At 37.7% G+C, this 61,704-nt stretch overlaps 6 protein-coding genes and 1 non-coding gene across 7 annotated transcripts; all 7 read left to right on the forward strand.

Annotated features, from left to right (window-relative positions):
• The first annotated feature begins 2,406 nt into the window (after positions 1-2,406).
• Positions 2,407-2,480, forward strand: Trnat-agu (transfer RNA threonine (anticodon AGU)). The gene has a single exon. It is a non-coding gene; the product is annotated as a tRNA-Thr (tRNA).
• A 1,615-nt stretch (positions 2,481-4,095) lies between these two features.
• Positions 4,096-10,397, forward strand: LOC140163276 (E3 ubiquitin-protein ligase TRIM56-like). Its single transcript, XM_072186674.1, has 2 exons — positions 4,096-4,356; positions 8,802-10,397. The coding sequence occupies exons 1-2, from the start codon at positions 4,096-4,098 to the stop codon at positions 10,395-10,397; spliced, it is 1,857 nt and encodes a 618-aa protein (XP_072042775.1).
• A 7,719-nt stretch (positions 10,398-18,116) lies between these two features.
• Positions 18,117-21,271, forward strand: LOC140162296 (E3 ubiquitin-protein ligase TRIM71-like). The gene is made up of 2 exons (XM_072185535.1): positions 18,117-18,599; positions 19,660-21,271. Exons 1-2 carry the CDS (start codon positions 18,438-18,440, stop codon positions 21,253-21,255), a joined length of 1,758 nt encoding a protein of 585 aa, XP_072041636.1. The 5' UTR covers positions 18,117-18,437; the 3' UTR covers positions 21,256-21,271.
• A 5,065-nt stretch (positions 21,272-26,336) lies between these two features.
• Positions 26,337-31,129, forward strand: LOC140162932 (E3 ubiquitin-protein ligase TRIM71-like). Its single transcript, XM_072186245.1, has 2 exons — positions 26,337-26,921; positions 27,714-31,129. The coding sequence occupies exons 1-2, from the start codon at positions 26,664-26,666 to the stop codon at positions 29,313-29,315; spliced, it is 1,860 nt and encodes a 619-aa protein (XP_072042346.1). The 5' UTR covers positions 26,337-26,663; the 3' UTR covers positions 29,316-31,129.
• A 3,274-nt stretch (positions 31,130-34,403) lies between these two features.
• Positions 34,404-35,425, forward strand: LOC140163277 (uncharacterized). Its single transcript, XM_072186675.1, has one exon. The coding sequence runs from the start codon at positions 34,404-34,406 to the stop codon at positions 35,151-35,153; it is 750 nt and encodes a 249-aa protein (XP_072042776.1). The 3' UTR covers positions 35,154-35,425.
• Positions 35,426-48,134: 12,709 nt separating this feature from the next.
• On the forward strand, positions 48,135-53,819 carry LOC140162933 (E3 ubiquitin-protein ligase TRIM56-like). The gene is made up of 2 exons (XM_072186247.1): positions 48,135-48,681; positions 50,663-53,819. Exons 1-2 carry the CDS (start codon positions 48,424-48,426, stop codon positions 50,906-50,908), a joined length of 504 nt encoding a protein of 167 aa, XP_072042348.1. The 5' UTR covers positions 48,135-48,423; the 3' UTR covers positions 50,909-53,819.
• Positions 53,820-54,238: 419 nt separating this feature from the next.
• Positions 54,239-58,232, forward strand: LOC140162934 (E3 ubiquitin-protein ligase TRIM56-like). Its single transcript, XM_072186248.1, has 2 exons — positions 54,239-54,767; positions 55,482-58,232. Exons 1-2 carry the CDS (start codon positions 54,510-54,512, stop codon positions 56,187-56,189), a joined length of 966 nt encoding a protein of 321 aa, XP_072042349.1. The 5' UTR covers positions 54,239-54,509; the 3' UTR covers positions 56,190-58,232.
• The last annotated feature ends 3,472 nt before the right edge of the window (positions 58,233-61,704 follow it).

The raw sequence follows: 61,704 nt of genomic DNA on the forward strand, positions 1-61,704 counted from the left end.
AGAATCCTTGGGGAATAGCAGTCAAGAAAGATGGTGATATTGTTGTGACAAATGGATCCAGGAAAACTTGTAATGTATTCTCAAAGGATGGCAAAGTTAAGTACATATTCCAAGGGCCTTTTCATGCATTCTTGTATGATATTGCCATCACTGCAGACAACAGGTACATCTTTCCTGGCCAAGGTAATATTCTATTCCATGACAGCCAAGGAAAGAGGTTGGATTATCCCAAGGCATCTACTTATGATACGAACCAGCAACCATCCACTCCTGTGGCATTGGCTGTAGATTCAAGAGGCAAAATTATAGCTGGGTTAGAAAACAATACAATCTCCATCCATCATGCAGATGGCCAACTCTTGTTTAAGTTGGCTACTTTTGGTAGGCCATATTGGCTAGCTGTCACATCCAGGGGAGATATTGCTGTTAACATTAGGGATTCCAGTGCTACACTAGCATTACAATTGATGGACTATGTTGGTAACAATATCAGAGTGTTGCGGCCTCCTCAAGGAGTCACTTCGTGGCAACCTCACTCAATCTGCTGTAATAAACAAGGCGAGATATTTGTTAGGAATGATAAAGCTGTATATCGTTACACAGCAGATGGCCAGTGTACGGGATGCGTCATCAGAGGACTTGATAATCCAAGAGGCATTGCAATCTCGGAGGATGGACAGCAACTGTATGTAGTAGAATACAGTCAATGTGCAGTTAAAATATTCCAAAGACAATAACTTGCTTTTCCTGTAAATCTCATGGATTGGCCATCCGAGCAGATTGTAGCACATAAGTTTTTGGAGTTTAACTTGGAGTTATGCTTTATGGTTAAGATAAGGATAAGGGTTAGAGTTACACTTTGAATAAAGATTAAGAGATTAGGCATGTTAGGGTTAGAACACTATTCTTGAAGTCGATCCCAATGCTGTTATACTTATAGTCTTTACATTTATAGAATGCCAGTGAATTAACCTATACTAACAACTGCAACAATCTCGATGTGCAATAATTTTTACGCATTATTCTAATCTTCTTATCTGTCCTAGGTGCTTACTTTTACGAAACAGAAAAAAATCGCATTTGTTAATCGCTCATTTTCTATAAGCACTGTATGAAACAATTATTGGTAATGTGATGTAACCTGATGTAATGCAATCCAACATGTGACACGCGTCAAGTTTGAAAAAGGCTTAGCGAACGTAAGCCGAAATCTCACGTAAGTGAACATTTTTGTTGTGAGAATAGTGAGAAATGCATCAATATGTAATGCAACCTGTTTATATAGAAAGTAATGTAACATAATGTAGCACTGGCTTCTGTGCTGTACTCTGATACCTGTATGATGATTTTCCAACTGCTTCGCTACGCTCGGTGCTCGCTCCGCTCGCTATTCGAGAGGCGTCGCGGTTTGTGGAACGGGGCTAGTTCTAACATAATGTAAAGTTTGGCCTATGTATTGTACTGTGATGTAACGTAAATGTAATGAAATGACAGGCAATCTTATAAAATGTAATGTATTATACTAATTATGTATAATATAGTAGGTGATGCAATGTAATGTTAATTATGTCATGCAAATGGAACGTATAATGCAATTGTCGTGAACACTCTCAATATAATGCAATGTAATGTAATGCTATGTAATGCTATGTTATCATGGTTATGTTATCTAATGATCTAAAAATCTGGCCCGGGGTGATTTTTTCACAATTTGGGTTTGTTGCGAATTTGTGATGTTATGAATGTTAAAAATACTGTCTGATTGTTTCAGACCGGAATATAACTGGCATCTTGTATTTTTTGAGACATTTTTCAAGGTAATTCCTATTCTCAACATTGTCAATAATATTTTTAAAGGCCGATATCTCAATTTCCAATTTTATAATACCATAACTTACTAACTCAATATCTTGGCTTAGGAATGTCCGATTTCATTGGGGAAAATGGTGTTGTGGAGCAAAATATCTCTACATTTAAGATATGTAAGAACCTTAAAATTGATAACCTGCCCAAAAGTGTCTCCTTTTGACATGACAAGTCACAAATGCACTACGATCAAATAGGTTGATGACAACATTTGATTGAATGAACTGCACTGCGTCATGATTACGGTGATCAATCAATAATTTCACGCACAACCTCTACAGGAATAAAATAGTCTAATAAAAATTAATGTGATGTAAAACTGTGTTTAATGTAAATATAGTAGGCGATACAATGTAATGTAAATTATGCGATGCAAGTTGAACGTAATCGTATAATGTAATGTAATGTAATGTAATGTAATGTAATGTAATGTAATGTGATGTAATGTAATGTAATGTAATGTAATAAAATGAGAAGATGATAGAGGACGGGTATTGAACTGAAGACCTATATATAATAACATCACTGCTCTTCTCCATCTGACTCATTAGCTCAGTTGGTAGAGCATCGGTCCAGTGATCCGAAGGTCCCAGGTTCAAATCCTGGATGGTCAGTGACATTTTTTCACTGGCTGTCATTTATGTATGTGAAGGCTTGTGTTAAAAACCTTTCTTATAAAATGTAGTGTAATTTGATGCAATGTCATGGTACGTAACGTATGATTAATTTGTAATGTAACGTACATGTACTGTAACATATAACAATATCAAAAATTAAAAAAATATCAAATTTTAATAATTTGTCATAAAATTTGTATTATATCGCGAATTTCAAAAAATCAAAATTATTTGATATTAGAAGGACATTCCTCGTATTCAGAATGCAATTCGATAGGTCTGGTGTACTCTCAGTCCCCACAAAAATACGTGAAAACGTCGCTAAACGTTAATATCCCATTCCTTAAGGAGAAAAAACATTATTTGTTGTTATCTTCATTTTCCCTTTACTTTAAATATGTTTATTCTATATCAAAAACATATACATTTGTAGCCGGGTTTTTCAAATGTCGAAATAGAATGCGCGCAAATTGAAATGGAGTGAATTACAAAATATCCAGTAAGTTAGACATATTGGGGTTAAAAAAAACTGGAGTTGGAGTCGAGTGAGGTATGAAGGACTTAAAGTAATGTTAGAAAGTTTGTTTGAACAGAACAAAAAAAAGTAACACAAAACTCTACCTTATTTAAGTTAAAGTTAGTTTCAGAGCTGGTGCTTCTATCGTGCATTGTGTGCTCTCATTCAAAATACATGGTACCTCGTGGACAAATAATGAAATTGGGTATCGCAGCAAAAGGACTCATAAAAATTAAACGGTAGTAGCGAGTCACCTCATTTTTTCACAAAAGGTGACTATTGAGTGTGGTATTTATAAAACCTTTCAATAATGGACAATTTCAACTTTTACAAAATATCGATTCTTTGGTCTATTGCACTTTTTTTGACTCACCCTGTATTATTGGACTTTGAGTAATCGTTCGGTCAATCAGCTTGATATTGGCAGAGTCAAGAGCTTATCAGTTTCTTTTACCAACTTCATTATTGACATACAGTTATATATATTATTTATTGTTATGATTGCATTCTATTTCAATATTTTGCAAGATCAATTGTTCCAATGGCTGCTTTGTGTTCAATTGTGTTTAAATAGTTTCAACAGTATTTACAATAATAGTATTGTCCCAAAAGAATACAAAATAAGAATTGAAATTATAGTGAAAATAACACTTAATTTTAGTTTTAGTAATAATTTTGATGGTTTAACACGATGAGAAGATTTTGCGGCAAGTTTTGCAAAAATAAATAATTTGGAGCAGCTATTGGAGATGATATCCATCTTGCGTAACTTTAACATGTTTCAAAAGTAGTACGCATTCAGAATCATGCAATAAACGTGATTCTTTTCTTATTTTCTAACACTTATTTTCAACTTATTAGTGCTACTTGTGAAATACGGCTTTTTAAAATAATTATTTAAATAATTAATATGAAGGCAATTCTGAAATATGAAGTTGTGTACACAAAAATATATTGCAATTATTTTTTTTATTTTTTTTTAAATATTTTTTTTTTGAAAAATAGAACATAGAAACACTACATTTAAAGATACGACGTTTTTCACTAGCCAGTTCGGCACTAACTAATTGAAATACGCCCTTTTCTACCAATACAATGGCTGAAAGTAGGCTTGTTAAAAATCTCAGTCGGGATCATTTAGAATGCGGGATCTGTTTGCATCAATATAAGAAACCTAGAAGACTGCCATGCCTCCATTGCTTTTGCCACAACTGCTTAGAGAGGTACTGTAAAGGGCAGACGCAAGTTGTGTGTCCCAACATTTACTGCAAGAAACCAACAGCAATACCAAAAGAAGGAGTGTCTGGATTCCCTCCTCATTTCATCATCAATACCTTACAAGAAACACTGGATAAGGTAAACGTTCATCTTCAAAACACTATAGGCTTTTTGTTTTAATCCAGCTGATTATAAAAAAACTTTTCTGACCGCCAAATGTTGAGAAAAGTGGCCTTTAAAATTTATGTTGCTAATAAATCTTCGAGTTTCAATTTTCGATCTTCGAGCTGATAGCCTGATGATAATTGTAGGCCTAGGAGTAAGAGTTCGTAGATTTCAATTTGAAGTAAAATCACATTCTGAGCGGTATGTGCAGTGTTCCAAGATAGAAAATTAAATCACTGATTCCAATAAAAATAGATCTCTTTTCAAAACTTCTATCAGGCCATCCGTCAGAATTTATAGATTGTTTTCTTCAAGAAAGGGCTGATTTTCAACGTTTCTACCAGAAAAAAGTGGATGTTATGTGATTTTGTTTGTCTTGCACCCCCGCACCCACTATGGCTACGGCTTTGGTGTCCGCTTTGGTGTCTATAGCCTGCAAACAAATAAATATAGTAAACATATACCGTAAAACCCCGTCTACAAGGATATACCTAAGAAACGCCCTCAATAAAATTGGTTGCTTTTTGTATTTGGAGTTTGAGCAAATATATACTGGCACTGGGTGGCTATGCATTCCATCTAAGTATGTTGTAACACCAATCAATTGTATTGACATAATAACGACTGTTTCGTATATCAGGATCGTATAGCTCAATTGATAGAGCGTCAGACTTTGGAACTGAAGATCTAGAGAGCATGGTCCGGGCACCGGTTCCGTTTTTTCATTCTCGTTTAATTTTAACTTTTTTGACATGTTCTTTTTATCTTTCTTCAAATCTACCTTTCTACTTTTAATTTTAGGTGTTTTTGGGTGTTTTTTTTTTTTTTTTTTTTTAGTTTTTTTTTATAGTTTTTTTTAGTAATTTTGTGGTTTTATTCTAATAATAGCGAAACCCACGGTTAGACAGATGTGTTGTAACTACTTGTCTGTCCTCGTCTTTGCAATAAAACCTATGTTGCAACTTTGTGCCATCCCAATTCTTGAGGAATGGTAGGTAGGGTGCGTTTTGGCTTAAGCACGATTTTGTTTCTACTGCTGTGTATAAGTGTGTCATCAAAAAGACCGGCCACCACCGTGGCCGCGTCTCTTTTTAGACTAGCTTTCTTGCGGCCAGAACGGTCGACAATGGCAACTGCGTTCTCATCGTGGGGGTTGTCCCTATCCCTGCGAAGGTACTGTCTGTTCAATTAGCTTAGATTCTTGTATTTTTAAGATATTTGAAAAAATAACAAATTTTGGTCTAAGTCATCAAAGAAAAGTGTTAGCACAGCCTTAGACCCAATGTGATTTTAACTTTTCAAATTCCAACGTTCAATTTAAAACCCCATTTCTTTTCAATTTTGCCTCATTTTAGGCAGTTACTTGGGTCCACCAAAAGGGTTCGCGACCTTTTCACAAATCGAGTGGGATGGTCCATTCTCAACTTAGGGCATAGACCCTATCCAATTCAGCAAAACAATCTGTCCTGCCATTTCAATTGTTATGTCGTTCCGGTTATTGGATAGGGTCTATAGGTGACGATTGTCCACATGTTTTTGTTGCACGAAATTATATGCGCGAATACGTTTTATGCATAACATTATGTTGAGCATTATCTTTTTCCTAAACAATGACATTAAAATTATGGATTTCGTTCTTATTTCAACTGGTTTACAATGTAAATTGAGTTTTGTTTAACACCATCATTTCTTTCCAATAATAAATATAAATACGCAAGGAATGTATTTATATAAGCTTGGCCTATTCTGGAAAACCTTAGTTCATATTCACATTTTTATAATAACGTAATGATTCAACGGTTTCAACATAAAAAAGTTAGGCCTACTGGCAAATATATCTATTTAGCTGGACAATACTTACTGATGCGGATGGTCGAATACTATATCTCAGCGCATCTAATTATTATGACATTCGTTATGACGTTCTACGGCTTTTTATAAAAATATCGCGGGAAAAGACCAAAATTGAAAAGAAATGGGGTTTCAAATTGAACTTTGGAATTTGAAAAGTATAAATCACGTTGGGTCTAAGGCTGAGCTAACACTTTTCTTTGATGACTTTGACCACAGTGTTTTAGTTTTTCAAATATCTTAAAAATACAAGAATCTAAGCTAATTGAACAGACAGTAGTAACCTTCCCTACGACTAGCCCGCTGTTGCCATAATGACGCATTCCGACCGCAAGAAGCCCGCACAAGAACACTTTCATCGTGCTGGAAAATAAATCTAATCTAAGCATTTTAATGTTGTATACAAGAACCTGTTCCAACTTACTGCAGGGGTGTTCAATTTAGTTAATACTCTTGGTCCTTTTTACGAACTTAATATATGCATCTTCTACCCCTCGCCAGAATGAAAGCCTTGTGATGAAATCAAAATAAATATTGTTCTGTTGCCACAATTGCAGTTTTTTCAATAAAAAAAAAATAGATGAGGAATAATAATTATTCCATATTTGAATCTATTGTCCCATCAAGAATAGAGTGTCTTCAAAAACTTCAATCAATTTATCTGACAAAGGAAACTATTCTGGTCATTCAATTTTGTTTCGCTTGCACCTGTTATATCACAGGCGTTGGTAGAGAAGGCACACTTCTCTTGTCTTCACCGAAGTAGTGATGTAAACACTAACATGATTAATTACCATAGCAATGGACATACACTATTTTTTGTTCCACTTGAACCCATACTCATAGGCTATTCGCTGTCGATGTGACGTAGTTAATCGGATTAACTACCATAGCAATATATGAATACAATTTTGGCTATATCGCCCGCACTACAACGTTCATGCGGTGCCGATGCATTGAATCATAGATGTCAAAGAAATGCTAATCACCTGCAACTGTAAGATTAGTCTCTTTGAAAAGAGCGGTATTGTATTCAATCTATCATATAATTGAAGACAGGCGATGAGTTCATCCTGCAGCGCGGTACATTAAAAAATTGTATTTATCTATTGCTATGGTAGTTAATCCGATTATGACGTCACTTCTACGGCGTATAGTGTGTGGATACTCTTCTACGGATTTGGCTACTAAGCATGTCAGGAAGGATATATATGGCCGTATGCTGACCTGTGTCAATATGTTTTGGCCAGATGAAGTCCGACCGATTGCCTACGTCACTGTGTGCGATCATGTGTGACAGGCAATTCCCGATATCATTAAAATTCCCTGTAAACAATCATCCTTCTAATGTCTACGTACGTAGGCCTCCAGCCCATAGTACAAAGCAAACAATAATTACATGGTGACAGACTCCTATAGTAATGTTTGCCATTGAGCGCACTAGGTTTCATCCAACCTGTAAATGTGAAATGACGCAGCCTTGGCGGTGACTGCACTCCATCGCCTGTTTTACACTAGACAAACGAATGTCAGCTTACAACACAAGACAATATAAAGTAGATTTTAAAGCGGGTTTTATGTACTTAATTCGCTGTATAAGATTAAACAAGAAAAAAAAGACAAAGAAAACAAAGAAAAGAAACAATAAAAGAAAAACAATAGAATAAATTAAACTAAATATGAAAAAAAAATGATCACGAAAGGAGTCTTTAGAAAATGCAAGAAAATATAAATGAAAAGTTTGAACAATATTTTGTTTATAAAAGTTTGTGTGACCGTGATGAGGCTCGAACTCACCATCTTCCGATCTAAAGAACCAAAGTCTTATGCCTTGCCAAGTGAGCTATGCTCGTGAGATGCGAAATAAAGATAAAATAATACATTGTATACCTGCTTGTGTCGGTAAATGATTTGCTCAAATTCCATAATGATATAATATTGTGGAGGGTGCTAGCGTGAAATTTTCTATCATCACAGTCGCTACTATTCCTTGTAGACGGGTTTCTACGGTATATTAAATGAAGGCAGTAGATTGAGCACGTTTGGGAAACGTCTCAGCAAACACAAAAACGTTTTAAAGACGGTTTAAACAAGTTTTAATTTGGGTCTTGGTTTAAATAAAAACGTTTCAATAACATTAAATGTCGGGTTATATATATGTCATGAAAACGTTTTGAAACGTTTTGTATGAAAACACACTGCAAGAATAATTTTGAAATGTTTTAAAAATATTATTGTAAACTATTTTTTGCCAAATATTTTGTTGTCAATGTTAAAATATTTGCAATAGGTTATTAAAAAATATTTTTTAATGTTATGAAAACGTTTTATACCCTTTATATAACCCGACATTTAAACTTTTTCTAACCACCTTTTATTACCTTTTGCGAATGATGTCGAAAACGTTTTGTGTTTGCTGGGATACCACACTCTTAATTTTCCTTCTACATTTTTGTCATCATGTTCAGTGGATCACTTGATTTGTCCTTCTTGAATGTATTTATGAAAAAATAAATAAATATTCGGTAACTGGTAGTTGTTATGTGTTTGCACCCATGTTGTTGCAGGCAAAACAAACCATGAAGGATGCCGTGTGTGGAAACTGCAACCTGAAAAAGAAAGCCACAGCCTATTGCCTGGATTGCGAAGAATTCTTCTGCCAAACCTGCCACACTGCACACGATACCCTCAAAACCCATAAAGACCACCAGGTTGTAAGCATTGAAGATGTTCGCTCCGGAAAAGTAGTGCTACCAGTGACTGCATCTGAAGACCAGAAGTGTAAGGACCATGACAGTGAGACAAAGAAGTTCTACTGTGAGACATGTGGGAAGCTTATCTGTGGAAAATGCATCGTGCTTGGTCATCCCCAACATCAGGTCATCACCTTGAAAAAAGCATCGGAGGAAAAGGTTGAGAAGTTAAAAGAGCTCTCCAAAGGAAGTGAAGATCTAGAGATAGAGTACAGAGATGCCATCAAGAAAACAGAGGATGTTCAGAAGAGTCTCGCTACTGCCTCCAAAGAGGTCAAGAAGAACCTGCAAAGGGTCAAGAATGAGTACTACAAGCAGGTTGATGCCATCTTCAAGAAACATGAGGTTGATGTCAGGTTAGTGGATGTCCAGAATGCCAAGGAGCTAAATCATATCAAAGACAATCTTCAGACAACATTGGCTAAACTTGAATGTGCCCGTGATCTTGCTACTAAAGTCACACAAATGGGATCAGACCATGACATTACTTCAATCTTCCCTACCTTGTCAGCAAGTCTTAAGGAGCTGAATGAGATGACCAAGCCTGTGGCTGCATCAGACTCGCTGGGATATGTCGGGTTCATAGCACCTGATACAGTTGATATTCCTGATATGTGTAGCGTGCTGTCGTTCAAAGACAAGTGGGTATTGATTAGGCGGTTTAGTACCAAGGCTGGACTGAGTGGCCCGTGGGGAATTGCAGTCAACCACGATGATGATATGAGTGGCCCGTGGGGAATTACAGTCAACCACGATGATGATATTGCTGTGACAAATGGATACAATAAAACTTGCAAAGTATTCTCAAAGGATGGTAACATCAAGTACATATTTCAAGGTCCTCTTACAACGAGCCTGGTGGATATCGCTATAACATCAGACAGCTGGTTCGTCCTTCCTGGCAAAGGTCAGATTCAGTTCTATGACAGCCAAGGTAAGACGTTGACTGACTATCCCAATACACCTACTTATGATATGCTCAACCAACCATCCACTCCTCGTGCACTCACTGTAGATTCGAGCGGCAGGATTATAGCTGGATTAAGAGGCAACACAATCTCCATCCATCATGAAGATGGTCGACTCATATCTAAGTTTGCTACATCTGGTATGCCAAACTGGCTTGCTGTCACCTACAAGGAAGATATTGCTGTTGTCATTGACAACACTCTACAATTAATGGATTACTGTGGTAATAATGTCAGAGTACTGCAGCCTCCTCTACAAGTCACTGAGTGGATGCCATACGGTGTCTGCTGTAGTAAGCAAGGTGAGATATTTGTTGTGAATCTGGGCAGCCCTAAAGCTGTATATCGATACACAGCAGATGGTGAGCAGTGTCTGGGATGTGTCATCACAGGACTTCATTACCCAATGGGTATTGCTATCTCAGATGAGCGGGCAGAATGAGCGGGCCGATGAAAGCAGCTGATTTATAGAATTACCACCCCAAGAAATTAGGTTAGTTTAGGCTATTAAGTTAGTTGAGGCTATAATAAGAATTAGGGTTGGGTTTAAGGGTTAGGTTAGGATTAGGATGATGTTTGGGATTAGGGTTGCGGTTAGAATTAGCCTTATGATTATATATTAAAAGAAGCTGTTTTCTTTCCATCAGAACTAGAGTGAATGTATACATGGCAGTAGCGTATACAGTTCTTTTTTAAACGGGCGCGCGCTCCCCGGGTATCAAAAAAAGAAGAGAAATTAGAGAAAAAGAGAAGAGAAACGCATGTGTGCATGCGATATTGACGAAATTAATCTGTTTGACCATTTCAGCTTTTAAACAAGCAAATTTAAGCGCACTTCGCGGGAATTTGTTCCAATTTAAACCATATTTGACCATTTAAGCTTCAATATGTTATATTTACACGTTTCATGATCCTTTCATAGCTCACCAAGTAACCCCCCCCCGCCGCTTGCTGAAGTTCCGATACGCGCCTGCATGGTATAGGTTTCGACTTGTGTTTAGGACCATGATTATAAGATTATCATGATTATGGTTATTAGAATTGTGGTTGATAGTTGCATACATTATACCTAAGTTGCTCTCAATATAATGTTTTTAAGTTGATAATTTAAATTAACTTAGCGTAAGCGACACGGGTTCAAACAACTGCAAACAACCCGGTAAACACAACAATGTTTTAACCCAGTTAAACAACAATGTTTTAACGTGGTTTGGTCAAAACGAATTTAATAACATTTATAAAATGTCAGGTTATATAATGGTCATGAAAACGTTTGCAAATATTTTTGGCAAACATTTGTGCAAAACATTTTGTCAACAATTAATTAACATTATGTCAGAATATTTTGCAGCATGTTTTCCAAAATGGGTTTGAATATTTGAAGAGCTTATTTCCGAACCGTGTTAAAATCCACAAACCCATGTATCTGATTTCCCTGTGCATTATTGCAATGCTATAGGTATTACAATTTCAGTTGGATGCCCAATTACAAAGCAAATGCACAGTAAAATACTGTGTGAGGCTTTTGTTTTTCCAAATGAGAACAATAGTCTGCATATTGTTATGCACCTTTGTTATGGTAAATAATAGTACAACTCATTGTTGCTAATGTCAAACTTGTCAAAGTAATTGTGATTGTATCACACAAGTAAATGAGACACATGGGGTTGTGGACTTAACACGGTTTGGAAATAAGCTCTTCATTTTTAAAACCCGACATTAAAACATTTTCTGTAAAACATTTTGTGTTTTGGTGATAACATCTTCACAGGCCATATTTTTACCTACTTCAAAGGAATATTCATCCTTCCTTTGACCATAAAAAGGAAATTATGTACTAATTTTGTAATCATTAAAACTGAAATTGCTTTGAAGAACAATCAAACAGATTATCTGCATATAACAATAATATAATGTGATGTGCCAAAATGTTATATATATATTATTAAATTTAATGTAATGAAATGTAATATGAAATTTAACATCATGTCACTTAATGTAAATATAATGAAACTTATAGTAACGTTACATAATGTAATGTAATGTAAGGTATGGTAATGCAAGGAGTGTAAGGCAATGTAACTTTTGTAATGTAATGTTATTTTATGTTATGTTATGTTCTTATAAATATGCTTATGCACTGTCTGCCACTATGTGCAAAAAGAAAGAAAAAACATTCCCTATTATCACTAAAACAAATAATTAAAAAAATAGATTCTTGTCAAAAACGATTCAACTTGTCAAATTTGAGTAGGATGGCTGATCCGAGGGGGACAAAACAGAATCTTGTCAAACTTATATGAATACACTCTAATTTCGCACAATACATTTGTTAATATAATCCCTACTCATTTATTTTTGATCCCGTAACTAATCGATTTGATGAGTAATACTGTAAATTTTGATTAGGTTTATTATCAATTTGACCCCGAATTCGAATATCAAATGGTAGCAGTTTCCGGTTTATATTAACTATTCATATTCATTATTTGACCACATTATCCATAGCATAGTGACGATTTTGTTATGTCCCCCTCTGATAAGACATCCTATTCAAATTTGATACGTTGAGTCATTTTAACAAGAATTTATACATTATAAGCTAATTGACCAGATCTACGTTTCATATTATTTGATTAGAATGTCATTGTCATTTTAAACCTGTCAAATTGATGAGTTTCTTGTCATTTTGATAAGAATATCCGAGTTATTTTGGAGAGAAATCTGTTATGTCTCCCTTGACAACTTTCTATCGTTATACATTTTAAGCCCTTCCATCCTCCGACATAACATAGTAGAAAGTGCGACTGTATAAATTCAGTAGCTTTTTTGTCCTGTAAAGCTCACCGTAGTCTTCTTATCCCAACAGGGTGGATATTGTAAAGGCTTCTTTAAAACGCCTTATAATGTTTTAATCTTGAACTATTCCCGTAGGTGGTAATAGTTTTATCAGTGAACTTTTAATGTTTTTGTGGTCAACTTCGTAATAATATGAATTAGGGGTTCATTCATAGAATTGTGGGCATGATCGATTGTTTATAAACAACGATCATGCCCTCAATTCTATGAATGAACCCCGTTCATACATTCCCAAACATTCAGTGATTGTTTTTCATCAAATAATAACAAAAAATAAGATGTAAGATTCTTAAAACCGCGGTTTTCTGCGTTTTTTCTATACCAAAAAACGCTGAAGTAGCCGGGCGCGGGCATGGACGTTGTTTATGCTCGGCTTTCGACCAATCACGCTCGCCGTTCTATAGCATTAATGTATGAACACAATAATGTGTATAAGTATTTAAGATAAGAAAGAGAAACTTTGTCATGTTTTGCAGGAGCATGTCTCATTATCAACATTTGTAATTTAGTGACACGTTGTTTTTCACAAATTAAAATACCTTTGAGAGGTGTTATTATTTATCTGGAAAAAATCTGTGTATCTCAATTTGTGTTTGTTTTTACTATGCCTGTGGTTATATTTTGACATAACGTCTGTTCTTTCTGATGCTCTCTAATGTGTATAATATTACTACAAATTGGGCGTATAAATAAGTTGGTCAAAATGATAGTACATGTAGAAGAAATTTTGGAACTTTTGTACACTTTGGCAAATTTGGGGCAGCACCCTCAACCCCCCCCCGCGTACGGGCCCGTAGTGGTTCATTTCCCGGGCTACATTTGTCTGCAACGTCTTCCGATGCCGAAGACGTCGAGAATGAGAACAAAGCACTGAAAAGGCTGGTCACTTTTACGTTAGAAAATCTAGGCCGAGAACCGAACGAAGACGCCGACACTCAAAAACGCAAAAAAAGATCGTCAGCAAAGACGCCTTGAATCATGCAATCAGGGAAATTCCAAATCAATCACGTAAGAGGAAAAGTTCCTTAATATTATTGTTATATGAGAAAAATATAAGAAAATAAGCCATTTTTACTCTAGTACTGAGGAAATTCCCAGATAATATTAGTCAGTGTATTATTTTAAAGGGACAAACCCGGAAGGGAATCCCCTAGTGCATTACTGCAATGTCAAATGTATGGGAAGGATTTAATTAGGGACCGTTCATAAATACTTTGGTGGGGGGACTGGGCAAAGTGTGGGGGGACACAAAAAGTTTTGAGTTGCACAAAGGGGGTACCAAAAAGTTTTGGTTACTAAAGGAGGGGGGTCAAAAAAGTTTAAAGCAAAAAAATACCAAAAGAACAAGAACATACAAAAATTTTGCGCGCTACGCGCACATATGTACCAATAAAGCCCTTTTTATCACGATTATGGCCCAAAATACTGTAAAATACATTTTTTGGCGTGCTACGTGTGCTCATTACCGGTGTCCCATTAAAGCCTTTTTGGAATTTCAAAGACTTTACATGTATTCTACAGTCGCTATAAGAAAAGGGTGATTATGTATGTATCCCACTGATAATACCGGGTCAAAATGATGCAACCAGGATTTTTTTTTTGTCTTTGCCCCAAAAGTTATATTTTACCCCCCTGACCAAGAAAGCTGGCTACGCCCCTGATAAACAAATCTTAAGTATTAAAAATCTTGAGTATGTGCCCAGATGTTGCTCTGAATTTCCAATGGATAGCGACGGGGGCAGGTGGGGGCATGTGTCCTGGGCGCCACTCTTAGGGGGCGCCAAATTGACCAATTCAGCATCGATTCTGAGCCACTCTAAAAGCGATGAAAGTCAAAATTTTCGCGCGCTTTGCGCGCATTTCAGGACAAAGTCATTTGAAACATCAATTTAAGACCGATATTCTTTCATTATAACCAAAATTAATTAGTGGTAGCCCCTATTTGTGCTCCGGGCGCAATAATTATTTCAAGAATCGGGAGCGACACCTATCCTTAGCCCTGGGTGCCACAAGCCCTAGCTACACCACTGTCAATTTCCCTTTTTTTGTGTTACTTTTATTTATTTAATCATGTACACTGGTCACAAAAATTAGAATGCATAAATTGAAATTAAACTTCATACAAGTCACAGCATATGAAAAACACCTTGAACTATAATTGTGACCTAGTTTGCACAAATGGAGTAGCCCCCCTCCCCAGACTGTTTTTTAACCTCTTGGAAAGGGGGGGGGGTCAAAAAAGTTTTATATGTCTAAAGAGGGGGGGGTCAAAAAAGTTTTAGGTTCTCTGGAGGGGGGGTCAAAAAAGTTTTGACTCCAAAAATTCCAAGTGCCCAGCCCCCCACCAAAGTATTTCTGAACGGTCCCTTAGAACATGATGCAATGTTTGACACATTTGTATTTGATATAAAATGAGAAGACAAACACAAACTTGAGGCTTTCTGTAGTGATAATGCTGCGAAAAACCATTTATAAAATCTATCAAGTTATAGACGAATCCAAGGAGCCAAGTCATGGTCAGGATTTGGTCGGACATCTTTGGGTAGCCGCTAGCACCAACCTGGTGTTTTGAGCGTCCAATTGTGCAAATAAAAGCCGCCTAACATAGAGAGAAGATGCAAGGACGAGGAGGGTTAATAGAATAATAGCTAATAATATATATAATGGAGATAATTCCGCAGGTAATCCCGTCGCATCTATTCATACTGACATAGTCCTTTTGTTCGCAAGTATACATCAATGCATAGATACCGCGTGTAGTTAATCCGATTATTATGTCACTTCAACAGCGAATAGACCATGCTGTGTGTTTTGTCGAAGGGCACTGTATTGTGTTATTCTTTTGTCTACCTGTGTTTTCGCGGAAGGTGTAAAACGGGTGATGGAATGCAGTTTAATATTTCCGCCAAGGCCGAATCATTTCACATTTTGAGTGCATTGTAGCCGACGGCTACCCAACTAAAGGCTGCTAGTCAGGTGTAGGAATGCGTGTATTTGGATTCGTCTATAGCATTGTAAGCCAAAGATAATGGAACGTAGCGAAGGTGTTACACATTCGGCACCTTGACGAAGGCGTTTGAGAACTACGCCAAAAGTGCGTAGTTATCTTGGCGTAGTTATCCCAAAAGGGAATTACTATTGGTCTTCGTTGTCATGGTTTGAAAGATTCTACAGTCTGTCAAGTGTAAAACTGTTTCTGAAGTAAGTAGGAATAGTGAATGAAATATAGTTTTGAGTGTCATTGTCATCAAGGCTACAGTGACCTTTGACGGAGCTGGACATTACTTCAGAAAATCGTCCGGAACATTGTTTCAAGAACAATAGGTTGGTAAGGGGCAGTGCTATAATTATGAGCCCTGGGGGAGTGAAAATTTTAGGGATGGGACATTTTTGTGTTTGTTCGGAAAAATCTCATTTTTTTTTTCTCATTAGCCCGGTAAAAAGTTTCGTTTAGATGGTGTGAACAAATACGTGGCGAATTGTGGTAATCACACCGCAAGTGTAATCCTATGAGGTACTGTTATTAAGGTTTTGCTTCCATATCGAATTCTCTGGAGCAATACAACCCACAATTTGGAAGCTTATTGTTTTAATGGTACGCATCGGTTTATATAGAAAACAGAGCGGGTAAAGATTGGACCATGCTCACATAAGGGACCATTTTTTAGGGTCCCCTTTTCGGACCTAAAATTATTTTCAGGGACCCATTTTTGGCCAAAAAATATAAACGTCAACCCCATAGAAAATAGTGTAAACGCATGTTCTACAAGAAAAATTAAGATGATATTTTTAAAGCCCCCTCCCCAAGGGCGTAAATCGGGTGGGGACAGGGGACACGTCCCCTCACTTTTCAAAGTGGGGGGACACAATATCAAATGTCCCCCCCCCCCACATTTTGGTCCCCACCCCCAAAAAAAGGGAAAGGAGAGAGAGAAAGGAAGAAAAGGAGAAAAGAGAAGAGAAAGGAGAAAAGAGAGAGAAAGGGAGAAAAGAGAAGAGAAAGGGAGAAAAAGAGAAGAGAAAAGAGAGAAAAAGAGAAGAAAAAATGTTAAATTGCACGTAATTGAGTAGGCCCATCACTGCCCATAGGCCTACCTAACAATCCGCACAGCCGGGTCGATCGTAAGTATAATATATTATAGGCCTGTGATTATTTTGGGCAAATTGCTTGAAGGCGGGTCCTCGGCCCAAAAGCCTGTACTGCGGGCCCGTCGATATGCAGGGCCCGTCACATTTTATCACCAAAGTTAGTTTTAAGACGGACTGAATGCTGACTTCAACATCAATCCATGCATGCTTTAATAATAATTCCGAATCTCAAATCTCAAGTAAAATTTTGCAAATTGAGTTCGGTCCCTTTTTTGTTTTAATGATAACAGTGTAAATTTATGCACCAAATGACTTCAATTGGACCTTCATTTTGCAAATTTTCCAACGTCTGAGGGGGGATGTTCCGCCCCCCTGCGTATACATAAACAAGTGGTCGCTTTCGCTTCTGTTTTAGTGAAGACTTGTTCACAAGTTAGGCCGTCGTTTCACAGTTTTTCAGCTGTTTCAAGCTAACATTTTACACAATAATAGTGCCAAAATGGTCCACCAAATGGCTTCAATTAGGTCTTCATTTTGCAAAAGTTTCTTACTTCTGAGGGGGGAACATCCCCCCTCAGACACCCCCTGCGTATACATAAACAAGTGGTCGCTTTCGCTTCTGTTTTAGTGAAGACTTGTCCACGAATCGCTTATTAGGCCGTCATTTCACAATTTTTCAGCTGTTTCAAGCTACACTTTTACACAATAATAGTGCAAAAATGGTCCACCAAATGGCTTCAATTAGGTCTTCATTTTGCTAAAGTTTCTTACTTCTGAGGAGGGAACATCCCCCCTCAAACACCCCCCTACGTCGCGGGGGCGCGACGTGCAGCGCTGTCGCGCCGAAGTATCAATGACTAATAATTTTCATTGTGTCCCCCCACTTTCAAAAATGGATTTACGCCCTGCCCCTCCCTTCAGAGGGATAAAAATTTCCAGCACCCTTTCATCAGCCCCCCCCCCCCTCCCCCTTACAAGTGTTTGTGAACGGTTCCTTAGGATCGTTAAACATTTTATATTTGCTTTACTTTCCTTTTAAGTCTTGGTCGTTGTATATGACAATTATGTGTCCACTCATCCCTGACTGAAGTCATTGCCAACTATTGCATTGCCACGGTGCATGTACATCCGGGGTGTACATGGCACATTTTGTCGTGTACGGTAGCTTCAAATGTATTAAACGTGAACTCAGTTCAAGAAGGAAACTGTTGAATGTATTGTGCGATAGTGTAATTTATTCATACGATGCATGTGAGAAAATAACATAAACGGATTACTATCATTAAACTTTCGTGTGTTAAACAAGTTTTGGTATTTCAGAGACTGCGGAATAAATCACTAAAATAATGATCATTTTGATTGCGTGATGCATGCAGTAAACACTTTGCCACTACATGTATAACAGTAACAATTGAGTCGCACCCTTTTCTACCATCAAAATGGCTGACAGTGTTAAGCTAATGGAAACACTTAACCGTGATCTTTTGGAGTGTGGTATCTGTTTAGATCGATATAAGAAACCTAGAGGACTACCATGCCTCCATTGCTTCTGTCACGACTGCTTAGAAAGATATTGCAAAGGACAGAAGCAAGTGGTATGTCCAAACTGCAAGAGACCAACAGCAGTACCAAAAGAAGGAGTGTCTGGATTCCTCCTCATTTCATCATCAACACCTTACAAGAAACACTGGATAAGGTAAACTTCAATAGTTAAATTTTGTCTTCATTAGAGGTTTTAGTTTTATACGAACCGAGATCATTTAAAACTATTATGCCCTTCTTTTAAAAGTTTACTGACCGTGCTTGGCCATTTAAAACTATTATGCCCTTCTTTTAAAAGTTTACTGACCGTGCTTGGCCATTTTCGTCAAAGATTGCCCCCCTTAAAAGGTGTTTTTACCCTTGCCCCTCCCCTTGCACACCCCCTGAAAAAGTACTGGCCACGCCACTGCTTTTATAGAAAAAGTAGTCTATAAACAATGTATGTCTTGACCATCTTCGAGTTTCGAGCTGAAAGCCTAAAATAATTTAAGGAGTATTAAGAGGAGTTCTTAGATTTCAATTTAAATCAAATCTCTTTCAAAAATTGTAAGATAGAAAATTGAATTCTTGATACCAGGCCCGTACCCAGGATTTCATTGAGGGGGGAGGGGGTGCTGACTTTGAAAAAAGTGAACTTTTTTCCAGGGGGGGCGATTTTGTGGACAACATTTGGACCTTTTTGTTCAAAAAAGCGTAAAAAAACTGATATTTTTGGGTCGCTACGCTCGAAAATTCTGCAATTTTGGGACTTTTGTATACTTTTCCAAATTGGGGGGGGGGGATGCGTCGCACCATTTGACTCACAGGAGGTTGGAAGTTTTTTAAAATAAAAGGTACATTTGCAAAAAGAAATATTCGCACTCTCACTAATAAAACTTGAACTTCATATTCATAACAATGCATCAGAATTAAAGACTCAAATGGTACGTCCCAGTGGCGTAGCGTCATAGGGGCACGGGGGGCACGTGCCCCCATCGATCTGAAATCTCAAAAAATCTCAACTGGTACGTCCCTAAGAAACACGGTCCAGTGGATCGAAAATGGTTTTGGAAAAGCACTGTATATTTAATTTGTCTTGTTTTAGATGTTTGTCAAAATGTTCAGCTAATGGTTATTGATTTGACCTTTTTGATGTATGGAATAAACATGGTAAATAAGAAATATTCGGTAATTGTTGGTAGTTAATTATGTGTTTGCGCCTATGTTTCTTGCAGGCTAAAGAAGCAATGAAGGATGCCATGTGTGGAAATTGCAACCTGAAGAAAGCCACATCCTACTGTCTGGATTGCAAGGAATTCTTCTGCCAAACCTGCCACACTGCACACGATACCCTCAAAACCCACAAAGACCATCAGGTTGTAAGCATTGAAGATGTTCGCTCCGGAAAAGTTATGCTACCAGTGACTGCATCTGAAGATCTAAAGTGTAAAGATCATGATGGCGAGACAAAGAAATTCTACTGTGAGACATGTGGGAAGCCTATCTGTAGAGACTGCATCATGCTGAGCCACCTCCAACATCAGTACATCAGCTTGAAACAAGCATCGGCGAAACAGGTTGCAAAGCTGAAAGATCTTTCAAAAGCCAGTGAAGATCTAAAAAAAGAATGCAAAGATGCCATCAAGAAAACAGAAGATGTCCAAAAGAGTCTTTCTGCTGCCTCCAAAGAAGTCAAGAAAAACATGGAAAGCATTAAGAACGAATATCACAAGCAGGTTGATGTCATCTTCAAGACACATGAGGTTGATGCCATGTCAGTGGAGGTCCAGAATGCGAAGAAGCTAAATGTCATCAGAGACAATCTTCAGACAATATTGGATAAACTTGAAAGAGCCTGTGATCTTGCTACTAAAGTCACACAAATGGGATCACACCATGACATCACATCAGTCTTCCCTACTTTGTCTGCAAGTCTTGAGGAGCTAAATGAGACGACCAAGCCTATGGCTGCTCCAGAGTCACTGGGATATGTTAGGTTTAAGGCACCTGATGCATTTGATATACCAAACTTGTTTAGCGTGTTGTCAGTCAAGCTTGAAGACAAGTGGATACAGAGTGGACATATAAATAACAAATCTGAATTGAATTTTCCATGGGGAATTGCTGTCAACCATGATGGAGATGTCATTGTAAATGGGTACGATAAATATTGTAAATTATTCTCAAAAGATGGTAAAGTCAAGTACACCTTCCAGGGTCCTTTTGGTGAATCACTATTTAGAATTGCTATCACTGCAGACAAAAGATATATAATCCCAGGAAAGGCTGAGATTCTGTTCTACGACCAAAAAGGCAACATGTTAAATAAGGTATCTACCTATGATATGAGCAACCAACCATCCAATCCTAAGGCAGTAGCTGTAGACTTGGAAGGCAGGATCTTAGCTGGGTTAGAAGGCAAAACAATCTCCATCAATTATGCAGATGGCCGACTCATATCCAAGTTCGCCACATCTGATATACCAACTGATATTGCTGTCACCGCCAACGGAGATATTGCTGCTTTGATAGGTAACAATGTACAACTGATGGACTACTCTGGTAACAATGTCAGAGTAGTGCAGCCTCCTCAAGAAGTCACTGAATGCATCCAATACACTGTCGGCTGTAGTAAGCAAGGTGAGATATTTGTTGTTAATCGTGGTAACCCTACAGCTATATACCGGTACACAGCAGATGGTGAGCAGTGTCTCGGATGTGTCATCAGAGGACTTGATCACCCTACAGGTATTGCCATCTCAAAGGATGGACAGCAATTATTCGTAGCTGAATACATGCAGCATGTTGTGAAGATATTCCAAAGACGATGATTCTCTTTTTACATACAATTATGCAGCTGTTTATATACAAACAATGTATAGCGCAATGTACATAATCATGATAATGTATGTACTGTATGTACTGGAGGCAAAATAAGTTGTTCCAGTTGAAATCCATACACCCCTATGGAAGACACGACCTTAATCTTCCACACAGGGAGGGGTGTGAATTTCAAATGGAGTTACCTGAATGGGTGACTCCATTTGAAATTTACACCCCCTGTATGGTAGATTAAGGTCATGTCTTAAATAGGGGGTATATGGATTTCAACTGGAATAACGCAATGTTTTGAGATTATTACTGATTTCGATCCACAAGAATCCAACAGAAGCAATTTGGATCCTACGAGTATTAACATGTGTTATTTGATTTTTTTGATTTGTGAAATCTTTATTGAGTGATTTTAACTACTTCAGTGGCAAGCACTGCTTTCCAAGCAGGCCCTCATACAATAATATTTACAACAATTTTACAGAATATTTACAAAATAACATGATATTTAAAATGTATACAAAAACATCAATAATAAGTATGAAAGAAAATAAATGCATCCCAAGTACATGAACGATATAAATCTTAAAATACATACAATATAAAAATAAATGATTATGATTTAGCAGAAGTAATGATGCATGTCTTGAATTGATGCAAAGACAGAGTTTCAAGGTTTATACGATATGATGGTGATAAGTTATTCCATAAGTTTGCAGCTCTTACAATAAATGTACGTTTACCTCTATTAGAATTGTATTTAGGCACGATCAATGTGTTAGAAGAATGACTCCTTGTATTGTGATCATGAGCATTATGAACAAATTCAAATTGATTACATAAATATTCAGGACAAATATTTTTGATACATTTAAAGGTAAGAATAATCATGTGATTAGACCATCAGCCTGGGTATACACAACGTTTAACTTTTGCCAATTAAACATGTATATTTCGAATTGCCTGAGTTAAAAGAAACACATCTCTTCTCGGCACTAAGTTGCGCACCATTAGATTTCATGGTGGGAAGTGTTAATGAATCAAAAAACTTCGACCACTACTGAGACGGAAAAAACCGTTCCACTTATGGATAATAATAAGATACAAAACAAATTGTAAACATATTTCCCTACCTAACCCTGGATAAAGGTAAATATAAAATCCACCTAGCCCAAACTTCCATGCATCCCATGCAAATCTATTGGTGCGCCCCTAACTGGCCATTGTCTAACCAAAACATGCGTTTGTTAGTTTTAGTTACATGAATCTTTTTATACGAAATATAATACTTTTTCCTATAGCCTTCTGACATGAAGGCGAGATTGGAAAAAAGGCGAACACCGTCACGCCCCGTCTCCCCTATATATAAGTGCAACCAACAAATCACAACAAGCATAATACAAACTTAATCGCCTTCCTTTTTACAGTGCAGTTTGCAACGCCTCTTTTTAAAGTTATTCCCAATAAATGTCCAATACAGCCCTTTCCCTTTAATCACTGCGTTGTCTTTTTAAAGACATTTCTTGTTATGGCACTAAGATGTACTGTGACGTAACTTGATGCAATGAAATGTTATGTGATGTAATGTAACATAACTATTGTTATGTGATATACATAAGTACTGTAAATGTATGTAATGTACTGTATTATGCATAGTTCAATATAGTGTAATGTGCTTTAATGCAATGCAGTGCAACTAACGCTAATAGAGAGCTTGCGAAATGGCGTAACTTTAACTTTAACTTTAACGTCTAGAGGATTATAGAGGATTATGTATTCAAAACCACCTTGATTTTGAATACATAATCCTCTATAATCCTCTAGACGTTAAAGTTAAAGTTAAAGTAACGCCATTTCGCAAGCTCTCTAATGTAAATAATTAGATGTAATGTAAAAGTAATAGTATGTAGTGTAATGATATGTGACGTATAAATGTATGAATATTGTATCCGTTCAATCGTTAATATTCGGAAAATAAATACTATACGTATATGAACGAGTGAACTTTATAATAATAATAATAATAATAATAATAATAATAGTGTATGTTTAAATTATAAGTTGCAGCTGAGACGAAAATATTATACATGTATGTTCGTCTCAGGTTTTTATAATGATGTACATTTTGACGCACACAAAAACTCACCCTTCCTGCAACGTACAGTATATGAAGTACAGCAGCGTATTTTGTACTGTAAAGCTCTCCGTAGTCTTCTTATTCCTAGCAGGGTGTGTACTGTCTAGTCTCTTGCTATTGCTTTCTCAAAAACACCCTATAATGTCTTAATCTTGAAATATCCTGTTAGTGATCCGGAAAGTTTTATCCGGAAAATATATTTTTATATCAACCAGTGAACTTCGATTGTTTTTGTGGTCAACTTTTGTGAACTCTTGATATCTGTACTTTCTTGGCAATTTCGTACATTTTAGACTTGGTCCCATAAACCTGGACATTGCAACTTGGTCGGATATGTTTGGTACTTTGATCCAGAAGCGCAGTACAGATCTGGTCACACCAAATTTAACCATATGTTGCACTAATCAATTCTTACGTTGCAAAAAAAAAAAATCAATATTCATTGTTTTAACAAGTTCTAATTGATGAAACACAAACTCAATATCTCACCTAATATACGTGTATTTAACATGTACACACAATTAACGAAATTTTATTTTGCCCCCCCCCCCGACCAAAAAAAGCTGTCTACGCCCCTGATTTTAGTGTCTCTGCTGTACAATGTAATTATTAACCAGGCGATGTCGGTGTGCCACAGTGGCTACGTTCATCCGAATATATTGTCTTCCGCTGCAGAAGACGTTGGTCCTGGGAGAACAAAGACCTGAACTAAATCAAGGTCGAGAACCGAAGTCACTGCTGAGATTTTAAAACGTCTATCGCAAGATCGCCAGCAAAGACGCCGGACAGTACAACCTCAACCTTAATGAGCTAGGGTCAGGGTTATCCCAACAAACAGTCAAAACGTTTTAATTTTAACTTTCAAATGTCTGGTTATAATAATGAAGGCCATAAAAAAGTTGTTGAAGTATATGAAAAAAACCACTACAACATTTTAACAATGCTGTAATGTAATTGTAAAACATTTTTGACAATCATTTTTAAAACGTTTTATACCCTTTATAAAAAATCCTTTATGTAACCAGACATTAACGTTTTTTGTTTGCGTGGATGATATCACATTATTAAAACAGCAATGCACCCTAAAGACCACTATACAGTGCGATGTGTTTGTGGTTGTTACATAGCTGGGAGGTTTACTGGGTATAGTCGGGTCAAATGTCATTTTGGGTCCAAACTTAAAATTGTATTATCTGGATATCTATAAACTCGGTGACAACAAACCTCGTGACCAGACGAACCTTTTGGAACATTTTACAGTGGTCAGGTTGAAGGTCATCTGGGGTAAAATCTTAGACATCTGTAACGAGTACTAGGTTCAAACTCGGTGACAACAAACTTCCATAATGTTAGATATTTGGATATGTAGACATGGGTTATTCTAGGGACTGGACAAAAATGGTAGCAGGGTGGTAATACAATAAGAGCACAACGTTCTATAAATACCCATGTTTCTACATGGGCATCGTGGCAGACTTGAAGTTTTGCTGCAAATTGTGGATATTTTGAACATACACTTTAAAAAACAATAATTATATCGTACGAACCGGGCGTACGAAACAAAAGATATTAAGGGGTGGTGCAATAATTATGTGTACCCCCGGTCTGGTGAATTATAGGGGCCGGCAAAGATTTTTGGCAGGCCAAAAGGGGGGGCAAGCATTTTTGGCAAGTCGAAAGGGGGGGGTTAAGCGAATATGCAAAATTTCCTGCTCGCTGCGCTGGCATTATATGATAAGACAATTTAAGGTTTTTAATTCGGGTTCCCCAAATTCTTGCATGTGTAAGGGGGGGCAAAAAATTTTGGAACGTCAAAGGGGGGGGCAAAAGTTTTTGGCACATCAAAAGGGGAAAAGATTTTTGGCACGGCCAGAGGGGGGGGGCAAGCGATATTTGGCAGACCATTTTGAAAATTCACCACCCCGGGGCACACATAATTATTGCACAGCCCCTAAGTCATCTGTTTCGTTAAAAAAGAAATGGTCCATCTTTTCAAATCATCTTGTATTTTGATTATGTCCGTCTCATTTATTCACGTTATTACACAAAATCCCGCACAAAATGCGTTACTTTTGAACAACTCAAGATGAAAAAAAATAGGTAGGCCAAAATGCAGATAGAAAGTGTTACATTTTCTCTTGTATAGAAAACAAGCTATCTCAAAATTTCAGCCTCTTGAGCACTGGCGTAGTGTATGTTGGCCGTCCTGATATTTACGTTTTTTTATTTGTTTGTTTATTTATTTGTTTGTACTTTTTAGCCCATTTTTGACAATTTTCATCACATTTTGAAACCTTGGAATGTTGCCTTGCCCCCACGGCCCACTCGTCCTAGCATGAATCCTTTTGGCCTCTAGTGGCGGCGCCTTTTTTACCCACAATCCTTGCCTTATTCAGCACAGTGGAGCGGCCGTGCGTGAGTATTCGAGGACTGGAGGATCGAGTCTACACTCGTCCCCGTAAAAAGTCCTGGCTACGCCATTGTATTTAAAGGAACGTGCCCCGATCAACAGCCTCACAACACCCACCCCACCTCCATTTTTCCTCCATCAACACTGAGATTTCGGTGTTAAAGCTTATATTTTTTCTCATTAGCCCGGAAAAAGTTTCGTTTAGATGGTGTGAACAAAAACGTGTCGAATTTTGGTAGTCACACCGGAAGTGTTAATCATATGGGGCAATGTTATTACATTTTTGCTTCTCATATCAAATTTACTGAAGCAATACAAGTTTTGGAAGCATTATTGTTTCAATGGTAGGCCTCGGTGTAAGATAGAAAACAGAACAGATAAAAGATTGGACCAGATGCCCCTTTGTATAATTAAACATTTTATCTTGGCTTTACTTTCCTTTAATTGAAGTCGTAGTCGTTAAATATAATAATTTTGTGTTCACTCATCCCTGACTGGGCTGAGGTCATTACCACTATTGCATTACCACAGTACATGTACATCCGGGGTGTACATGGCACATTTGTCGTGTACGGTAGCTTAAAATGTATTAAACGTGAACTCTGTTCAAGAAGGAAACTGTTGAATGTATTGCGCGATAGTGTAATTTATTCATACGATGCATGTGAGAAAATAACAGATTGGAAGTAGGCCTACTATCATTAAACTTTCAAGTGTTAAACAAGTTGTGGTATTTTCAGAGACTGCGGAATAAATCACTAAAATAATGATAATTTGATTGCGTGATACATGCAGTAAACATTTTGCCACTAGTATAACCGCAACAATATTATTGAGTCGCACCCTTTTCTACCAACAAAATGGCTTACAGTGTTAAGCTTATGGAAACACTAAACCGTGATCTTTTGGAGTGTGGGATCTGTTTGGATCGATATAAGAAGCCTAGAGGACTACCATGCCTGCATTGTTTCTGTCACGACTGCTTAGAAAGATATTGCAAAGGACAGAAACAGGTGGTATGTCCAAACTGTAAGAGACCAACAGCAGTACCAAAAGAAGGAGTATCTGGATTCCCTCCTCATTTCATCATCAACACCTTACAAGAAACACTGGATAAGGTAAACTTTAATAGTTAAAATTTGTCTTCATTAAAGGTTTTAGTTTTATACGAACCAAGACCATCTAATAAAAGCTTTTATGCCCTTCCTAAGTTTACTGACCGTTTTTTACCATTTTCGTCAAAGATTGCCCCCCCCCCCCTTAAATGTTGCCTTTCCCTCTTGTCCACCGTCTGAAAAAGTGCTGGCTACGCCACTGCTTTTATAGAAACAGTAGTATATAAACAATAAATGTGTGTCTTGCTAATCTTCGTGTTTCGAGCTGATAGCCTAAAATAATTTAAGGAGTATTAAGAGTTCTTAGATTTCAATTTTAATCAAATCTCTTTCTAAAATTGTAACATGTTCCAAGATTCCAAAATTAATTTCTTGGTACTGTTAAAAAAAAAGATGTCTTTTCAAAACTCGCTGAGTCAACCGCAACCAACGGTGTCGTAAATTACCCAACAAAGTAAATAAGATACGCACCATTTGACTCACAGCGGGTTGGAAGTTTTTTAAAAATAAAAGGTACATTTGCAAAACGATATCTTCGCACTGTAACTAAAAAAACTTTCCCCACCTAACTTTAGATTCATAATAATGCATGAAAATTAAAGACTCAAATGGTACGTCCCTAAGTAACACGGGACCAGTGGATTGAACATGTTTTTAGAAAAGCACTGTACATTTATCTTTGAGATGTCTGTCAAACTTTTCAGCTAATGATCATTGATTTGACCTTTTTGAAATATTCGGTAATCATTGTAATTGGTAGTTGATTATGTGTTTGCATCTATGTTTCTTTTGCAGGCCAAAGAAGCCATGAAGGATGCAGTGTGTGGAAATTGCAACCTGAAGAAAGCCACAAGTTACTGTCTGGATTGCAAGGAATTCTTCTGCCAAACCTGCCACATTGCACATGATACTCTCAAAACCCACAACGACCACCAGGTTGTAAGCATTGAAGATGTTCGCTCCGGAAAGGTTATGCTACCAGTGACTGCATCTGAAGATCAGAAGTGTAAGGATCATGATGAAACAAAGAAGTTCTACTGCGAGACCTGTGAAAAGCCCATCTGTAGAGATTGCATTATGCTGGGTCACCTCCAACATCAGTACATCAGCTTGAAGGACGCGTCAGAAAAGCAAGTTGCAACCCTTAAGGAGCTCTGCAAAGGAAGTGAAGATAAGAAAAATGAGTGCAGGAATACCATCAAGAAAACAGAAGATGTTCGGAAGAGACTTGCTGCTGATTCCAAAGAAGCCACGCAGAACATGGAAAGGGTCAAGAATGAGTACCACAGGCAGGTTGATGCTATTTTCAAGAAACATGAGGTTGATGTCAGATCAGTGGAGCTCCAGAATGCAAAGAAACTAGATCATATCAAACACAATCTTCAGACAACATTGGATAAACTTGAAAGTGCCTGTGATCTTGCTACTAAAGTCACACAAATGGGATCAGACAATGACATCACTTCAATCTTCCCTACATTGTCTGCAAGTCTCGAAGAGATGAATAAAATGACCAAGCCTGTAGCTGTACCTGAGTCGCTGGGATATGTTGAGTTCAAAGCACCTGATGCGGTGAATATACCTGATGTATTCAGCGTGTTGTCAGTCAGCACGGTCAAGCCTGAAGACAAGTGGATGCAATGTGGACAGATAAGTAACACGTCCGAATTGAGGTTTCCATTTAGAATTGTTCTCAACCAAGACGGAGATGTAGTTGTGACTGGACACAGCAGCTATTGTAAAGTATTCTCAAAGGATGGTAACATCAAGTGCACCTTAAAAGGTCCTTTTGATGATTCGCTATTTAGAATTGCTATCACTGCAGACAAAAGATACATAATTCCAGGTAAGGCTGAGATTCTGTTTTACGACCGAACAGGCATCAGGTTAAGTAAGGCATCTACCTATGATATGAGCAACCAACCATCCAATCCTGTAGCACTAGCTTTAGATTCAGAAGGCAGGATCATAGCTGGATTAAGAAACAACACAATATCCATCCACCATGCAGATGGCCAACTCATATCCAAGTTTGCAACATCTGGTGTACCATCCGAAATTGCTGTCACTTCCAATGGAGATATTGCTGCTTTGATCGGTACCAAAGTACAGCTAATGGATTACTCTGGTAATAATATCAGAGTAGTGCAGCCTCCTCAAGAAGTCACTGAATGGAACCCCTACACCCTCTGCTGTAGTAAGCAAGGCGAGATATTTATTGTGAATCGTGACACCCCTAAAGCTGTGTATCGGTACACAGCAGATGGCAAGCAGTGTCTGGGTTGTGTCATCACAGGACTTGATAACCCACATGGTATTGCTATCTCAGAGGATGGACAGTTACTATTCATAGCTGAATACATGAAGCATGTTGTGAAGATATTCCAAAGACAGTGATTCGCTTTTTACAATCCATGCCACAAACAGTTGTTTGCCTCTATATTGTAACGCAATATAAAGGCAAATCAAACTGTGTAAACTCTCATTCCTCTGGGTATGTTGAAATTAAGATTTAATTTAAATCTGGTCAATGAGACATACCTATTTTGACGGACGAACCGACGTTGCGACTGAAACCTTCAGCTGTTTTGTGATGCAAATGACCTTGAGTACCGGACACTTCCGGTATTGATGACAATCGACGAGGAATGTCCTTTATGTGGTCTTAAATAGCAAAGACTATGATCATAAGGCTAAAGCACTGTTAGACGATGCCAAAACTACACTCCCCGTAGGAAAGATCCAACGAGTGGTATAAAGCGGAAGTTGACTTCAAAGCTAGGTGAACTTAAGAAAAACGGGTCTATTGACTTTAAGTTAAAACATCAGTTATACCCGACATCCGAAATCATCCCGGGTTTTTAACAACAGATACATCCTTCCTGGTCAGGATCAGATTCTGTTCCATGACAGCAAAGGAAAGAGGTTAAATTATCCCAAGGCATCCACTTATGATATGAACCAGCAACTATCCACTGCTGTGGCATTGGCTGTAGATTCAAACGGCAGAATTATAGCTGGGTTAGCAGGTAACACAATCTCCATCCACCATGCAGATGGCCAACTCATATTAAAGTTTTTTACATTTGATATACCAAATGGTCTTGCTGTCACCTCCAGGGGAGATATTGCTGTTCGGATTGGGAAAACCTGCAAGTAATGGATTACTCTGGTAAAAATGTCAGAGTAGCGCAGCCTCCTCCAGGAGTCACTGAGTGGGATCCATATGCTGTCTGCTGTAATAAGCAATCTGAGGTATTTGTTGCGAATCAGAGCAACCCTAAAGCTGTATATCGGTACACAGCAGATGGTGATCAGTGTCTGGGAAGTGTCATCACAGGACTTGATGAACCACATGGTATTGCTATCTCAGAGGATGGACAGCAACTATTTGTAGCTGAATACAATCAACATCTGGTCAAGATTTTCCAAAGACAATGATTTCGCTTTTCAACATCTGTTTGTAGCGTATCGTACATGATGCATGGACTGGAGATGGAGGCTCCATTTGAAATCTACAACCCCTGTGTGGGATATTAAGGATCACGTCTTCCACAGGGAGTGTATGGTTTCCAACTGTAATAACCCAATGTTTTGCAGTTATCACACAGCGTCATTATCCCTATATCTTCGTGTCAAAAATTGCCACAACAGTAGGGCGAATCCACTAGTTGTCCAACAGCACGGCATGGCGAATCTGTTCCGCCGTGATTTAATAATGATTTAGATGTCGTAAGTGCCGCATACGATAGTGTCACACTCAAATAGAAATGAGTGTAGAGTGGTATTGTATGTGCCACATACGACGGCTAAATTAAGATATGCGTAATATCGGCTCAAATTTACAATATCTGTCATTTTGTGTTACTTAACAACTGTTAATTTATTTCGGCACATATTTACAATAGCAAGACACCTTTTGCCGTAATGTTATCTCTCAAGATTTATTACTGAATCTAAGAATAAAAAGAATAAAAACACCGGATTTATCGTCTCTATTACCAGTCATGCATGTATGGGAGTTAAAAACTTAGCCAGCTTGGTGACAACGCCTACAACGTCCGTCAGCGTTACAGTCAGTGATGTGTTAGAGACTGTTTTGCACTTACGATGGTGTATCATTCCGTGATTTTGTTGTTTAGGTCCAAGAAAGTAGCGTATGTGGCACATACGATGGTCTTGCAGCAGATGGAAAAACAAAATTAGCGTAAGTGGCATTGCAGTCATTAATAAATTGCATTGCACTTACGATATTTTATTTTATTTATTAAAAGATAATTAAGCAATTTTGAAACTTAAAACCTGGTTTCAAATGTGTGTTTTTATATGGCCTTCCATAATTCGTCAACATCTCAAATTGGCCAAAAATGTCACTTACGGTAGTGTAACACTCTGCCGACGATATATTTAGTTAATAGTATGTAATTTCTGCCAATATTTTGCTAAAAATCCAAAGTACCACATGTTTTACATGTTTTACATGTTCGTCTTAAGTTGTAGGTTGCATTCCAACGATTCTCTCTTTTTATTATTATTGTTCATTTCCCAGTTCATTTTGACACCAAGAAACTTACCCTTCCTGCAACGTTAAGTATTGTTGTTATCGAAAACAATGTCAATATTTTTAATAGAATCAGATGGGGAAATCACAGATCCACCGATTTGAAAATCAAGGTGACATACATAATTTGTATGCCTAGTAAACAAAGCTCGGTCTTCGAGTCGTTCAACTTTAGCTTGTTTGTAAGCATCCATGACCGTATTTCAGCGATGCAATTGGTAAATCTACACTGTACAGCAGCTGTATCTTCCTCTGATTTAATGTATAGCTGCTAATGTATCATCTGCATAAATGAGTTAAGCAAGCAACCTGATTGCAAACGGTTGCAATACGCTGTGAAAATTGATGGACCTACGACTGACCCCTGTGGAACACCATTATGTTTTTTCAGAATTGTCACCGAGAACACAGACACGGTTATTATGACCCCGACGGTAACTACTAAAGCAATTCTTGACAGAATCAGTTATGCCCAATACTCTCTGCATTCGATGCAACTACGTTTAGTTTTAGATTTTAACACTTATGCCAAGAATGTCAAATGAAACAGAAAAAATAAAGAATATAATAAAAACAATTTTAATCGCCACCGGGGGTGACACTCCTCATAAGATCTTTTTAAGAACGAAGTTTCTTACAGTTCACTTAAAACAAAAATCTTATGTTTCTTCAGCTGCAATATGTACAAAAACGGCAACATCCAGTGTTATTTATGGCCCAATTAAAGAGGGTGGTCAGATATTTTCATATTCTGTTTTCTATCTGACATTGAAATCTATCATTAACAAATCTGTTTGCAAATGTTTAGCTGTAATGCTCCTGCGGTTTTCGATATGAGAAGCAAAAAGGTGTATAACAATTATACCCCGTACATAGTACATAATTTTACGTAAGTACATGTACGTAATTTTACAATACCCCGTACATAGTACATAATTTTACGTAAGTACTAGTACATGTACGTAATTTTTTGTTCTCACCACCTAAATAAAACATATCCCGGGATTAAATTTTGCAGAGGTAGTGAGCATGGTGAGAAAAATATGAGTTTTCTTCTGATACCAAATCTAAATTTTTGTGAGCAAAAACGAGACTGTCTATTTGGTCACACCTTTTAAGCAAATTTAACCATATGTTGCACTAATCAATTCGTACGTTGCAAAAAAAATCAATATTCTTTTTTTTTACAATTTCTCAATAGCTCTCACATACTATACTAGTACGTGAATTTAACATTTACACACAATTAAGAGTATACCGTGAGTTAAACTGATGTAAACACCAGTTTTGTATTGACAACATAAATATTGAAAATATAGTGAAAGACCTATTTTTATCATGATGATTTTTATATTTAAAAACGATCACAAATAACAGACGATTTAAATACAAATGAATGGAATTATCAATCAATATAACGATTATTTTATGGTGAACTTGCATTCCCATATTCATGACATTGCAAAAGGGTTACGTCGAAACACTAACCTCTAAAATAGCTGAAAGTAAACTTGTGAAAAAATTCAGCCGTGATCTTTTGGAGTGTGGGATCTGTTTGGATCGATATAAGAAGCCTAGAGGACTGCCATGCCTCCATTGCTTTTGCCACGACTGCTTAGAAAGGCACTGTAGGGGACAGAAGCAAGTGGTATGTCCCAACTGTAAGATACCAACATCAGTACCAAAAGAAAGAGTGTCTGGATTCCCCACACATTTCATCATCAACACCTTGCAAGATACATTGCACGAGGTACGTAAACTTCGATAGTGAAAACCTTCATGTTCATATGAAGTTCCAGTTTTATAAAACAATGCCCATACATTTGTACTATCCTGTCATTGATGGGGTGAACAATGATATCACACCATTTTCGTTATTTTATAATACGTGATATCGACGTTCACCCCACCAACGGCAGGAAAGTGCCAATTATAGAAATGGTCTATAGTAAGCTTTTTACAATTTTTCTGGCTGCCAAATTTTCAGAAGGCAGCCTATAAATGCTGTGTGTTGCTAATCTTCGAGTTCCAATTTTGAAGTTTCGGGTTTTAAACACTCATATTTCAATTTGAAAGTCAAATCACCAAATTCTAAAATTGTAACGTGTTCCACGCTGAGTCCACCTCCACAAACGTTGTCAGTAACTACCAAACAAAAGAAAATCACGCTGAAATTTCTGTTACTACTGAAAATATACTGAAAAACATTTTGTGTGAAATTCACACTTCAAAAGTCCTTATTGTGCAGAGATTAATGCATGCTATTCAATACAGAAGCAAGGAGATAGAAATATGTCTTATTCTCTGAAGTAGCTTATGAGCATTGAATATTCACTGAAATACCTCTGAAAAGTTTAACCGTGGCAAGGGCTAATCACTCTGACAATCTGAAAAGCTTCGAAAAAGAATTTTTCTGCTTGTAATCACACTGAAATTATTTACACCAAATAGCATGAATAGTAGTGGTAATAACAGGCACTAAACTGAAAATGGTAAAAAACGTCCCCGACAATCAATGACCATTCCTCCACTGAAATTGATTTGATCGCACTGATTGAGCTGGCCAGTGCTATTGTTATGGAAATTATAGGAGTTATTAGAAAGTATCACAAAACTGAAAAATACATAGAAATGCCTTATAAAAACAGTTTCAGTGTTGGCCTTCTTTTATTGTGGACAATTTCAGTGTTGGTTGGTATATGGTGTGCACTTTTCAGTGTGTGTGGGGTGTTTTTTTTTTTTGGGGGGGTTCTAAAAATTTCATAATGTCTTCATTAATCTTATCTTCGTCATTTTTGTCACCATGTTCACAGATGACTTGATTTGACATTTTTGATGTTCATGTATAAAATAAATAAGAAATAATCGGTAACTGGTAGTTGATTATGTGATTGCACCTATGTTTCTTGCAGGGCATAGAAGCCATGAAGGATGCCGTGTGTGGAAATTGCAACCTAAAGAAAGCCACGTCCTTCTGTCTGGTCTGTGAGGAATTCTTCTGTCAAACCTGCCACACTACACATGATACTCTCAAAACCCACAAAGACCACCAGGCTGTAAACATTGAAGATGTTCGCACTGGAAAAGTTATGCTACCAGTGATTGCATCTGAAGATCTAAAGTGTAAGGATCATGAAGACGAGATAAAGAAGTTCTACTGTGAGTCCTGTGTGAAGCTTATCTGTAGAGACTGTATTATGCTGGGTCACCACCAACATGAGGTTATCAGCTTGAAAGAAGTATCGGAGAAACAGGTCGCAAAGCTGAAAGAACTCTCAAAAGAAAGTGAAGAACTAAAGGAAGATTACAAAGATGCCATCAAGAAAACAGAGGATGTCCTGAAGAATATCGCTGCTGCCTCCAAAGAAGTCAAAAAGAACATAGAAAGAATTAAGAACGCATACCACAAGCAGATTAATACCATCGTCAATAAACATAAGGTTTATTTCAAGTCGGTAGAGGCCCAGAATGATAAGGAACTACTTCATATTAAAGATAATCTTCAGACATTATTAGCTCAGCTTGACAGTGCCTGTGATCTTGCTACTGCAATAACGCAAACGGGATCAGGCCATGACATCACATCAGTCTTCCCTACTTCGTCTGCAAGTCTTGATGACCTGAATGAGATCACCCAGCCTGTAGGTGTATCAGCTTCACCTAGCTACAGTTGATTTATTCAGTGTGTCATTCAAATCTGGAGACAAGTGGTTGCAATGTGGGCAGATAAGGAACAAGTCTGAATAAGCCCAATCGCCATTCTAACTTCCGGTTTTTGAGAGCAGTTTGGGGACACTTTGACCTCTGACATATCGGGAAAATTGACGTAATTATTATTAATTTTCTTATTATTATCATAATGTTGATCATAAAAAATACTAAATAATTAATTTATATAATACTAATATTTTTTATATTTGTTTTAATTAATGTAAAACATTTTAGATTATATTTTGTACGTACAAAAACCCAATATTTATGAATTTTCTGAAAGGTCAAAGGACAAAGTGTCCCAAAACTGCAAAAACTGTCCTACAATGCATTGCAAGCTTCCAATGCCGACTTGGCTTATTGCCGGGGCTTATTGACGTATCCATGTGGAATTGCTGTAAACCAAGATGGGGATGTGGTTGTGACTAGCCACGAAATCTATTGTAAAGTATTCTCAAAGGATGGTAACCTCAAGTACACCTTCCAGGGTCCTTTTGGTGAATCACTATTTAGAGTTGCTACCACTGCAGACAATAGATACATAATTCCAGGTAAGGCTGAGATTCTGCTTCACGACCGACCAGGCAACATGTTAAGTAAGGCATCGAACCCTAAGGCAGTAGCTGTGGACTCAGAAGGCAGGATCATAGCTGGATTAGTAGGCAACACAATCTCCATCCATCATGCAGATGGCCAACTCATATCAAAGTTTGCTACATCTCATAAACCAACTGATATTGCTGTCACCTCCAACGGGGATGTTGTTGCTTTAATCAGTTCCAATGTACAACTAATGGATTACTATGGTAAGAATGTCAGAATAGTGCAGCCTCCGCAAGAGGCCATTAATTGGGCACCTAGCTCTGTCTGCTGTAGTAAGCAAGGTGAGATATTTGTTCTGAATCGTGGCAACCCTATAGATGTATATCGGTACACAGCAGATGGTGATCAGTGTCTGGGATGTGTCATCACAGGACTTGATAACCCAACAGGTATTGCTATCTCAGAGGATGGACAGCAACTATTCGTAGCTGAATACTCTGAACATTTAGTGAATATATTCCAAAGACAGTGATTCGCTTTTTACAATCCATACTACAAACATATGGGCTCCTTTGACATAAATGGAATTTTTGACACAAACTATAAGTACCCTCCCTTAAAAATCCCACCCGCAAATAAGACCCTTAATTCTTTTTTTGGGATTTTCAGAAAAATTAGACGAATCTTTACCGTATGTTACAGACAAAATCCAGCTGCATTTGCAGAAGCAAACTAGATTATTTTAACATGGAAGTGGCAATGTGTTCACGGCCTGGGTACTCAACGTTAGTTTTGTATTTTCCATTTTAGGTTACACACTTTTTGGGTAGAGTTTAGAGGGCCGGATGATTCACTTGATCATAGTAAAAAAGGGAATCAAAGACGTTTTGGAGTAAAAAGTGTAGTGAATCTGACGTAATGTTAGCCAATGAAAAAAAAACGTTGTCATTAGAAAAAGAGGACATCTCCCATTCACCGTATGTGGTGATTTGACTACGTAATAATCACACACTCAAGGGTATAGGCCAATTGCACGTATCCACTCCTTTCGAAAGCCGTATCTTGCTAAACACATGTATTTAGGCCGAAATTAATATTGATTTGAATAGGTTATCGTCATACATGTATGCAGAAAAATTTAAAAAATTAAAAAACTGACACAGGTACCAGATGTATTTTCAATCAAGCATTTCACTGTTTCGTAGTGAATGTGGATGTGGATGATCAATGATCCCCCTTTTAGAGAATGTGCTATGACACCAGTTTAAAAGAATTGTACCCAATGACCCCCTTTCACGATTTACTATCACAATATTATATGTTTTCAGATATCCGTTAAATCCTATGATTTCTTTTGTATAACTAGGATAATTGGGCTTAAAATACATTATACTTCTAATTTAATTACATCAATATGTAACTAAAACAATTGTTGACAGAAAATCTGACAATGTTGTTGCTTTAATATCAACCAAACACTAGTAGATGAATTGGACTTTGAGTAATTCAGCTTTCAGCAATTCAACAGTCATATCAAGTTCATCACTATTATCATCTTTATTATTGACATAATTGTTACTGTTATAATCATGTAACTTTTGATACATAGAGCTGCTTTGTGTGTAATATTTTTTGAATAGTTTTAGTTTCAACAAAATACGATAGAATTTTCAAACCCCAAAGGAATACAAAATTAATATTGAAATTATAGTGAACAACTGAAATTTTTTATTATAACGATTTTGATGTTCAAACAAGTTTAGACAGTTGTACGGGAAGTTTTGCAAATATATATTCTGGGGCAGCTACTGCAGATTTATACATCCATTAGTGTAACTTTATGATGCTTAGTATGACGTTTTTTACGTTATTTTTTAAAAATATCTTTAACATTAATTTTCAGCATAAAAGTTTCAGAAGTAAAGACGATTTTTCATACTGATTAAAATTAAAATAACTGAGATACCTCAATCCTTATATATCAATTTGTGATCAATATGAACCTGTCTTCACATATTCATGATATTGTGAAAATGTATAACATAGAAACACTACTTTATCATGTTTATATTGCTATCGGTTTGGCACCAGGGACTGTTCCCGGGACTGTTCGGACTTACCGAATTGGAATACACCCCTTTGCTACCAAAATGGCTGAAAGTCAGCTTGTGAAAAAACTAAGTCAGGAACTTTTAAAGTGCGGGGTCTGTTTGCAGAGATATAAGAAACCTCGAGGACTACCATGCCTCCATTGTTTTTGCCATGACTGCTTAGAGAGGCACTGTAAAGGACAGAATCAAGTTATGTGTCCCAACTGCAAGAAACCAACAGCAGTACCAAAAGAAGGAGTGTCTGGATTCCCTGCTCATTTCATCATCAACACCTTGCAAGATACATTGCACGAGGTACGTAAACTAAACTTCCAGTTTTATATTAAAAAAAAACCCGAGATTTCATATTTAAAAAAGTAAATATGCCTTTTTCAAGTTTACTGCCGCAAAACATAGTAAATATAGACCGTTCCTATCATTTGTACTTTCCTGTCATTAATGGGGTGAACAATGATATCACGCCATTGTTGTTCGTTTTCTTTGTAATACCTTCTTGTCCTCGCTTTCTTTATTTTATAATACGTGATATCGACGTTCACCCCATCAACGGCAAGAAAATGCAAATTATAGGATTGGTCTATAGTCAGTTTCTGGCTGCTACATATGAATTTGTCAGCGCTCTTTAAGCAAAGTCATTGCTCAGTGAATAAACAACAGTATATGGACAATATAAGTGTGCTCTTTCATTTAATGACATAAAATCTGAAAAATATTGCAAGGATCACTTGAGGTTTTGACTTTTGAAACCTACATTTTGGTCAAAAATTGTGCTAGGATAGGTCGTTTTCAACAGATTTATCACATTCGCCTTGCTATAAACATTGAATTACGTTATCTGTTGACGTAATGAAAAATGTATTTTTAGGGGGAAGTGTTAGCTTTCGTTCGATATAAAAACATTTCTGATTGGATGAAGGGAACACTTGAGGTTTTGACAAAAACCAATCACAAATACCTATTTTCCACTAGTCACCAGCTAGAAGCTCACACAGCTCTTTTGATGCTATGCACTCAACCGTGTAGTGTAAACAAAGACTGTGTAGAGACAATTTACTGCTAAGTTGCTTGGAAGTTCCTAGGTGTATCGAGGTGGAAACTGTGCATAGTTGCGTTTAGAAGAGAATCGTTTTGTAGCTAAACCTTTCCATATGAATATTCCGACGGTAGCCTATAAATATGTGTGTTGCTAATCATATAGACTTTCAAATCACTTTCTAAAAATGTCACGTGTTCCAAGATTAGACTCTTGATCTCAATAAAAACAAAAGATCTCTTTCCAACCGCCACCAACGGTATCGGTAATTACCCAACAAGTTAAATAAGGGACGCACCATTTCACTTCACCGCTACATGAACCAAACAAAACAACAAATTTCCCCCTTGTCACTAAAAATGTTTTCCCCACCTAACTTTATATAGAAGATCTTTAAGATGTTTGTCAAATTGTTCAGCTAATGATCATTGATTTGACAATTTTGATGCATGGAGTAAACATGATAAATAAGAAATATTCGGTAATTGGTAGTTGATTATGTGTTTGTTTCTTGCAGGCAAAACAAGCCATGAAGGATGCCGTGTGTGGAAATTGCAACCTGAAGAAAGCCACGTCCTTCTGTCTGGACTGTGAGGAATTCTTCTGCCAAACCTGCCACACTGTACACGATACCCTCAAAACCCACAAAGACCACCAGGTTGTAAGCATTGAAGATGTTCGCTCCGGAAAGGTTATGCTACCAGTGACAACACCGGAAGATCAAAAGTGTAAGGATCATGATGAAACAAAGAAGTTCTACTGCGAGACCTGTGAGAAGCCCATCTGTAGAGATTGCGTTATGCTGGGTCACCTCCAACATCAGTACATCAGCTTGAAGGACGCGTCAGAAAAGCAAGTTGCAAAGCTTAAAGAACTCTGCAAAGGAAGCGAAGATAAGAAAGAAGGGTGCAGGAAAACCATAAAGAAAACAGAGGATGTTCAGAAGAGACTTGCTGCTGCTTCTATAGAAGTCACGAAGAACATTGAAAGAGTGAAGAATGAGTACCACAAGCAGGTTGATGCCATCTTCACGAAACATGAGGTTGATGCCAGGTCCGCGGAGGTCCGGAATGCCAAGGCGCTAGATCATATTAAAGATAATCTTCAGACAACATTGGCTAAACTTGAAAGTGCCTGTGATCTTGCAACGAAAGTCACACAAATGGGATCAGACCATGACATCACTTCAATCTTCCCTACATTGTCTGCAAGTCTTGAAGAGATGAATAAGATGACCAAGCCTGTAGCTGTACCTGAGTCACTGGGATATGTTGAATTCAAAGCACCTGATGAGGTTGATATACCTGATATGTGTAGCGTGTTGTCAGTCAACATGGTCAAGCCTGAAGACAAGTGGATGCATAGTGGAAAGATAAGTAACATGTCTGAATTGATATATCCATGGGGAATTGCTGTCAACCAAGATGGCGATGTCGTTGTGAATGGATTCAATGGACAAGATGTATATTGTAAAGTATTCTCAAAGGATGGTCAAGTCAAGTACACCTTACAGGGTCCTATTGGTGAATCACTATTTAGGATCGCTATCACTGCAGACAATAGATACATAATCCCAGGTAAGGCTGAGATTCTGTTTTACGACGGAAAGGGCATCAGGTTTAGTAAGGCATCTACTTATGATATGAGCAACCAACCATCCAATCCTAAGGCACTAGCTGTAGACTCAGAAGGCAGGATCATAGCTGGATTAGAAGGCAACACAATCTCCATCCATCTTGCAGATGGCCGACTCATATCCCAGTTTACCACAGCTGCTGCGCCCACTGAAATTGCTGTCACCTCCAGCGGAGATATTGCTGCTGTAATCGGTTCCAATTTACAACTGATGGATTACTCTGGTAACAATGTTAGAGTAGTGCAGCCTCCTCAAGGAGTCTTTAGTTGGGCACCTATCTCTGTGTGCTGTAGTAAGCAAGGTGAGATATTTGTTCGGAATGGTGGCAACCCTAAAGCTGTGTATCGGTACACAGCAGATGGTGAGCAGTGTCTAGGATGTGTCATCAAAGGACTTAGTGTATACAAATCAAGTATTGCTATCTCAGAGGATGGACAACAACTATTCGTAGCTGAATACGGGCAACATGTGGTGCAAATATTCCAAAGACAATGATTTCGCTTTCTTCACCCCACTATATAAACAGTTGTTTATAAAGTGGGTTGTACATGATAAATGGACTGGATGCAAAATCGCGGCTGTTCCACCTGAAATCCATATACTCATACCTTAGGTCAGACCTCTTCCACAGGGGAATTGTAAAGTTCAAATGGAGTTACCTGAATGGGTGACTCCATTTGAAATCTACACCCCCTGTATGGTAGATTTAGGTCATGTCTTCCATAGGGGGTGTGTGAATTTCAACTGGAATAACCCAATGTTTTGCGAATATCACTGATTACGATCCACAAGAATCCACTGCATTTTGCAGGAGCAAATTGCACCATACGAGCATTAAAGCCATAATGTGTGATTTGCTCCACAGTGACGCCGTCAATTTTTCCTCGAATTGCTACTTTTTGCACGATTGTAATGCCCAATGGTGTACTAATATACGTGTGAAAGACTAAGCCTGTAGTGCTTAAATTATACTAAAATTGAGAGTTTTTATAATAAAACTGGGTTTTATTCGCCAATTCCCCCGCAGATCTCCACAGCCACTCTGTTCAACAGTTAAACGGCTAAGTGGTTTTCTTAATTTTTCTTCATTATTTTGGATTTAAAATGATCAGAAAAACTCCTTGACTATAATACGTTTGTTAGTTGTAGCTTACATAAATATTTATATACGAAATATAATTCTTGTATATACAGCCTGTCTCAAAAAATATTATGCACGTGAAAAGCGCCCTCTTTGGCAATTAGAACATACCTTTGTGATATGATACTTACATCAACGTCAAGGGCGCAGCCTTAGCTCTCAAATTTGAGAGCTAAGACTACGCCCTTGACGTTGATGTAAGCAACATGTCACAACGGTATTTTCTAATTGCCAAAGAGGGCGCTTTTTACTTGCACAAAAATTTTTTTGAGACAGGCTGTAGTACTACTATGAACTGTGAAGAGGTCTGTGATGTAACGTGATGTAAATATTGCGATGTGATGTAATTTTTTTTAAGTGATGCAAGTACATGTATAATGTATGTGTACTGTACTGTATTATGTCAACCCAGTCTCCCTATTAAAATGACCATTCTACAACTGATCCCAAAATGATCATATGAATCATTTTAGTGCAGTGATAGCGCCATCTGTTGTTATTAAGTTTAAGCCGTATATAAAACAGATTGAAGCTATATTTGACCACAGACCCTAGAACTACAATCTTAGAAATAATTGTTCGAACACACTTTAAAGGCATTATCGAATTTGGTCGCCCTTCTACCCCGTACAATGTTGGCATGCCCAATATCCTCATCTTCATCGTATCTTCTCTCAACATTGTTTGGTGGGGAAAGGGGAGGGGTGAGGAGGTCACGCGTAAGATGAACATTGCGACAACACTATTATAATTCTTAGTTTCCAGTGACTCATATAGTAAGAAGAACATGGAAGTTAGAGTAAGTGTTCGAACACATTTTTCCGGCATTGTAGATCTGTGATTTGACACATTAAAATATATGAATAAATGTTTAAATTAAAACATCCCGGGGGTGTGGCGGAGGGGGAAGCTGGAATAATATTGCGAACTACAAAATGAAATAGACATCAAGATTGCCCCACAGGACTAGCCATCAAAGTTACAAAGAAGCAATAGCGATCAAGATTAAACTATAAAATAGCCCCGATAGAGAATCAGGGAAATTGGGGGGAGGGGGATAAATATAAAACGATAAAAGTATGAAATGGGTACGGGCTGTCTCTAAATATGTAACGAGATTCAAGATTTCGTTACATACAGTCCCATTTCATACTTAGGGACATCCCGTCACCCATTTCATCCACCTTGCTTTCATGCCCTATGGGACTCTTCAATATTGGAACTCCATGAGTAGCAAGTCTTTATTATGGTAGTCGGTGGCCTCAGCCCTGCCGGGCTTGCGGCCTTTATATTTTTAAGCTCAAAATGTCTTCTTTTTTTAATCTACAAAACCTTACATAACCTTACAAAAGTTGGGTTTTTTTTTAATTAAATGGCCATTCAATCTTTATATTTTGTAAACAATGAAATAAACATGAAATGAAATGAAATAATGTTTTACATTCTACTCCTATTTCCAACATTCTAGTTGGCGAAGTCGGTAAGGCGCTACACTTATAATCATCGGAGGACAGAAATACAGATCGCTGGTTCGAGTCCCATTGAAGCCGTGGAAACATGTGATTTACATTGATTGTATTTCGATTCATTAAATTTTGAGCAACAGGGTCGCTAGAACCCTTAGCAGGTATAGTTCCTGTTGTCTGGGTTAACACATCTCTTATCGGCACTGACGATAAAACCAAAATCGCGACGGTAATTCGACAATCACGACGGTAAACCGATAATGTTGGACTATTTTTTTAAAAACCCTAATGTAGTGGGATTGTCAAGTTCGTACAAATTTAAACCACTTGTGATATACAATAATTTTGTGTGCGTCTGTCCACTGCTTTTTTGGTTTCCTACAGTGATTTTCCTTTCTTCGTTGCTATTATCGGTTCTCGGCTGGAAAAAAATTCCTCTCCAATAATTACCTTTGTTTGGGGTTTGCTGCCTAGTATAAACACAACACAAAAAGAAACTCCGCACTTATGTAGCCCGTCATAACTCTCAACCTCCGTAAGTAATGGGCACAGAGAGCTGCGTGATGACCCGGGGTCATCACAAACAAACGGCTGTGTTCGGAAAACATCGATTTGACAAGGTCTGTTAGTCGTTTGCAGTATCTTGTTTATATAGAGATCTAATTTCATACCGCGTTTGCAACCAAAACCTGTAAATTGGCAATAATTGATACCAGTATATGACACACAGTGTCATCGCCCCGATATTTTCATGGCAGAAATCGCCATGATGGTAGATCGAATCCACTTGTTCTTCAATAGCCACGCAGTTTACGCATTTTGTTCCGACCTGTTTAATAGTTTTGAGACGCATAATGGGCTGAGGGACATCCGACTAAGGCTATTAACAATAGCCCGGTGACTGACCTTTGTAGATCTCAGTGAGCCTGGGACGTCATCTGCATTCGAATTCCTCCACCAGTGGTCCAAATTGTAACGTGATATGTTTTATTACCCCGATTGTTTACGAATGAGGGCAGCTGTCAAAACCCACGGTTGTTTGTCAACACGCTCGCTAACGACTATCATGTTCTTTCTGCAGTTCATATATTCAAGTGCAAGCCTTAAAATCGGCTTCTTTAGAAAGCAAAAATTACGGGAGACATTCATCATTTTCTACCCCGGCATCCAAAGATTTATCGTATGAATATCAAATCGTGCATAGCCCATACACGTGTATCGATGATCCCGGGTATTGAATTTAGTTTCCCTGCTGTACAATGTAATTATTTACCAGGCGATGTCGATGTGTGACATTTGGTGCATTTGTAAAAGGTCTCTAGTTACTTCATTATATACCTCGTACATGTGACTTGGTTTTCCGAAGATTTCTGATTGTTCATTTGAAAAGGTCTATTGAAGGAGTCAACCCCGGGAGTCAAACATGTTGTCGTTATAGGGGAAGAAATCTGGACTTCTTTCAATGAAACCCGTATTAAATGCAATTTCATTGTAGGGGGCGGCTCAAGGGGTATTTTGACAAGACAATTAAATCATAATCATGACAATAAGATTAAAGAGGTAAATGTATTTGTTTAGAATATGAATTTTCTTCAAACATACGTAAAATGTAAAATATTGCTTTTATGCATTCATTTAAACAAAAACGAGAACATTATCAGCGTAAATGTGAAGAATTGTCACCATGATCACGATTAGCAAGCTAATAATGTGGTCCCGATTATTGTAAACAGCGAAACATGCAAAATATAATGCCGTATTAAACCTGAATTTAGGGTGTTAAGTTTGAGACCACACAGTAATTTTATTCAATATAATAGTTCACGTATATGTTATATACATTGGATTCAATGTGGTGTCATAATGTGAAGGATTAGATAGTACATCTATTAAAAAAACAAATTTACCCCAATATTTTGTGGAACTTGGAACTGTCGAAATACCAGAATTACGACAGAAAGCGCTGTCGAAATTCCAGAATTTTGACAATTCCAAGTTTTTGACAGGCTGCGTCAGAAACCTGAACTGTCGAAATTCCAGAATTTTGACAATTCCAAGAATCTGATGCAACAGGTGTCAGTAAGCTGTTACTAACTAGTAGGCCTAGTAAGCTTGCCGAATTATCGTGCATGTTTTGATTTCATCTTAGAATGTATGGGCGTGGGAAATGTTGCTAGCCTGGTATACCACAAATCAATGTTTTTTTCACGATTTCTTTGGAAATACATCGATTTTCAGGATGGTGATGTGAAAAAGGGATCTGATACCAAAATCTTATCAACAATGAGGTAAATTGGGGAGGAGACTGTCAATCGGGTCAAGGACCTTTAACATACCTCAGGATAATCACATCCAGGCCCGTAACCAGGGGAGTGGGTTGGGGCTGGGGTCGGCCGCCCCTCCAATCCTCAAATGCCCCAAAAAATCCCATTTTTTGACCCAAAAAGTCCCATAGGGTTTTTTATGCCTTGGTCAAAAAAAGGTCCAAATTTTGGGGAAAAATTTCACCTTTTCAAATTCCGCCCTCCACCCTAGTCCAAAAAGGTCCAAAATTTGAATAAAGTCCACTTTTTCAAAATCAGCCTCCCCCAATAAATACTGGTTACGGGCCTGATCACATCAGTCATTTGTTAATAATTGTCATGTTTTACCCATTTCATGTATATTTTGGCTTCTACCGTAAACTTCATTACGTTTGGGTTTTGGAAAGAACCTTCTGTTAAATCATGCATGACTCAATTACAAATCTCTAAATCCCTTTCTTCTTATCTATTGATATTTTGAATAGTGTTTATCTTTCCCTAATAGATTATGATACTAAATGAACAATCAGCTTGGACAGTTCGCACTAGGCCCTACATCTCATAGGACAATAAAGCTAGCGCCCTGATCGATTCTTCCTGCATATCAATATGCTTCATTTACATTACATTACAGAGATCGGACACTAATCCCAACCATAACAAACCATGTAAACAATGATCACCTATACAGGTGATATTACAGGTCTATATATTACAGGATTAGATTAGTAAACTATAATCTATTTGCAAGTATTATTTTGATTGAGCAGGAAAGGTGTGATACTATTCTTTTTATAGTAGTCTAGTTGCCGGCGTCAGGTATAGACGAATCCAACGAGCCAAGTCATGGTCAGGATTTGGTCGGCCATGACGGGTCCCCGCATGCACCACACTGGTGTAGTGACTGCCCAATTGGGTGGATTAAAGCCGCTTAAAATTCGATGTTAGATTCTTTTGTGTTGTATTCTGTCATTATTCTTTTGTCTACGTGTAACACAGGTGATAGAATGCAGTTTAAAATACCCTCCAAGGCCGCATTATTTCACATTTTATGTGAGATTGAGCCGACGGGGACCCAACTTTGGCAGCCATTAAGGTATAGGAATGCGTGAATTTGGATTCGTCTATACATAGAATGGTTTTTTTTTATGATGATGACATGGACGTACTGATCATTATGCATGATGCAAACTCATAGGTGTTGTGCGTTTGGCAATTTGGGAGGGGGGGTTCAAAATGACCCCATAGGATTATAAAATCAAAATTTCGAATTGCTCAAATACCTCTTCCAAATATATCAAATTATTTACATAAATAAATAAAACAAATAAATAAATAAATAAATAAATAAATAAATAAATAAATAAACGAAAAAAAATTAACACATTTTAGCGTAGCATTAAAATCATAAATATAACCATTGCTGGCAGGAGGACTCAAACCAACGATATTGATATCAGCAGTCTGATGCTCTACCATTGAGCTATGACAGCATCTAGTTATGAGGGTCGAGTTTTTAGCTTATACAGTGTTTGTCTGTGATAATGCCGCCTCGTGAAAGAAATAAATATAAAATCTCAATTTTTAATTTAAATTTATTTGATAATTTTCTAACATATATTTTCTTTAGAGCAGGGACAAATATTTCCCCTTTTATCCAATTTGACCGCTATATAAGAATCTACTTCTTTTATTATTCCGCGATTTGTTCCATTAAGCAATATCAAAGATTAATGTCACACATCTCACAACAGATATTTAGTTGGCTTAGTGGTCTTGCACAGTGCTGTTTAACCGGGAGGTACCGAGATCGATTCCCACCTCTGCCTGCATTTTTTTTTAAAGACTGGGAAATAATAACCTGACATTCGCCGCATTCGTACTGCAGAAGCGGAGTTATAACTTCTTAAACTTTGTTCCTTCCGTAAAAGGGTATATTATTTTGGCACTACATTATTTCTTTCTTTTTTTCACATTGCTGGTATTAAATATCAAATGGTCATAATTGGCGGTCACTTCAAATCATCCCCAACTGAACGAGGTTCAGGAATGTCCTCTCATTGTTAATTGTTGGTTAACCCACCACTTGAGAATAAAGGACTATGAATAGGTGCAACAGGATTACCTACGGGATTATCTCAAGGATATAATTCTGTTCTCCCTCCTTTTCTTACATCTTCTTTGATATGTGCTAGTGTCAATGGTTATTGTTAAAAGGCAATAAGGTGTGTAATTGCAATATTTCCTCTGAATAGGAAAGACTCTCTACATCGAGTTATGTATGCTGGTGGTTCGCAATACTGTTATTTAAGAGAAGGTATCTTCCAAATCCAAATCGAAATGTGTTCATAATCTGTCTCATTTACTAGAGTTGTTTCAAAAATGCTTTCAATTCTTAGCTAGCTATCAGTAATTATTCGCTAAATCAGAAAATCTAAAACAACATCAAAAAGGCTCCTTGAAATCGTACTAAATTTGATTGAGCAACCTCAAAAAAAGGTTTTCTTAATTTCACTGAACAAGTCAAGTCTATAGTGTTATAGTTTTTGTGTTTTTTTGGCTAAGAAAAAGCAAGTTCCATTTGCAATAGTTTACCGAAACATTCCTTTTTAATTATTCTTTGCTCTACTTTCCTTTAACATTCTTAGTCATTGTATAATAACAATAATATTGTTCACTCATCCCTGACTAAGGTCATTACCAATACGCGACGTTAGCTTATGTATCACTCTTTTCAAGAAGGAAACAAACAGCGACAAACTAAGCTATTCAATTTGTGCTGTACAACAGTGCAATTTATTACGATATGCCATGTTTCTACAGAAAATAATATCAACGCATTAAAAGTACTATCATCCACATTTCGTGCGTAAAACAAGTTACTACCAGAGACCGCGGATAGAATCACTACAAATTAATGATCATTTGATTGCGTGATACAGTGATCTGAAATTGGTCACCATAATAGTAAACAACTGAGTGCACCCTTTCCCCGCCATCATGGCTGAGAATATTAAGCTTGTGGAAACACTCAATCGTGATCTTCTGGAGTGTGGGATCTGTTTGGATCGATTTAAGAAGCCTAGAGGACTACCATGCCTGCATTGTTTCTGCCACGACTGCTTAGAAAAATATTGCAAAGGACAGAATCAAGTGGTATGTCCAAACTGTAAGAAACCAACAGTAGTACCGAAAGAAGGAGTGTCTGGATTCCCTGCTCATTTCATTATCAACACCTTAAAAGACGCACTGGATAAGGTAAACTTCAATTGTTAAAATTTGTCTTCATTGGAGGTTTTAGTTTTATACGACCCGAGACCATTAAAAACTATTATGCCCTTCCTAAGTTTACTGACTGTTTTTGACCATTTTCGTCAAAGATTTCCCCCTTAAATGTTGTCTTTTCCCCCTTGCCCCTCCTCCTTTCCTACCCTCTGAAAAAGTGCTGGCTACGCCACTGCTTTTATAGAAAAAGTAGTCTATAAATGTGTATCCAGCTGTGCCAGTGGCGGATCTAGAGCAGTCATGGGGGTGGGGGGGCAATTTGAGAAAAAATTAAAATGTTGCAGGTGTCTCATTGTAAGTGAGAATCTTTTGGAAAATGAAGACCCAATTGACAATGATTGAAGCCATTTGGTGGACCATTTTGTCACTATTATTGTGTTAAATTTTAGTTTTAAAAAGCGGAAAATGTGCGAAAAGAGGGCCCAATTGAAGCCATTCGTGGACATGTTTTGACTTTTATTGTATAAATTATTCCTTTATGTGTACCCATAAAGTTGCGCCACGCAGGGGGTTGTCTGAGGGGGAAACATGCCCCCCCCCCCCTCTCATAAGTGAGAAACTTGTGCAAAATGAAGACCTAATTGAAGCCATTTGTGGACTATTTTGGAATTGAAACCATTAATGTGGACTATTTTGGAATTGAAGCCATTTGTGGACTATTTTGGCACTATTATTTTGTAAAATGTTATTTTATTGTATAAATTATTTGTTTAAACATCAAGTGCTGGGTGTGAAATACAGAAGCGAAAACGGGCAGGTGTTTATATATACGCAGGGGGTGTCTGAGGGGATGTTCCCCCTCATAAGTTTGAAAATTTTGCAAAATGAAGGTCCAATTGAAGCCATTTGGTGAATCATTTTTACACTATATATCATTGCTTTTTAAAACAAAAAAGGGCCCGAACTCAATTTGCAAAAATGTTACATTGACAATTTATAGGCCTAAGACTTGAGATTCGTAATTAAAGCCTGCATGGATCGATGTTGAAGTCAGCATGTTTAATGTGACGGGCCCTGCCCTGCATATCGGCGGGCCCGCAGTAATTTTCACATGCTTTTGGGCGGAGGACCCGCCTTCAAGCAATGTCTAAAATAATCACAGACCTATAGGGCCTACTTCTGATTGACTGTGCGGTTTATTTAGGAATGGGCCTACTCAATTACGTGCAATTTAACGTTTCCCCTTCTCCTTTTCTCCCTTTTCTCTTCTCTTTTTCTCCTTTTTTCCTCTTTCTCTTCTCTTCTCTCCTTTCCTCTTTTTTTTTTTTGGGGAGGAGGTGGGGGCCTCCCCCCTAATCTTCGAGTTTCGAGCTGATAGCCTAAAATAATTTACGGAATATTAAGAGTTCTTAGATTTCAATTTAAATCAAATCTCTTTCTAAAATTGTAACGTGTTCCAAGATAGAAAATTAAATTCTTGATACTGATAAAAATAAAAAGATATCTTTTCAAAACTCGCTGAGTCAACCGCCACCGACGGTGTCGGTAATTACCCAACAAAGTAAATAAGAGACGCACCATTTGACTCACAGGGGGTTGGAAGTTTTTGAAAATAAAAAAGAAATCGTCGCATTGTCACTAAAAAACTTTCCCCACCTAACTTTATATTCATGCTTCTAAGACCTGTAAAATAGCTTAAAATGTGTGCATTCCTATATTTTCATAATACATTATTAACTCAATTTTCCCCCAAAATGTCACTTAATGTGTTCTTGCACTGACACGACAACATGTAAATTAAAGACTCAAATGGTACGTCCCTAAGTAACACGGGATTGAACATGTTTTTGGAAAAGCACTGTACATTTAATTTGTCTTTGAGATGTTTGTCAAAATGTTCAGCTAATGATCATTGATTTGACCTTTTCGATGTATGGAGTACACATGGTAAATAAGAAATATTCGGTAATTGGTGCTATTAGTTGTTATGTGTTTGCATCCATGTTCTTTGCAGGCAAAACAAACCATGAAGGATGCCGTGTGTGGAAACTGCAACCTGACAAAGAAAGCCACAGCCTATTGCCTGGGTTGCGAAGAATTCTTCTGCCAAACCTGCCACACTGCACACGATACCCTCAAAACCCACAAAGACCACAAAGTTGTAAGCATTGAAGATGTTCGCTCCGGAAAAGTTATTCTACCTGTGACTGCAGAAGACCAGAAGTGTAAGGACCATGACGGCGAGACAAAGAAGTTCTAATGTGAGACCTGTGGGAAGCTTATCTGTGGAAAATGCATCGTGCTTGGTCATCCCCAACATCAGGTCATTACCTTGAAAAAAGCATCGGAGGAAAAGGTTGAGAAGCTAAAAGAGCTCTCCAAAGGAAGTGAAGATCTAGAGATAGAGTACAGAGATGCCATCAAGAAAACAGAGGATGTTCAGAAGAGTCTTGCTGCTGCCTCCAAAGAGGTCAAGAAGAACCTGCAAAGGGTCAAGAATGAGTACTACAAGCAGGTGGATGCAATCTTCAAGAAACATGAGGTTGATGCCAGGTTAGTGGATGTCCAGAATGCCAAGGAGCTAAATCATATCAAAGACAATCTTCAGACAACATTGGCTAAACTTGAATGTGCCCGTGATCTTGCTACTAAAGTCACACAAATGGGATCAGACCATGACATTACTTCAATCTTCCCTACCTTGTCAGCAAGTCTTAAGGAGCTGAATGAGATGACCAAGCCTGTGGCTGCATCAGACTCGCTGGGATATGTCGGGTTCATAGCACCTGGTACAGTTGATATTCCTGATATGTGTAGCGTGCTGTCGTTCAAAGACAAGTGGGTATTGATTAGGCGGTTTAGTACCAAGGCTGGACTGAGTGGCCCGTGGGGAATTGCAGTCAACCACGATGATGATATGAGTGGCCCGTGGGGAATTGCAGTCAACCACGATGATGATATTGCTGTGACAAATGGATACAATAAAACTTGCAAAGTATTCTCAAAGGATGGTAAGGTCAAGTACATATTTCAAGGTCCTCTTACAACGAGCCTGATGGATATCGCTATAACATCAGACAACTGGTTTGTCCTTCCTGGCAAAGGTCAGATTCAGTTCTATGACAGCCAAGGTAAGACGTTGACCGACTATCCCAAGACACCTACTTATGATATGCTCAACCAACCATCCACTCCTCGTGCACTCGCTGTAGATTCGAGCGGCAGGATTATAGCTGGATTAAGAGGCAACACAATCTCCATCCATCATGAAGATGGCCGACTCATATCTAAGTTTGCTACATCTGGTATGCCAAACTGGCTTGCTGTCACCTACAAGGAAGATATTGCTGTTGTCATTGGCAACACTCTACAATTAATGAATTACTATGGTAATAATGTCAGAGTACTGCAGCCTCCTCTACAAGTCACTGAGTGGATGCCATACGGTGTCTGTTGTAGTAAGCAAGGTGAGATATTTGTTGTGAATCTCGGCAACCCTAAAGCTGTATATCGATACACAGCAGATGGTGAGCAGTGTCTGGGATGTGTCATCACAGGACTTCATTACCCAATGGGTATTGCTATCTCAGACGATGGACAGCAACTTTTTGTAGTAGAACGCACTCAGTGTGTTGTTAAAATATTCCTAAGAACGAGCGGGCCGAAGATAGCAGCTGATTTATAGAATTACCACCCCAACAAATTAGGTTAGTGTAGGCTATTAAGTTAGTTGAGGCTATAATAAGAATTAGGGTTGGGTTTAAGGGTTAGGTTAGGTTAGGATTAGGATGATGTTTGGGATTAGGGTTGCCGTTAGAATTAGCCTTATGATTATATATTACCAGCTGATGGTGCACATAGCCATAGCAGCTGAAAGCACAACCCTCTTCAAACAAACGCAAACGAAAACTTCAGGATTGAAATATTAGGCCAAAGTGTAGATAAAGAGTGTTACATTTTCTCTTGTACAGCCTGAAACAAAGCTAGCTCAAATTTTACCATGGGAAGGGAGGGCAGTAATTGTTCTCTGTGAGAAGTCTCCCCCTTCTTATAATATCGAATTGATTAATTCGAATTAAACAATTCATTGATGTTTGCACTGAGTAGTAGCCATTACTGCCAGTAGACAGGAAGTCTGGAAAGTTGACCTCAACGCTGTGGGAGGTCTTCCCATGCTTTTGAATGGGACAGCAGTAACCTTGGCCAATTTTTAGACCAAAATTTTGGATTTTCCAGATTTTTTGTCAAGTTTGTGAGAGCATACAAAGACTACGGTCCATCACCTGTCACTTGGTAGTCTTGTAACATGTCTAATGGCGCTACCCATGGCCACTCGATGAATTGTTTAATTCGAATTAATCAATTCGATATTATAGACTGTTCTTACGGTTTTAATTTTTTTGTACTTTTTAGCCCATTTTTGAACATTTTGCCGCATTGAAAGTTGGCTTGCCCCTAAGGCCCACTCGTTCCATCCCTCTGAAAAGGACCTGGCTACGTCATTGTATTTAAAGGGATGTGCCCCCCCCATAAAATAGTATAATTCCTACATCAACACTGAGATTTTTGTGTCAGAAAAAAAGCTCACATTTTTCTCATTAGCCCGGTAAAAAGTTTCGTTTAGATGGTGTGAACAAAAACGTGGCGAATTGTATTAACCACGACGGAATAGAAGTACATGTACTATATGGGGTATTTTACAAGGAAAAGGTTTGGCTACAAAACCTCAAGTCAAAACCTCAAGTGTTCCTTACAATATTTTTCAAATGTTATGTTATTAAATGAAGGTGCACACTTGTCCATATACTAGCTTCATTTCAATGAGCCATGAATGGCCAATTCTCTTATCTTGTGCAAAAAGTTACTATTTTCGACTGTTTTGTCATACGGTTGTAAATTCAATGAACTATGACTTTGTGGAAGAGCGCTTTAACAAATTGATATTCCATATCAATTTTGCTGGAGCAATACAACTCTAAATTTGGAAGCATATTGTTTTAATGATAGACCGCGGTGTAATAAAGAAAATAGAACAGGTAAAGATTGGCCCATGCCCCTTTGTATAATTAAACATTATCTTGGCTTTACTTTCCTTTAATTGAAGTTGTAGTCGTTGTATATAATGATTCTGTGTTCACTCATCCCTGACTGAGGTCATTACCAACTATTGCATTGCCACGGTGGTGGGTGTACATGGCACATTTGTCGTGTACGGTTACTACACCCCTTGATAAATTTGTGACTATTTTTGCATTTTTCTCAAAAAATAATAACACACTGGTAACATAAGTTATGTATAGGGGCAAGGAATCCAGTTACTACACTGGAATTTCAGTGACTAAAGATAAGCGGTACGTTATTTATGCTAAGAAAAGAAGTACCGCTAAAATGTACCTCATTTCTTAACATAATAATATACAATGATGAACCACTTGTCTTGAATCACTGAAATTTCAGTGAAGTAGATTCTTTTCCCCTATAATATACATAACATTTGTTACCAGTGTGTAGTTATTTTTTTTAATCCAAAATTAGTCACAAAATTTATCAGGGGGTGTAGTACCACCTTAAAATGTATTAAACGTGAACTCTGCTCAAGAAGGAAACAAACATGTTGAATGCATTGCGCGATTGCAATAATTTATTCATACGATGCATGTGAGAAAATAACAGCAACGGATTGGAAGTACTATCATTAAGCCTTCGTGTGTTCAACAAGTTGTAGTATTTGTAGTATTTCAGAGACTGCGGAATAAATCACTAAAATAATGATCATTTGATTGCGTGATACATGCAGTGCAACATTTTGCCACTACATGTATAACAGTAACAATTGAATTGCGCCCTTTTCTACCAACAAAATGGCTGACAGTGTTAAGCTAATGGAAACACTTAACCGTGATCTCTTGGAGTGTGGGATCTGTTTGGATCGATATAAGAAACCTAGAGGACTGCCGTGCCTGCATTGTTTCTGTCACGGCTGCTTAGAAAGATATTGCAAAGGACAGAAGCAAGTGGCATGTCCAAACTGCAAGAGACCAACAGCAGTACCAAAAGAAGGAGTGTCTGGATTCCCTGCTCATTTCATCATCAACACCTTACAAGAAACACTGGATAAGGTAAACTTTAATAGTTAAAATGTGTCTTCATTAAAGGTTTTAGTTTTATACGAACCAAGACCATTTAATAAAAGCTATTATGCCCTTACTAAGTTTACTAACCGTTTTTCACCATTTTCGTCAAAGATTGCCCCCCCCCTTAAATGTTGTCCTTCCCTCTTGCTCACCCTCTGAAAAAAGTGCTGGCTACGCCACTGTTTTTATAGAAACAGTAGCATATAAACAATAAATGTGTGTCTTGCTAATCTTCGAGTTTCGAGCTGATAGCCTAAATAATTTAAGGAGTATTAAGAGTTCTTAGATTTCAATTTTAATCAAATCTCTTTCTAAAATTGTAACGTGTTCCAAGATAGAAAATTAAATTCTTGATACTGATAAAAATAAAAAGATATCTTTTCAAAACTCGCTGAGTCAACCGCCACCGACGGTGTCGGTAATTACCCAACAAAGTAAATAAGAGACGCACCATTTGACTCACAGCGGGTTTTTTTTAAATAAAAGGTACATTTGCAAAAAGAAATCTTCGCACTGTCACTAAAAAACTTTCCCCACCTAACTTTATATTCATAATAATGCATGAAAATTAAAGACTCAAATGATACGTCCCTAAGTAACACGGGGCCAGTGGATTGGAGTAAACATGGTAAATAAGATATATTCGGTAATCATTGTAATTGGTAGTGGATTATGTGTTTACACCTATGTTTCTTGTAGGCCAAAGAAGCCATGAAGGATGCAGTGTGTGGAAATTGCAACCTGAAGAAAGCCACAAGTTACTGTCTGGATTGCAAGGAATTCTTCTGCCAAACCTGCCACATTGCACATGATACTCTCAAAACCCACAAAGACCACCAGGTTGTAAGCATTGAAGATGTTCGTTCCGGAAACGTTATGCTACCAGTGACTGCATCTGAAGACCAGAAGTGTAAGGATCATGATGAAACAAAGAAGTTCTACTGCGAGACCTGTGAAAAGCCCATCTGTAGAGATTGCATTATGCTGGGTCACCTCCAACATCAGTATATCAGTTTGAAGAACGCGTCAAAACAGCAAGTTGCAACGCTTAAAGAGCTCTGCAAAGGAAGTGAAGATAAGAAAAATGAGTGCGTGAATACCATCAAGAAAACAGAGGCTTTTCAAAAGAGACTTGCTGCTGCTTCCAAAGAAGCCACGAAGAACATGGAAAGGGTCCAGAATGAGTACCACAGGCAGGTTGATGCTATCTTCAAGAATCATGAAGTTAATGCCAGGTCAGTGGAGGTCCAGAAGGCCAAGGAACTAGATCATATCAAACACAATCTTCAGACAACATTGGATAAACTTGAAAGTGCCTGTGATCTTACAACGAAAATCACAAAATGGGATCAGACCATGATATCACTTCAATCTTCCCTACATTGTCTGCAAGTCTCGAAGAGATGAATAAGGTGACCAAGCCTGTAGCTGTACCTGAGTCGCTGGGATATGTTGGGTTCAACGCACCTGATGCTTTTGATATACCTGATTTGTTTAGCGTATTGTCAGTCAAGCCTGGAGACAAGTGGATACAAAGTGGACAGATAAGTAACAAGTCTGAATTGAAGTTTCCATGGGGAATTGCTCTCAACCAAGATGGGGATGTCGTTGTGACTGGACACAAGAGCTATTGTAAAATATTCTCAAAGGATGGTAACATCAAGTACACCTTCCAGGGTCCTTTTGGTGAATCACTATTTAGAGTTGCTACCACTGCAGACAATAGATACATAATCCCAGGTAAGGCTGAGATTCGGTTCTACGACCGAAGAGGCAACAGATTAAGTAAGGCATCTACCTATGATGTGAGCAATCAACCATCCAAACCTAAGGCACTAGCTGTAGATTCAGAAGGCAGGATCATAGCTGGGTTACGAGGCAACACAATCTCCATCCATCATGCAGATGGCCGACTCATATCCAAGTTTGCTACATCTCATATACCAATACAAATTGCTGTCACCTCCAACGGAGATATTGCTGCTTTGATAGGTTCCAGTGTTCAACTGATGGATTACTCTGGTAACAATGTCAGAGTATTGCAGCCTCCTCAAGAAGTCACTGACTGGGGACCGCACTGTGTCTGCTGTAGCAAACAAGGTGAGATATTTGTTGGAAATGGTGGCAAACCTACAGCTGTATATCGGTACACAGCAGATGGTGACCAGTGTCTGGGATGTATCATAACAGGGCTTGATTACCAAACTGGTATTGCTATTTCAGAGGATGGACAGCAACTATTCGTAGCTGAATATCATCAACATCTGGTAAAGATATTCCAAAGACAATAACTCGCACCACAAACAGCTGTTTGTAGTGCAATGTATGGATTAAAGGCAAAATGTTTGGCTATTATGAGGAGGAACATAGTGCACTTACGTCCACGGCGAATTCACCGTGACCTTTCCAGCCATAAACCCGCTTATTGAAGATTAAACCGATATATGCAGTACTAAACCATTATATAGTAATCTATTGTCCAATGCAAATTTATTACCACCTGATAATATTGATCCAATGAGCGACCGAATTGTCCGCTACGGACGACTAATCCAATCGATAATGACTCCATTGACATGTACGAACGGAGCCCCACTGATCGAGTTTTGGGATATTTTTCACTGGTTTGCAGCTATTTGCTGTCATTTACTCATCAAGGCGGAGTACCGTTATTATAAGGACTATGCCAATTATTTAAAGATTGACATGTAGAGAATAAGCTATTATTGATTGACAGAAAGTACTAAATTTGTACCTATGACGGTTTTATGACGCCAATATTCAAAATACGATCAAAAAATGGCGCCCCGGTGAAGTAAAATGTACATTGGAATAACACGGCGAGTTTGGATAGATGGTAGGATTTCTTTTTAATAAAAATGTATGTTCCCCCGTTATTAAAGCTTGTACCGGGTTGAAGATTCAGATATTTGGAAAAGAATAAGTATTTGAAACAGAGAAAAAGTACTAAAATCATAGCTTTTATACTTTTTGATATTATGATACTAACTAGTTCGTCCTCAATAGCTACAACACGGCACTACCAGTAGGGTTCAATTGCCTATTGTGAGTGCCCCTGTGTTGTGTGCATACATGTAGTTAAGGCCTGTAGCTGTTAATGTGACACTCTCCGTCGAGTTTTTGATAAATTCATTAATTTCTCAAAAAGTAAAAATAGCAGTTTAACAAATAATAGTTCAAATGAAAGCCATTATTGGGGGCATAATTATCGTATCATTAAAATAGGTCTGACACCAATTAAAACATGTGTTTTGATGTCCCAAGTTCATAGTAAAATATGCTCACGCTCTTTTTTACAGATGGCCTGGAATTTCATATTTCGGTTGCAGCGATTGCCCAAAAACAGGTGGTATGCTTATGAAAAGCGTTTCCGCTTGGAATGTAGATAGTTATTGTTGCTATTACTGTTCGCGATTTTAATTTATGCATTCTTTAGCCGACAATTTTCAATGCAATTTACACACTCAAAATGTCGCTCGCGTAAATACTGATATTTTAAACAGTATCCGTTTTTAAACGAAACTACTGTCCACATTAGTTCCCAAGACTTTGATGAAAACATAGATACCAAATCAGACTGCATGTGACGAACAGATTTTAAACTAGAATTGAAAGAACCAGCGTATGCCCTATGAAAATGCTGTTTCGTAATAAATCGCGTTGTGATAAAAAGAGGGAAATTTAGACATCCTTTTGGCTGTTTTTTATACCAAGGAAATGCGTGACCTACCCCAAACTTCTCATGTAGCCTTGACTTAATGTCCGTGACTGTTTGATATTATTGAATTTAGACGATTTGAACTATTTACTTACATTTAACCCGATGTTTGGCCAGAGAATGTTGTATTATATTCCAAAGATGGCGACAGCTACAGACTCACTTTAAACTAGTAAAAAGGACACGTTTCTGCTCAGATGTTTCAGAGTTTGAGACCATATATTCACGATTTTCCTATTACAATTCAAACCTATGACAAATTTGGCTGGTTTGCGATATGCGATTTTTCATCCTGATGTGGTAGTGATGTCAGTACAGTGAGCATTTAATTGGGCACAGCCAAATAATTACTAGCGTTCGGCCAAAGCGCTGGTGTACACATCCACACGCTTAATACGCCACATAGATGCGCGAGCGAAACAGCTGCTTCAACGCGTTGACGTTGACTGCCACATCAGGGTGAAAAATGGTAGGCCTACATGTATGACTATAAAACCTCAAACACGCCCCTCGATAAAGGTTGGCAAATGAAGGAGGCGGCAGTTTAGCGAATATGCGAGTGCAAGCGCCGCCCTAACCGTGGAAGGTTTCCGCATACCGAATATAGGTTTATATCATGGCCTCTAGGCCTCATGGTTTATTTTTCGAAAAGAAAGCATAATCATTTGAGAAGGGAATGGATATTGCCATAATAATATCAAAGTTAATACTTGTCGTCCATAACAAGAAGGAATGCATCACGATTGTATAATATCCAGCTTTGGTATTTCATTTGATTACACTAAACATATGAAGCTTTATCTTTACTAGATTTATGCACTGAACATTTGCAGACCAGGCCTTCTACATGTAGTGAGCACCACATTAGATTGTGTTTACAAGAAATATTTATAAAATAAATAAATAACATGAATCCATATAAGATTTATATAGTGCACCAGAGGATACAAAGCGCTGTAATTTCGCTGCTACTAGTGAATTATCAGAATCAGATATCATCAACTATGCCGATTGTAGCCGATTAGATTGTAACATCCACTTATTATCTCAGCAGTTCCCCAAAGTCCATTGGATGAAGAAAGATGTGAGCGGTATGAATTAATAAGTGACGCCTCCTAGAAATATCTTAGATCACCAGCTTGGATGATAAAATATTATCTAGAAACAGGCATCTGTTTTTCAAGGTCTCCCTTACATCTATTGAATAGAGTCCATGACCTGACGCAACGCATTATTAATGAGTAGCTATTAGGGACAGTCATGATGTTATGGTTGAGCGAGCAACGTATGACCACTACACAGGTCAATGGCCTGATTGCGATCTGGCGGGTTTTTAAAAGCACAGTCCCTGAACTACGGTGTACCATGAGGGACATGCAAACTTAAAATAATTTTTCACAAACTCAAATATTTTTTGCAAACTGAAATGATTTTCTACAAACTCAAATATTTTTTTACAAACTTGAAATATTTTTTGCAAACTTTCGACTTTCACGAGAGAGCAAGACTCCCAGCGAGACTCAGGCTATCGAGATTGAGTCTATGCGCGATGCGATATGATTTTTTTAAAAAAGAAGGGTCTTAGACCGCTCGGCCACACGACTTGTTGGTATCCATCTTGAATTTTTTTACATATAATCGCAACCTCAACATAGGCTTACCACGTGGCAAGCAAAGGCAGAAAACATACCATATTTTGGAATTTTATTTGCTTAAAAACATTAATGTGTATTAATAGCGCCCAATTGTTGTTAAGGAGGCTGTGTACTCTCAGACATGCATGTAGTAAAAGTGCAATAACTTTGTAATTATTCGCACAAGACATATAAAAGTATACATTTGTATGAAGGCAAGACATCAATAAATCTTAATATAAATACAGATTTGGGGTAAAAACAACAATTCTGAAGAAAATCACAAAAAAGTGAGTTTCTGGCAATATTTATTAGGTACATCATAACAAAAAACACTCTTTCCAAAATATTTTATTTTGTTTATAGCTCAACTTGAGGCTCCATTCCAAAAGCGGTTTTTTTTATATTTTTTTATATCAATTGGCCTTATATTTTGAGATATTGACCATATAAGACATCAAATTGAACTTTTTAAAATTCTCAAACGCCTATTTGCACAAAATGATGCCTAAAATCGGAAATAGACCAAAATATAAAAAAATGAGAAAACCGTTTCTTGAGTCAATCGTGCTTTTTACGATGATCATATTGGCTTACCTATAGATGCTGTATTTATTGAGTTATCGTGTACCTAAATCGTCATTTTACCGAGAAAATGAACATTGAAATAATGGCCGTTGAAGTTTAAAGTGGTCACATTTTGCACTTTCATCGAATTTCACAGGGGAATAGGGCAGTTTTCGTTTTTGTACCTTATATTACGTGAACATCGGGTAAATCCACAGCCCCTTGAGAAGTTTGAGCGAAATCCATTCATAACTTGATATTTAAATCGGGGAAAGAACTTGAAAAACCCACATTTTATCAGCTAAAACGGAGCCATTTGACCACTAGGTTTTGTGAAATCAGTGCTTCCGTGGTGTTTCCATAAGATGCGCCGCGCATGCAGATAAGCGTCGCGTATGCGTAGCGTATTTGTGCGTTAACAAATTGCGCGATACGCAACGCGATGCGTTGTTGGGCGCGTGTACCCTGCTGGTTCAACAAAGATTTTCTTTCCTTTTCAATTTCAAACACGAGTGGAATAGTGAAATAAAATCCTTAAAATATTGCAGTTGGAGTTTACAAATCTGGATTTTCATTCCTTTTATTTATAAAAAACATAACAAAGTGCAAACATCAAAAAAAACTCAATTTTGCGAAAGAAACAATGTCTAGAGTACACAGCCGCGTTAAGAGGCGCACCATTTGATTTCCAAGGAAAAAACTTCGCCCACTAGTGAGACGAAAAAACAACTTCGCCCACTAGTGAGATGGAAATTTTTGTTGCCTCACTGGTGAGTAAAACAAATTTCTCCCACCCAACTTTGTATAAAGGTATACATTATAATTGAAAAATAAATAAATAAATAAAAAAAGGCGGTGAAAATAAATCCTCCCTTTGGAGGCGATAAAAAAATACACAAAAAATTCTGCCTGACCCAAACTCCCATGCACCCCTGAGAATCTAATGGTGCGTCCCCTGCGTGATCTAAATACAGAAATCCGA

This window comes from Amphiura filiformis, chromosome 10, assembly GCF_039555335.1.
Source record: "Amphiura filiformis chromosome 10, Afil_fr2py, whole genome shotgun sequence".
Classification (NCBI taxonomy): domain Eukaryota; kingdom Metazoa; phylum Echinodermata; class Ophiuroidea; order Amphilepidida; family Amphiuridae; genus Amphiura; species Amphiura filiformis.

Excerpts from the sequence above, each read along its gene's own strand:
- LOC140162934 (XM_072186248.1), top strand. The coding sequence starts at position 54,510 with ATGGCTGACAGTGTTAAGCTAATGGAAACACTTAACCGTGATCTCTTG. Across the intron at positions 54,768-55,481 it reads TACAAGAAACACTGGATAAG|GCCAAAGAAGCCATGAAGGA; the intron begins GTAAACTTTAAT and ends TGTTTCTTGTAG.
- LOC140163276 (XM_072186674.1), top strand. The coding sequence starts at position 4,096 with ATGGCTGAAAGTAGGCTTGTTAAAAATCTCAGTCGGGATCATTTAGAA. Across the intron at positions 4,357-8,801 it reads TACAAGAAACACTGGATAAG|GCAAAACAAACCATGAAGGA; the intron begins GTAAACGTTCAT and ends ATGTTGTTGCAG.
- LOC140162296 (XM_072185535.1), top strand. The coding sequence starts at position 18,438 with ATGCCTCCATTGCTTCTGTCACGACTGCTTAGAAAGATATTGCAAAGG. Across the intron at positions 18,600-19,659 it reads TACAAGAAACACTGGATAAG|GCTAAAGAAGCAATGAAGGA; the intron begins GTAAACTTCAAT and ends TGTTTCTTGCAG.
- LOC140162932 (XM_072186245.1), top strand. The coding sequence starts at position 26,664 with ATGGCTTACAGTGTTAAGCTTATGGAAACACTAAACCGTGATCTTTTG. Across the intron at positions 26,922-27,713 it reads TACAAGAAACACTGGATAAG|GCCAAAGAAGCCATGAAGGA; the intron begins GTAAACTTTAAT and ends TTTCTTTTGCAG.
- LOC140162933 (XM_072186247.1), top strand. The coding sequence starts at position 48,424 with ATGGCTGAGAATATTAAGCTTGTGGAAACACTCAATCGTGATCTTCTG. Across the intron at positions 48,682-50,662 it reads TAAAAGACGCACTGGATAAG|GCAAAACAAACCATGAAGGA; the intron begins GTAAACTTCAAT and ends TGTTCTTTGCAG.
- LOC140163277 (XM_072186675.1), top strand. The coding sequence starts at position 34,404 with ATGAAGGATGCCGTGTGTGGAAATTGCAACCTAAAGAAAGCCACGTCC.